General features: G+C 46.0%; 2 protein-coding genes across 5 annotated transcripts; one reads left to right on the top strand and one right to left on the bottom strand.

The window, feature by feature from the left end:
• Positions 1 to 315: 315 nt before the first annotated feature.
• LOC147092765 (beta-1,3-galactosyl-O-glycosyl-glycoprotein beta-1,6-N-acetylglucosaminyltransferase 3-like) lies at positions 316 to 34,145 on the top strand. 4 transcript variants are annotated; one of them, XM_085976012.1, is made up of 4 exons: positions 316 to 1,015; positions 3,443 to 3,601; positions 29,850 to 31,104; positions 33,153 to 34,145. In XM_085976012.1, the coding sequence occupies exons 3-4, from the start codon at positions 30,331 to 30,333 to the stop codon at positions 33,678 to 33,680; spliced, it is 1,302 nt and encodes a 433-aa protein (XP_085832138.1). In that variant the 5' UTR covers positions 316 to 1,015; positions 3,443 to 3,601; positions 29,850 to 30,330; the 3' UTR covers positions 33,681 to 34,145. The 4 variants fall into 4 exon arrangements, with proteins under 4 accessions (XP_085832138.1, XP_085832137.1, XP_085832140.1 ...); XM_085976014.1 differs by lacking the exon at positions 316 to 1,015 and adding an exon at positions 1,571 to 1,821; XM_085976011.1 differs by lacking the exon at positions 3,443 to 3,601.
• Positions 34,146 to 52,834: 18,689 nt separating this feature from the next.
• Positions 52,835 to 57,562, bottom strand: LOC147092766 (uncharacterized). The gene is made up of 2 exons (XM_085976017.1): positions 56,943 to 57,562; positions 52,835 to 54,001 (listed from the first exon to the last, which is right to left on the bottom strand). The coding sequence occupies exons 1-2, from the start codon at positions 57,560 to 57,562 to the stop codon at positions 53,605 to 53,607; spliced, it is 1,017 nt and encodes a 338-aa protein (XP_085832143.1). The 3' UTR covers positions 52,835 to 53,604.
• Positions 57,563 to 67,709: the final 10,147 nt, after the last annotated feature.

Consider the following 67,709-nt stretch of genomic DNA (forward strand, 5'->3'; position numbering starts at 1 on the left):
ACAAAAAGCAGCACAACCAGGCCCATCATCGCCCCATCAGTCTACTCTCAATCATCAGCAAAGTGATGGAAGGTTTCATCGACAGTGCTATCAAGCGGCACTTACTCACCAATAACCTGCTCACTGATGTCATATTATAGCCACTTGTCCCTAAAGGCCCCTTTACCACAAGATTATTGATTAGCCCTTTCTCATTAGTGAGTACCAGATCCAGAATAGCCTGTTCTCTGGTTGGTTCCTCAAAAGACTGATCCAGGAAACCATCTCGCATGCATTCCAAGAATTTGTCCTCCACACCATTAGTGGTCATTTGATTTGCCCAGTCAATATGTAGATTAAAGTCCCCCATGATTACCGTATTGCGCGTGTTACATGCACTTCTAATCTCTCGATTGATACTGTGCTCTACATTACCACGACTGTTTGGTGGCCTATACACAACTCCCACCAATCTTTTCTGTCCTTTGCTGTTCCTTAGCTCCACCCAAACTGATTCCAGTTCTACATCACGATCTGCCGAGCCAAGATCTTTTATGTTACCGTACCGATCTCATCCCTTATTAACAGCGCTATGCCAGCTCCATTTCCTTTTTGTCTGTCCTTCCTAAATGTTGAGTACCCTGGAATATTCAGTTTCCAGCTTTGGTTAACCTGCAACCATGTCTCTGTAATGGAAATTACATTTACTTCTATTTGTGCCAATAATTCAAGCACTTTGTTGCGAATGCTACGTGCATTTAGATAAAGTGCCTTCAACTTTGATGTGGTTATACTGGCCGCTTCCTGTTCTGAAGCAAATGAGGAATGTTTGAGTTGAAATTCATCCTGAGGGCGGGCAGCAGCTTTCACACAAAGGGCGGCGAACTGAGTCTCACAGAACAAGGATCAGATCAAATTCTCATGTTTTAACTTGTGAAAAATCAAACAAGTAACCTCAACCTGATTGGTTGTAGTGAAATAACAAGGATATAACTCGCAAAATCTACACGGACATAAAGAGACAGAAAATGTTTGGGTAAGGTTAATGTAGCTTCTAAGCTTCATTTCTGTGTTTTATTTCATTTCTCCCTTTATTCATCCTCTCTCAAGCTTATTTCCAGCGGTCTGATATGTTCCCAGCGTGGGTTGCGGTTATTCTGTGAGTGTGGTCTCAGACTGTGATTGTGGACAGTCCATTTTACACCGGAGATTTCTGGCCTACACCAGTCTCCCTACATACACATTTAAAGCGTTTGCGGGACAGAAAGCAGCAACACGAACTCTGGGGATTTACCCCATTGTGGTCCAGCTGTGCCTCCGCCCTACTGTATAATTTACAGGTCACACTGATAGGGCTGGGAACCTGTGTCCTTCCAACTCCGTATTATTTATTTATATATATATATAGATATCTCTATCACTCGTTGAACTGTTTGGTGTCCAGTACATTTTAATTTAACTAATTAAAGGCAGGACCAGCAGTTTAGAGCGAACACTCAGTTCAGTCAGGGGTAACACATTCTGACTGGCCGATTCTCCCTCTCGGCCGAGCATCTGGAAAATCCGCTTCCTGATTCTCTGAGGCCGGACTTAAAGCGATCCAGTCACAGGATAGGACTACTTCGGAGATGAAATTGTCCCCGATTAATTTTTAACCGAGAAATGTCAGTTTCAGTCAGTTAGAAAAGAGAGTGAATTAGGTGGGAGAAAGGAACAGGGGCTTCTGTTTATGCTGGGGAAACGTTCATGTTATTGAGGTGGTAATACTGAAACTGGCTCAATAGAAAATCGGAGAGGCCGCTCCCTTTTAGAGAGGAATAAACGTCAGGAATGTTTTAGACGGTAAGCGTTGCCAAGCCTCAAAGCAACTTTCTCACAGATAGGAGGAAACGAATTACTATTCATTATATAAGAACTAACTACTCAAATTACCAATAGGTGGGAGGGCCCCGGGAACTTTGGCAAATCTCTTTTTTACTGAACTTCCCAGGAATCAGAGATGGAGAGACAGCAGTTTTTAAGCAGATGTGTCAGTGGGGTGTCTGCGTGGGGCTGGGTCGGTGGGGTGCGGGCCTTGTTCTGTTGTATGTAGGGCTCGGTCAGTGGGGTGTGGGGCTGTGCTTATTAGGGTCTGGGTCGGTGGGGCGTGACCTAGTTCTGTTGTATGTGGGGCTGTGTCAGTGGGTTGTGAAGCTGTGTCACGGGCTGTGGGGCTGGATCTGTTGTATGTCCGGCTAGGTCAGTGGGGTGGGGGTTGGGTCGGTGGGGAGGGGGCTGGGTCAGTGGGGTGTCGGTGAAGGGCGGGGTCAGTGGGGTATCGGTGTGGGGTTGGTTCAGTGGGGTGTCGGTGTGGGGCTGGGTCAGTGGGGTGTCGGTGTTGGGTGGGGTCTGTGGGTTGTCGGTGTAGGGCGGGGTCAGTGACGTGTAGGTCTGGGTCAGTTGGCTTTCGGTGTAGGGTTGGGTCAGTGGGGTGTTCTTGTAGGGCTGGGTCAGTGGGATTTGGGTTTGGGGCTGGTTAAGTGGGGTGTCAGTGTGGGGCTGGGTCAGTGGGATGTTGGTGTAGGGTTGGGTCACGGGTGTGGGTTTTGTGCTGGATCAGTGGGGTGTTCTTGTGGGGCTGGGTCAGTGGGCCGGCAGTGTAGGGCTGGGTCAGTGGGGTGTGGGTTTTGGCCTGTCAGTGGGGTGTCGGTGTTATGGTAGGTCAGTGGGCTCTGTGTTGGGCATGTTAGTGGTGTGTGGGTGTAGGGCGGGGTCAGTGAGTTGTTAGTGTGGGGCTGGTTCAGTGGGCTGTTGGTGTAGGCCAGGTCAGTGGCGTTTGGCGGTAGGGCTGGGTCAGTGGGGTGTCGGTGTAGGGCTGGGTCAGTGAGGTGTCGGTGTGGGACTGGTTCAGTTGGTTGTTGGTGCGGTGTTGGGGTAGGGCCGGGTCAGTGGGTTGTTGATGTAGAGCATGGGTCAGTGGTGTGTCGGTATGGTTGTGAGTAATTGGAATGTTGGAGAAGGGTTACGTTAGTGTGGTGCCTGTGTTGTTCTGGTCAGTGGGATTTCGATGCAGAGTTGAGACTGTGGGGAATCGGTGTGGGCTGGTTAAGTTGGGTGTCGGATTGGCTGTATCACTTGGATTTTGGTGCAAGGTTTGGGCAGTGGGGTGTTGGTGTAGGACTCGCTCAATGGTTTGCTGTTGTACGGCTGGGTAACATTTTCTGAAGCAGTTTTGTAAAAAGAGAATATTTGAGGCTTCATTCTAATTCTATAGCCTGCAGCAAGCTCCTCCATGGAACTGGGAGATTCCGGTCACCCAGCCAGAGCATGTGGAATGTTCTGTAAAAGTGAAATTATTTAACTTGCTCTATAACATTAAACAACAAATGAGATTTGAGTATTTCAGAGGAAAATGTTTGATCAGAGAGAGGCACCCAGTTTGACATGTGGTTAACGAGTTTGATATGTCTGTTTCCATCTACAGCCTTCCTTTTCTCTCGATGTTTTGTCGCCTCCCGGATCTCTGCCCATCTTTCTCATAAGTCCTTGTTTGAATCTCTCCAATTGGGTTTCCACTCCTGCCACAGTACTGAAATGGCAAAAGCCAAAGTCAGAAATGTCAGCTTCTACGACAGTGACCATGGTAAAATATTCCTTCTCATTCTTCTCGACATCTGCAGTCTTTCACACGGTCGAGCACAACATCCTCCAATGCCTCGCCTCTGTTACAAGTTAACTCTCATACTCTATTTTTCCCCTCTTAATTAATCTCTTGGTCCTTTTTTGCTGAACTGTAAACTGCTCCCAATCCTCAGGCTTGCTACTTTTTCTGGCAACTTTATATGACTCCTCTTTTGATCTAATTCAATCCTTAATTTCTAACAGTTCCCATGGATTGGAGGGTAGCTAATGTTACACCACTATTCAAAAAATAGTGGTAGAGAGAAAATGGGGAATTATAAACTGGTAAGCCTGACATCGGTAGTGGGGAAAATGCTAGAGTCCATTTCAAAAGGCTTTTGATAAGGTCCCACATAAGAGACTAGTGCATAAAATTAAGGCACATGGGCTTGGGGGCAAGGTATTGACTTGGATAGAGAACTGGTTGGCAGACAGAAAGCAAAGAGTTGGAATAAACAGCTCTTTTTTCCGAGTGGCAGGCAGTGACTAGTGGGGCACCGCAGGGATCGGTCCTTGGACCCCAGCTACTCACAATATATATTAATGAAATAACAACAGAAAATGCTGGAAAAACTCAGCAGGTCAGGCAACATCCATGGAGAGAAATTTGAGTTGACGTTTCGGGTTGAACCCTTCTTCAGACAAGGGAACTAGATGTAATATATCCAAGTTTGCAGATGACACAAAGCTGGGTGGGCGTGTGTGCTGTGAGGAGGATGCCGAGAAACTCCAGTATGATTTGGGCAGGTTGGGTGATTGGGCAGATGCATGGCAGATGCAGTATAATGTGGATAAATGTGAGGTTGTCCACTTTGGTGGCAAAAACAGGAAGGCAGATTATTATCTGAATGGCAATAGATTGGGAGAAAGGGAAGTGCAATGAGACCTGGGTGTCCTTCTGCACCAGTCACTGAAAGTAAGCATGCAGGTGCAGCAGGCGGTTAAGGCGGCAAATGGTATGTTGGCCTTCGTAGCGAGAGGTTTTGAGTATAGTAATAAGAAAGTCTTGCTGCAGTTGTACAGGGCCTTGGTGAGGCCACACCTTGAGTATTGTGTGCAGTTTTGGTCACCTTATCTGAGGAAGGATGTTCTTGCCATGGAGGGAGTGCAGCGAAGATTCACCAGACTGATACCTGGGATGGCAGGAATGATATGAGGAGAAATTGGGTCGATTGGGCTTATTCTCGCTGGAGTTTAGAAAAATGAGGGGATCTCATTGATTCTAAATTCTAACAGGACTAGACAGACTAGATGCTGGAAGGATGTTCCCGATGGTCAGGGAGTCCAGAACCAGGGGTCATAGTCTAAGGATAAGGGGTAGGCCATTTAGGATAGAGATGAGGAGGAATTTCTTCACCCAGAGAGTGGTGAACCTGTGAAATTCTCTGCCACAGAAGGCAGTTGAGGCCACTTCATTAAATATATTCAAGAAGGAGTTGGATATATTTCTTCAGGCTAAAGGGATCAAGGGATATGGGGAGAAGGCAGGGACAGGGTACTGAGTTTGGATGATCAGCCATGATCTCATTGAATGGCGGAGCAGGTTCGAGGGGCCAAATGTCCTACTCCTGCTACTATCTTCTATGTTTCTGTGTTTTGCTAGCCATGATTGAGCCACTTTTCCTTTTGTGTTTTTGCAAATGATTGTTTAGACCTCGCAAAGATTGTTGAGCTTCCAGTCCAGCTTTTTCAGCAATTTGCTGACACAAGCAATCCGTATTCCATTCGGAACTTTCAAGCTCCCCTGTTGTAGAATATTATTACATCGACTTTTTCTGGTAGCAGTCCTGCCTCTGAGTCACGAGGCCGTGCGTTCAAGCCTGCTCCGAAACCAGATTACAAAATCCAGGCCGACAATCCAGTGCAGAAAAGGAGTGCAATACTGAGTACGTGTTACACTGTCGAAGGGGCCGTACTGAGGAAGGGGTATTGCTGAGGGAGCGCTGCACTGATGAAAGGGCAGTATTGAAGGAATGCTGCAATGATGGAGGGGTAGTACTGAGGGTGGGGGGGGGGGGGCACGCTGTACTGATGAAAGGGCAGTTTTGAAGGAGTGCTGCAATGATGGAGGGGTAGTACTGAGGGAGCACTGCACTGATGAAAGGGCAGTGTTGAAGGAATGCTGCAATGAAGGAGAGTTGGTACTGAGGGGATGCTGCACTGTTGGAGGGCCAGCTCTGAGGTGGTGCTACACTGTTGTAGGAACTGTATTGAAAGAGTCCATAATTGCCGAAGGGGCAGTCTGGAGGAAGTGCTTTACAGTCGGAAATGCAGTATTGAGTGAATGGGATAGTCCGGAAAGAGAGCTGCCTGTCAGCAGGGCAGTACTGAAGGAGTGCTGCACTGTTGGAGGAGCGTTACTGAGGATGTGCTACACTCTTGGAGGGTCAGTAAAAGAGGAATGCTGCATTGACAGAGGTGCAATACTGAGGGCGTTCTGCACTGCCAGTGGGGTTGCTGCACTGAGAGGCATGACTCTGAGTGCTGCACTTTCCATTGGTCAGTATTGAGGGATCCTACAATGTCAGAGAGGTAGTACTGATGGAGTGCTGCACTGTCTCAGAGGCAGTACTGAGGGAGTGTTGTACTATAGGATCATCAGTACTGAGGGAAAACTGCACTGTTGGAGGTGCAGTACTGGGGAAGTACTGCACTGCCAGAGGGTAAATATTGAGGGTGTGCTGCACTGTCAGAGATACAGTTTTGAGAGAATGTTGCACTGTCGGAAAGCCAGTACTGTGGGAGAGGAGAGCTGATGTAGGGCAGTATGTCGGATGTGCTGTACTGTCGAGTGTCAGGAGTGAGTGAAAATCTGCACTATTGGAGCATCAGTATTGATGTACTGCTGCACTGTCGATGGGGCATTACTGAGCGAGTACTGCAGTGTTGCAGGAATAGTACAGAGGGAGAGCAGTACTGTCGGAGTGTCAATAATGAGGGAGTGCTGCACTGTCAGAGTGTCAGTACTGAGGGTGTGCTGCACTGTTGGAGGGGCAGTAATTTGTGATTGCTCCACTGTCGAAGGGTCAGCACTTCGGCACCGTTGGACTGTGCTCGTTGCAGTACAGAGGGAGCGCTGCACTTTTGTAGGGTCAGTACTTAGGGAATGCTGCCCTGTAGGAGGGCAGTACTTTGGGAGTGCAGCACTATCGGAGAGTCAGAACTGTTGGAATGCTACACTTTTGGAAGATCAGTACTGAGGCAGTGCTGGGCTGTGGTAGTACTGTACTAGTGCTATAGTGTTGTAGTAGCAGTCCTTAGGGAATGCTACACTTTCAGAGGGACAATACTGATATATGGATGTAGTTTTAGAGGGGAGGCACTGTGAGATTGCTGCACTACCGAAGGAGCAGTACTGAATATGTGTGGCAGTGAGCCAAACACTAGTGCGATAGCAAAATACTACAGATGCTGGAAATCCGAAATAACAACAGAAAATGCTGGATACCGATTAGGCACTTTACAGCCTTCCGGACTCAATATCGAGTTACATAGAAACATAGAAGATAGGAGCAGGAGTAGGCCATTTGGCCCTTCGAGCCTGCTCCGCCATTCAATGAGATCATGGCTGATCATCCAAATTCAGTACCCTGTCCCTGCCTTCTCCCCATATCCCTTGATCCCTTTAGCCTTAAGAAATATATCCAACTCTTTCTTGAATATATTTAATGAACTGGCCTCCACCGCCCTCTGTGGCAGAGAATTCCACAGGTTCACCAATCTCTGGGTGAAGAAATTCCTCCTCATTTCAGTCCTAAATGGCTTACCCCTTATCCTTAGGCTATGACCCCTGGTTCTGGACTCCCCGGCCATCATAAACCTCCTTCCTGCATCTAGTCTCTCCAGGCCTGACAGAATTTTATAGGTTTCGATGAGATCCCCTCTCAATCTTCTAAACTCCAGTGAGTATAAGCCCAATCGACATAATCTCTCCTCGTACGTCATTCCTGCCATCCTAGGTATCAGCCTGGTGAATCTTCGCTGCACTCCTTCCATGGCAAGAACGTCCTTCCTCAGGTAAGGCGACCAAAACTGCACACAATACTCAAGGTGCGGTCTCACCAAGGCCCTGTACAACTGTAGCAAGACATCCTTGTTCCTGTACTCGAACCCTCTTGCTACGAAGGCCAACATACCATTTGTCGTCTTAACCGCCTGCTGCACCTGCATGCTTACATTCAGCGACTGGTGCACAAGAACACCCAGGTCTCTCTGCACTTCCCCTTCTCCCAATCTATTGCCATTCAAATAATAATCTGCCTTCCTGTTTTTGTCACCTCACATTTATCCACATTATAGTGCATTTGCCATGTTTCTGCCCAATCACCCAATCTGTCCAAATCGTACTGGAGTTTCACGACATCCTCCTCACAGCTTACCCTCCCACCCAGCTTTGTGTCGTCTGCAAATTTGGAGATATTACATCCAGTTCCCTCGTCCAGATCATTAATATATATTGTGAGCAGCTGGGGTCCTAGGACCGATCCTTGCGGTACCCCACTAGTCACTGCCTGCCACCCTGAAAATGACCCGTTTATTCCAACTCTTTGCTTTCTGTCCGCCAACCAGTTCTCTATCCAAGTCAATACCTTGCCCCCAATCCCATGTGCCTTTATTTTGCACGCTAATCTCGTATGTGGGACCTTATCGAAAGCCTTCTGAAAGTCCAAATACACCACATCCACTGGTTCTCCCTTATCTATTTTACCAGTTACATCCTCAAAAAATTCCAGTAGATTAGTCGAGCATGATTTACCTTTTGTAAATCCATGTTGACTGTCCGATCCTGTCACTGCTTACCAAGTGCTCTGCTATTACATCTTTTATAATAGATTCTAGCATTTTCCCCACTACTGATGGCAGGCTTACCGGTTGCTATAATTCCCTGCTTTTTCTCTACCACCTTTTTTGAATAGTGGGGTAACATTAGCTACCCTCCAATCCATGGGTACTGTTCCAGAGTCTATCGAGTTCTGGAAGATGACCAGCAATGCATCTACTATTTCTAGGGCCACTTCCTTAAGTACCCTGGGATGCAGATTATCAGGTCCCTGGGATTTATCGGCCTTCAATCCCATCAATTTTCCTAACACCATTTCCCTACAAATACTGATTTCTTTCAGTTCCACCCTTTCATCAGGCCCTATGTTCCCCGGCATCTCTGGGAGGTTATTTGTGTCCTCCTTTGTGAAGACAGAACCAAAGTATGTATTTAGTTGGTCTGCCATTTCTTTGTTTCCCATTATAAATTCCCCTGATTCTGACTGCAAGGGACCTACGCTTGACTTCACCAATCTTTTTCTCTTCACATATCCATAAAAGCTTTTACAGTCAGTTTTTATGTTCCCTGCCAACTTACTCTCATATTCTATTTTCCCTTTCTTAATTAATCTCTTGGTCCTCCTTTGTTGAATCCTAAACTGCTCCCAATCCTCAGAATTATTGCTTTTTCTGGCCAATTTATATGTCGTCACCTTGGATCTTATGCTATCCCTCATTTCCCTTGTTAGCCATGGTTAAGTCACCTTTTTTGTTTTTTAATGCCAAACTGGGATGAACAAATTCTGTAGCTCATCCATTCGGTCTTTGAATGTTTGCCATTGCCTATCCACCGTCAACCCTTTCAGTGCCATTCCCCAATCAATCCTACCCAACTCGCTCCTCAGACCATCGTAGTTTCCTTTATTTAAATTGAGGACCCTAGTCTCTGAGTCAACTGCTTCATTCTCCATCTTAATGAAGAATTCGATCATATTATGATCGCTCAGACCCAAGGGGCCTCATACAACAAGATTGCTAATTAATCCTTTCTCGTTACATAATACCCAGTCTATGATGGCCTGATCTCTGGTTGGTTCCACGACATATTGGTCCAGGAAACCATCCTGTACACACTCCAGGAATTCCTCCTCCACAGTGTTGTTACTAATTTGGTTGGCCCAATCTATATGTAGTTCAACAACTTCAGGTCATACCCTCGGCCCCTATTACATTTTTACTTATTTTTTTATCCACACCTTTGTTTTGGTTTCCCCCCTTTCCTTTTTCTTTCCTCTCCCACATGGCAGCTGTCTCCCATTCTGCCAGCGCATTTCACACCTAATCTAGAGCTGCCTTTTGTCTCCACTAGTCCTATCACCATCTCGTCTCATTTTGAATACCTCTTAATGTGGATAGAGGATTGGGAAAACTTTAAAAGACAGCAAAAAATAACAAAAAGATTGATTAAGAAAGGGAAGATAGATTATGAAAGTAAATTAGCAAAAAATATAAAAATAGATAGTAAGAGTTTTTATAGTTATATAAAAAGAAAAAGGGTGGCTAAAGTAAATGTTGGTCCCTTAGAGGATGAGACCGGGAAATTAATGGTGGGAAATATGGAGATGGCAAAAACACAATGAATATTTTATATCAGTCTTTACAGTAGAAGACACTAAGAATATCCCAACACTGGACAAACAGGGGGCTAAACACGATCAAAATCACTAAGGAAGTGGTACTCGGTAAAATAATGGGACTCAAGGCAGATAAATCACCTGGACCTGATGGCTTACATCCTAGGGGCTTGAGGGAAGTGGCGGTAGGGATTGTGGATGCATTGGTAATTTTCCAAAACTCCCTGGACTCGGCAAAGGTCCCGGCAGACTGGAAAACTGCTAATGTAACACCCTTATTTAAAAAGGGCAGTAGACAGAAGGCTGGAAACTATAGACCGGTTAGCCTAACATCTGTGGTAGGTAAAATTTTGGAGTCCATTATTAAGGAGACAGTAACAGGACATTTGGATAATCATAATTTAATAGGACAAAGTCAGCATGGTTTTATGAAGGGGAAGTCATGTTTGACAAATTTGCTGGAGTTCTTTGAGGAAGTAACGTATAGGGTGGATAAAGGGGAACCAGTGGACGTAGTGTATTTAGACTTCCAAAAGGCATTTGACAAGGTGCCACACAAGATTATTGCTTAAGATAAAAAATCACGGGTTTGGGGGTAATATTCTGGCATGGATAGAGGATTGGCTATCTAACAGAAGGCAGAGAGTTGGGATAAATGGTTCATTCTCAGACTGGCAATCAGTAACTAGTGGTGTTCCGCAGGGGTCAGTGCTGGGTCCCCAACTCTTTACAATCTATATTAATGATTTGGAGGAGGGGACCGAGTGTAACATATCAAAGTTTGCAGATGATACTAAGATGGGAGGGAAAGTAGTGAGTGAGGAGGACATAAAAAACCTGCAAGGGGACATCGACAGGCTAAGTAAGTGGGCAGAGATTTGGCAGATGGAATACAATACTGGAAAGTGTGAGGTTATGCACTTTGGCAGGAAAAATCGTAGAGCAAGTTATTATCTTAATGGCAAGAAACTGGAAAGTACTGAAGTACAAAGGGATCTGGGGGTCCTGGTGCATGAAACTCAAAAGGTTAGTATGCAGGTGCAGCAAGTGATTAAGAAGGCTAATGGAATGTTGGCTTTCATTGTTAGGGGGATAGAATATAAAAATAGGGAGGTATTGCTTCAGTTGTACAAGGTATTGGTGAGGCCGCACCTGGAATACTGCGTACAGTTTTGGTGTCCATACTTAAGAAAGGACATACTTGCTCTCAAGTCAGTACAAAGAAGGTTCACTCTGTTAATTCCGGGGATGAGGGGATGGACATATGAGGAGAGGTTGAGTAGATTGGGACTCTACTCATTGGAGTTCAGAAGAATGAGAGGCGATCTTATTGAAACATATAAGATTGTGACGGGGTCGGATCGGGTGGATGCGGGGAAGATGTTCCCGATGATGGGTGAAACTAGAACTAGGGGGCATAGTCTTAGAATAAGGGGCTGCTCTTTCAAAACTGAGATGAGGAGGAACCACTTCACTCAGGGTGGTAGGTCCATGGAATATGCTGCCCCAAAAAGCTGTAGAAGCTACATCATTACATAAATTTAAAACAGAAATAGACAGTTTCCTAGAAGTAAAGGGAATTAAGGGTTACGGGGAGCGGGCAGGAATTTGGACATGAGTCTAGGTTCGGATCGGTCATGGCCCTGTGGGTAGCGGAGCGGGCCCAGGGGCCGTGTAGCCTGATCCTGCTCCTATTTCATGTGTCTAATTCTGTTAGATTCAGGAGATGGTTCTGTGATAGTGGATTGGCGGTTAGGATCAAATCAGCCATGATCTTATTGAATGGCGGAGCAGGCTCGAGGGGCCGATTGGCCTACTCCTGCTCCTATTTCTTGTGTTCTTATGCTCTCTTTTGTTCTCTCCCAGCCCGGCCTCTTAATCTATTTCATTCCCTGTGCCTCTTTAGTCTTGATAAAGGGATTTGACCCGAAACGCCGACTCTAATTTCTCTCCACGGATGTTGCCTGGCCTGCTGAGTTTTTCCAGCATTTTCTGTTAGTACTGAATATGTGCTGTACTCGGAGTGTCAATAGCTTACATAGGATTACATGGGATATACGGCACAGAAACAGGCCATTCAGCCCAACCAGTCCATGCTGGCATTTATGCTCTACTCGAGCCTCCTCCTGTCTTTCTCATCTAAATCTATCAGCAGAACCCTCTGTTCCCTTCTCCCTCATATGCTTGTCTAGCCTCCCCTTAAATGCATCATACAATTCGCTTCAACCACTCCGTGTTAACGAGTTCCACATTCTCACCACTCTTTTGGTAAAGAAATTTCTTCTGAATTCCCTGTTGGATATCTTGGTGATTATCTTATATTGATGGCCTCTAGTTATGTTCTTCCCCACAAGTGGAAACATTCTCTCTCTATCCACACTATCAAATTTTTAAGACCTCTATTGGGCCACCCCTCAGCCTTCCTTTTTCAAGAGAAAAGAGATGGAGCCTGGTCATCCTTTCCTGATATGTATACCCTCGCATTTCTGGTATCATCCTTGTAAATTTTCCCTGCATCTTTTCCAGTGCTTCTATATCCGTTTTATAATATAGTGACAAGAAATGTATGTAGTACTCTAATTTTAGCTAACCAATGTTCGACACAGGTTTACCATAACTTCCCTACTTTTCAATTCTATAGCTCTAGAAATAACCCGACTGCTTTGTTTGCTCTTTTATGAGCTTGCTAACCTGTGTCGCAACTGTTAGTGATTTGTGTATTTGTACCCCAAGATCCCTTTATTCCTCCACCCCACCTAGACTTGCACTCTTCAAGTGATAAGTGATCTCCCTATTCCTACCAAATGTAATAACTCACATTTATCTGTTTTGAACTTTGTTTGCCAATTCTGCAAGTTTATTAACGTCCTCCTGTAAATTATTGCAGTCCTTCTCACTATTGACTACCCCCACACACTAATTTGGTGTCACCTGCAAATTTAGAAGTTGTGTTTTTGATTCCAACATCTAAATCGTTACCCCTCCTAACCTCCAGCCTCCCCCCCCCCCACTGTCTCTGCACCTGCTTAATATCTGTTACATCTCCAGCTTTTTCCAGTTCTGATGAAGGGTCCCAGACCTGAAATGTTAACTCTGTTTCTCTCTCCACGGATACTGCCTGACCTGAGTATTTCCAGCATTTTCTGTTAATTCAATGGCCCAGAAATTCAGGTCAGGGGCTTCCCGCGGGTGTAAGCCCCCGATCTGCACTTACCTTGCGCACCGGCCGTTGAGCTGTGGGCCCTGGTGGAATTCCAATCCTGGGCCTGGTCCAGCTGCTGGCACGCAGTGCTTGCGTATCCCAGGGGCGCAGTTAGTTCGATGCATCCCCTGGGATCACGTGGGCCATGGAGAGCCAATCGGAGCAGGGAATGCTCCATTCATAAGTCTGACAGGAAGTGCTGTCAAACTTAGAAATACTACAGGCCCCAAAACAGCACTAAATCTTCAAATAAATTTTAAAAAACCACATTTTTTAAATAAACTATAAATTACATGAAATAATTATTTTAAACAATTTAAATTTTTGAAAAAAGTAATTTTATTTTCTAATGGGGCTAAAAATAAACTTACCTTTCTTTAAAGTATTTAAAAATAATAAACCTGTGGGGAAAAAATGTTTTAATTTTAATTAATTCACCACTTACCTTGTAAAAAGCAGGCTTTATGCCTGCTTTTTACATGTATAACATCTGGAGACTTTCCTTCCCTGGAAAACCTGTTTTAAAAGAAAAACCTAAGTTCGATGCACATGCGCAGCCTCTCCCGTGCACGCGTTCGACCTCTGAACCCCTGCTTTCAGGGGAATGGAAGTGATGGTTTCCCGCGCATGTGCAGTGCATGCAGGAAACCAGCACTTCCATTGGACCTATGGGTGAGTACCCCGTGTGTACTCACCTGTGGAGACCCGAATTTCTGGGCCATTATTATATTTTTGGTTTCTAAATGTTCTTCTATTTTCTCCTTTCCTTGGGATTCCACTATTTTTCCTAACACCGATGATAAGCTGACTGGTCTATAATTCCCTGGACATGTTCTATCCGCCTTCTTAAATATCGATATTGCGTTAGCTATCTGCCAGTCCTCTGGCACTACACCTTTTTTCTAATGAATTACTAAATATATGTAGTCATACCTCTTCCCTAGATTCTTTTAAAATGCGTGGATGTTATCCATTTGGGCCAGGGGTTTTATCCTCTTTGAATTTGATTAGTATATTTAATATGTCCCCCTTTTATTTTAAATGCACTTTTCTCATTATTATTCTCATCATCCAATGTCATGTCCACCTGTTCGATCACCCTGGTAAATACTGATGAAAAATAATTATTTAATTTTCTGCCATCTCTATATCGTTACCTGTGGTATTATCCTGTCTATCCCTTAATGGCCCTATTCCCATCCCAACATTTATTTTTATTGATGTGCCTATAAAATATTTGTATTTACTATTTTGTTTTATGTTCCTTGATAAATTAATTTCATAGTTGCTCCTTGCCTCCCTAATTGTTTTTTTGATTTCCCTCCTAATCTTTTTGTATTCTCCCTTATCATGCACTCCTCTGCTGTCTATGTACTTAATGTATGACTCTTTCCTTACCCTCAATTGTTTCGTTATGGCTTTAGTCACCCACGGAGCCTCATTATTGTTTAGTTTGCTCTTTCCTTTTAGCAGAATATTTTTTTCCTGCACTCTGTTGAACACAGTTTTAAATGTATTCAACATTGCTGTTCTACATCGTTGCCCATTTCCCCCCCCCCCCCCCCCCCCCAAGTTCTATTCTCAGCCCTTCAAAGTCAGCATTCCTCCAATTTATTAACCTGGTTCTTGTCATAGTTATGTCCTTCTCAATTATCATAATACATGTTATATTATGGTCACTATTGCCTATATATTCCCCTACTTCTATTTCTCTTATCTGCTCTGATTCATTCCCCATTACTCAGTGAAATAATGAATCCTCCCTTGTTGGGCTTGTTACATACTGGGTCAGAATGGATTTATGTACACAGTGTTCCCTTATCCCCTTCTGTCCAATTAATATTGGGGTAGCTGAAATCCCCAATGATTATTACTCTATTGGAAAAAGAGTGGGAGAGCTATAGTGATAGGGGATTCTATCGTAAGGGGAACAGATAGACCGTTCTGTGGCCGCAGACATGACTCCAGGATGGTATGCTGCCAGGGTCAAGGATGTCATTGAACAGCTGCAGGGCATTCTGAAGGGGGAGGGCGAACAGTCAGTGGTCATGGTTCACATTGGTACCAACGACATGGGTAGAAAGAGGGATGAGCTCCTGCAACAAGAATTTAGGGAGCTAGGTAGCAGATAAAAAAGCAGGACCTCAAAGGTTGTAATCTTTGGATTACTCCCATTGGCACATGCTAGTAAGTATAGGAATAGGAGGATAGAGCAGATGAATGCATGGCTAAAGAGTTGGTGCAGGAGGGACAGCTTTAGTTTCTTGGATCACTGGTTCTGCTTCTGGTGAAGGTGGGACCTGTACAAGTCGGATGGGTTGCACCTAAACCGGAATGGAATCAACATCCTTGCGGGGAGGTTTAAACTAACTTGGCAGGTGGATGGGATACGGAGTGGAGCATAGTAGGGGATGATGCACAGCCAAATGTTGACAATGTACAGACTTAGTGAACATAGCCTGGCGATCGAAAAAGGTAGACACAGGCAGACCCGGCTACCAAGAGAGGACAGGGTATGCTCTCACTGCAGTCAGGGAGTGGTGGAGACAGAGATGCACTTCCTCACAGCTTGTAGAAAATATCAGGGCATAAGGTAGAATTTCTACCCAAAATTCACAAAAATATGCCCGGAATTCAGAAATTTGAACGACGACCAAAAACTCCCATACCTACTAGGAGAAGAGAGAAATTGTGTAACCTTAGCGGCACACTATGTTACAGCTTGCCATAAACAGAGGGACAGCCACTAAATATAAGATAAGAGTATATTGTGGCGACACGCCACCACTGGACATAATCCGCTCACGGCGGCACAGACAGTCTAAGCAGAAGCCCCCAGCCGGGGGCCCTTTCCTCCAGCAACTTGTTTCCCGCAGGGACAGGCTGCCGGGAGCACTTCCTGTCTGGGAAGTATTTAAGTGGATGCGCGGGCTTTTCTAGTTCCTGTTTGTCATGTGGTTGGAATAAAGCAGTTGTGTATTCAATAGCTCTGGTCTCGACTCCCACGTTTGCCGCGGTATCTCAACAATATACAAATTATATGAATGTATATTTATACACTCAGGGATATATCTGTTTATACACTGTATGGATAGATCTGTATTTATGTGTTCAACCATGAATGTTTTTCGATGCTTTGGCAACATAAGATGTACCTTGTCATGCCAATAAAGCAAATTGAATTGAGTATGGCAAGACTGGATGGCATTAATTTTAATTTAAGTAGTCTTGCGAGTAAGGCAAATGAATTGAAAGTGTTTATGAACACATGGGAGTATGATATTACTGCTATCACAGAGACATGGTTGAGGGAGGGGCAGGACTGGCAGCTCAATATTCCGGGGTATAGAATCATCAGGCGAGACAGAGTGTATGTGAAAGAGAAGGGGGTGTTGCAATATTAATCATGGAATCAATTACTGCTGTAAGGAGGAATGATATCGTAGCAGCTTCCTCTAATGAGGCCATAGGGGTAGAACATAAAAACAAAAAGGGGCAAGCACATTGCTGGGAGTGTACTATAGGCCCCCAAACAGTCAGGAGGAGACAGAGGAACAGATATGTAGGCAAATCGCAGAAGTGTAGAAATAATAGGGTAATAATAGTAGGGGATTACAACTTCCCCAATATTAACTGGGATAGTCAGAGTGCGAAAGGCTTAGAGGGAGCGGAATTTTTAAAGTGCATCCAGGAGAGCGCTTTGAGCCACATGTAGAAATTCCTACAAGAGAGGGGGTGGTACTGGACCTAATTCTAGGGAATGTAGCCAGGCAAGAGGTAGAATGTCAGTAGGAGAGCATTTTGGTGACAGTGACCATAATTCGGTGAGATTTAAAGTAGTCATGGAAAAGGCCAAAGATGGAGGATGGGCAGCACGGTGGCATAGTGGTTAGCACTGTTGCCTCACAGCGCCAGGGACCCGGGTTCGAATCCGGCCTCGGGTGACTGTCTGTGTGGAGTTTGCACATTCTCCCCGTGTTTGCGTGGGTTTCCTCCGGGTGCTCCGGTTTCCTCCCACAGTCCAAAGATGTGCGGGTTAGGTAGATTGGCTATGATAAATTGACCCTTAGTGTTAGGGGGATTAAATACGTGGGGTTACGAGGATAGGGTGGGATATGTGTTGGTGTAGGGGTTACAGGGATCGGGTGGGATATGTGTCGGTGCGGGCTCGATGGGCCGAAATGGCCTCTATCTGCACTGTGGGGTTTCTGTGATTCTGTGATGGACTGGAAATAATGGCCCAGAAATTCGAGTCGGGGGCTTGCCGCGCGTGTAAGCCCCCGATCTGCACTTACCCGACGCGCCGGCCGTTGAGCTTCAGGGACGCCTGGAATTGCTGTTTTAAAATGTTGACTCCCGGGCAGCGTCTGATGTCACGCCGCCCAGGAGTGCAGCCAGTGCGAAGCCTGTAGCGTGCTGTGCAACTGAGACATGCCCCTTGAGGTCTCAGTTTAACAGGACACGCCCCCAATGTTTCTGCCAAGCTGCTAAGCATTTTTACATGCAAAGCAGCAGTTTAAATAGGTTTTTGGAAGTTCTTTGAAGCTTTTGGTAACTTTTATAAACTTTTGAAAACGTTTACATTATTTTGAAGAATCTGAAGTAGTTTTAAACAGAATTAAAGCAATTTAAAGACTTTTAAAAACCCTAAAAGAATTTTTTAAATTCCATTTATTTATTTAGCAATGTCGTCGTCATACGTGTCTTCACACTGTTCCCTTTGGGGAACTGTATGAAGTGGCGGAAGGATTTATGGCCATGATTAACGCTCATTCCGTGACCGTAACCATCTTTGAACCAGCCATTAGGGCGGTTAGTCCTATGGCGGGAGGGTTTTACGGGCTCCCACAAGCTATACAAGGAGGGGGGCCACCCACACCCATGGACGCAAATATCCCACTGGATGTCAACCCAGAATTTAGAGCCGGAGCTCCAACTCCACTTGCCGGGACTGTCTGGAGCGGGGTTCGAAACCCTACCCTGATCTGGCCCAGCGGCGGGGATCCTACCGCTATGCCAAAGGCCCAATCCGATTAGCAACGTGAAATGGCTGGAATGAGCACAATTCACGGCATTAAAAGAACTCTCAATTGAACTGATGATGACCTCAGCAATCTCCTCAAGGAGGTGGAGGCGCAGCGCCTGCTCATTATTGGTAATGAGAAGTCAAAGGCGCCGCAAAAAGGGCAGATGATAGCTTGGTCTTTCAAGTGGCAGCATAGGGCTCCAGTCACGGGGAGGGAAAAGGCGCAGGAAACGTATGGGCATCACCTTTTGTGCGGAGTGGGCCTTTTGCGTAGCAGTAAGCATCCCCGCCGCTGGGCCAGAAGGAGTAGGGTTTCGAACCCCACTCCAGACAGTCCGGCAAGTGGAGTCGGAGCTCCAACTATAAATTCTGGGTGGACATCCAGCGGGATACTTGCGTCCGTGGGTGTGGGTGGCCCCCCCACCCCCTCAGATGGGTTGTGGGAGCCCTTAAAACCCTCACGCCATAGGACTAACCACCCTAATGGCTGGTTCAAAGATGGTTATGGTCACGGAATGAGCGTTAATCACGGCCATAAATCCTTCCACCACTTCATACAGTTCCCGAAAGGGAACAGTGTGAGGATACGTACGACGATGACCTCTTGCGCAATGCACCTCCTTGGACCCTCAGTCGCAGATGCGAGGGGGCAAATCGTGCAATTGTTAAATTTTTCATTTTATTGACATGTAAAATGTTGGCCCAGTAATTCCCTTCCAAATGCGCAAGTACGGTCGGGGTACTTGCGCGTCTGGCCGGAGGAAATGCCGCTTTTCAGCATGCACAGCGCATGCGGGGAAAACCGGCATTTCCTGTCCTCTGAACGAAGGGGTTCAGAGGCAGAACGCATGCGCAGTAAAATTCGCCGCTTTCATTCATGCTTTCAGTGAGGTCAAGTCCTTACAACTTACAGATGAAAAAAGCATGGGTACAGTTGCTCCAGAGGCTGCGGAGGAAGATATTTCTTATCGTGGAGCTTCTGAAAGTATGTATGTCTGTATATATTCCTTTGCGTGTTATGTATATATTCCTTTACTTATGTGTATGAATGTATTATTTAATTATGACTTTCAGAGAAAGTAACTTATTGGAAAATCATAATTAAAAACATACATTCATACACATAAGTAAAGGAATATAAAACATACATACATATACGTAAAGGAATATATGCGGACATACATACATAATCACTTATTACTGATGAAAAGTTTCTTAAATGCTGGAAATGTTACATTACTCATTTTAGAACACTCATTTTCACATTCCATTCACACAGCCACAATTGCTCCTTCTGCCTACCATTCTGAAAACTCGTTTTAAAAAAAAAAAAAAAAAAAAAAAATTATAAACTTTAAAACTTACTTAAAATTTCTTAAAATAACTTCCTCCCTTTCCCAAACAAAAATATTGCCTTTCAGAAGCTCCACGATAAAATATATCTTCCTCCGCAGCCTTGGAACAACTTTACACATGCTTTTTTCAAGTGTAACTTGTAAGGACTTACCCTCACTGAATCCATGAATGAAATCGACGAAGTTCACTGCGCATGCGCTGCCTGTGCAGTCGCACGCGCTGTGCCTCTGAACCCCTTCGTTCAGAGGACTGGAAATGCCGGCGTTCCCCGCATGCGCTGTGCATGCTGAACGCCGGCATTTCCACCGGCCAGATGCGTGAGTACCCAGACCGTACTCGCGCATTTGGACACGAATTTTTGGCCCAATGGTTCCAAATTGAGGGACCGATTTTAATATGATAAGGCAGGATCTGGCCAAAATGGACTAGGATCAGCTACTTGTAGGGAAATCCACATCAGAGCAATGGAAGTCTTTCAGAAAGGAAATAGAGAGAGAAAAATGCCAACATGTTCCCGTGAAGTGTGGGACCAACACCCCCAGGGAACTCTGGATGTCAAGGGATATACAAGAATGGATTAGTAAAAAAAGGGAGGCTTTTGGCAGATACAAAAGACTAACAACAGTGGAAGCCCTAGAAGAGTACAGAAAGTGCAGGGTGGTACTTAAAAAAGAAAATAGGAGAACGAAGAGGGGGCATGAAAAAACACAGGAGGGTAAAAAAGAAAGGAAAATCCCAAGGTGTTTTAGAAGTATAAAAAGGGCAAAAGGATAACCAGGGAAAGAGTCGGGCCCTTTAGGGACCAAAGTGGCAATCTGTGTAAAGAGCTGGAGGATGTAGGTGAGGTTTTAAATGAATATTTTGCATCTGTGTTCACTATGGAGAAGGGTGATGTAGGCATAGAAATCGGGCATGGGGATTGTGATATACTTGAACAAATTAGTATTGAGAGGGAGGAGGTAATAGCGGTTTGCGCTATCAATTACTCATAAAAGACTGAGAGTTAGAAGAGTAACTAAAGGCTTTTATTAACAACAGAATGGAGGTCTGCCTCGAGTGGTCGACCGGTCCAGGATACAAGGGCTGGGGAGCAGTCACCTTTATACTAGGACCTGTGGGAGGAGTCAGCCGAGGCATGTCCAGGCATGTACACAGTGGAATACAAACAGGAATACAAACAGTGGTTTACCACACGGTTTTAGCGGGCTTAAAAATGGATAAATCCCCAGGCCCTGACTGGATGCATCCCAGGCTGCTGTGTGAGGCAAGGGAGGAGATTGCAGGGGCTCTGACACAATTTTTCAGAAACACTCTGGCCACAGGGGAGGTGCCAGAGGACTGGAGAACAGCTAATGTAGTACCATTGTTCAAGAAAGGTAGTAGGGGTAAACCAGGGAATTACAGGCCAGTGAGCCTAACATCAGTGGTAGAGAAATTACTGGAAAAACGTCTGAGGGACAGAATTAGTCTCCACTTGGAGAGCCAGGGATTAATCAGGGATAGTCAGCGTAGCTTTGTCAGTGGGAGATCATGTATGACCAATTTGATTGAATTTTTCGAGGGGGTGACTAGGTGTGTGGATGAGGGTAGTGCAGTTGATGTAGTCTACATTGACTTCAGTAAGGCTTTTGACAAAATCCCACATAGGAGACTGGTCAAGTAGGTAAGAGCCCATGGGATCTAGGGAAATTTGGCACACTGGATCCAAAATTGGCTTAGTGGCAGGAGGCAGAGGGTGAAGGTCGTTTTTGTGACTGGAAGCCTGTGTCCAGTGGTGTACCACATGGATCGGTGCTGGGTCCTTTGCTATTTGTAGTATACATTAATGATTTAGATATGAATGTAGGAGGTATGATCAGTAAGTTTGCAGATGATATGAAAATTGATGGAGTGGTAAATAGCGAGGAGGGAAGCCTCAGGCTACAGGACATATAGACGGCCTGGTTCGATGGGCAGAAGAGTGGCAAATTGAATTTAACCCTGAAAAGTGAGGTGATTCACTTTGGGAGGACTAACAAGGCAAGGGAATACACAATGAATGGTAGGATCATAGGAAGGACAGAGGACCAGAGGGACCTTGGTGTGCATGTACATAGATCCCTGAAGGCAGCAGGACAGATAGATAAGGTGGTTAAAAAGGCATATGGGATACTTGCCTTCATTTGCCAAGGCATCGAATATAAGAGCAGGGAGGTTATGATGGAACTGTAGAAAACGTTAGTTAGGCCACAGCTGTAATACTGTTTGCAGTTCTGGTCGCCATACTATAGGAGGGATGTGATTGCATTGGAAAGAGTGCAGAGGAGATTCACCAGGATGTTACCTGGGCTGGAGCGCTTCAGCTATGAAGAGAGACTGGGCAGGCTGGGGTTATTTTCCTTAGAGCAGAGAAGGTTGAGGGGGGACCTGATTGATGTGTAAAAAATTGAGGGGCATAGATAGGGTAGATAGAAAGTAACATTTCCCTTTAGTAGAGGGTTCAATAATCAGGGGGCATAGTTTCAAGGTACGGGGCAGGGGGTTTAGAGGGGATTTGAGGAAAAAGTTTTTCACCCAGTGGGTGGTTGGAATCTGGAACTCACTGCCTGAAAATGTGGTAGAGGCAGGAACCCTCAACATTCAAGAAGCATTTAGATGCGCACTTGAAATGCCATAGCATACAAGGCTATGGAACAAGTGCTGGAAAATACTTTAGAATAGACAGGGCTTGATGGCCGGCGTGGACATGATTGACCGAAGGGCCTCTTTCTGTACTGTGTGACTATATGGGCCCAGAAATATGGGTCCCAACGCGTGAGTACGCATGGGGTACTCGCGCGTAGGCCCAACAAAAGTGCCAGTTTCATGCATGCACAGCAAACCAGCACTTCCATTCCCCTGAAAGAAGGGGATCAGTGGTCAAACGCATGTGCCGGAGAGGCAGCGCATGTGCATTGAACTTACGGTTTTTTTCCAGGAGGGTAAGTCTCCAGCAGTTACACTTTTTTAAAAAGCAGGCACAAGGCCTGCTTTTTAAAAGGTAAGTGGTGAATTAACTAAAATTAAAACATTTTTTTCACAGGTTTATTATTTTTAAATACTTTAAAGAAAGTTAAGTTGATTTTTAGCCCCGCTAGAAAATGTATATAATTTTTTCAAAAATTTAAATTATTGTTTAAAATAGTTATTTTATATAATTGTTATTTTAAAGTTTTAGTGATGTTTTGGGGCTTATAGTGTTTAAGGTTTTGACAGCTCTTCCTGTCAAACTTATGAATGAAGCATTCCCTGCTACCATTGGCTCTCCATGGCCCACGTGATCCCAGGGGACGCACTGAACTAACTGCGCCCCTGGGATACACGAGCACTGCGCGCCGGCAGTTGGAGCAGGCCCAGGATCGGAATCCCACACGGGCCCACAGCTCAACAGCCGGCGTGCTAGGTAAGTGCAGGTCGGGGGCTTGCACCCGCGGGAAGCCCCCAACCCGAATTTCTGGGCCTATGTTTTTTTACTCGTTTCCTTAATTTTTCTGCATACTTCTTCCTCAATGTCCTTTCTTCTATTATGTGGCCTGTAGACTACGCCTATTCGTGTGATCGATCCGTTAAAGGCCCATGTTTCCCAATGCCTGCACGTCTGTGTACACACCTGTAGGGACATTGGAAATGCTGGTTTCAGGCATGCGCTGAAAACTGCTTTTTTCCAATCTGTCAAGAATGCTCTTTATTTTAATTCTTTATAATCATTTATAATTTGAAAATACTTTTAAAAAAGGTAAGTTTATTTTTTGCCACGTAAAAAACTTTAATAATTTTAATAAATTACATTTTTGTTTAAAATATATAATTTTTTATAATTTTAACTCATTTTAAAAATGTGATTTAAAAAAAATAAAAATAATTATTTAATGTTTTACTGTGCTTTCTACAGTGATCTCCATTCATATATTGGACAGGTCTACCTGTCAAAAGTGTGAAGGGTGATTCCTTCTATTGGCCGGCCTGCCCCATGTGATCCCAGGAACGTTTGCGAACTGCATGCGCCCCTGGGATACATAGGCTCTGCATATTTTGACTTTGGAGAGGCCCAGGATCGGAGGTGTACCCACTCCGGGAGCCCTCGGGTGAGTTCGTAGATTTTTTCCGATAGGAGGTATCCAGATTCAGGAAGCCTCCCGTCAGAAATGACGGGCCATTACCTTTTATCTCCATCCATATGGATTCTATTTCTGTCTTGCTGATATCTGCCATTCTACTGCCATTATGTTATCCCTAATAAGTCCAGTTACTCCACCTCCCCTTTTTCCCTACCTATCTTTTCTAAATATGTTGGGGGAGAAATTCGGTTGGTAGCACCAGCGATTAGCGTGTAAAGAGCCTGTGATTTGGGGCGTTAGCCAATATCCAGGCGGGCACAAGGTGCCTAGTGCCTCGCCCCATATTGAGCACGCATTTAGCGCCGGCGCTAAATCTTAGCGCCCGCTCATGGGCGCAGGCTGATTATGATGTCATTTGAGTGTGCAACGCTTTTTGGGTGCCCCGGACCGGAAATTCAGTGGCGCCCCCCTCCGTAGCGCCTGCCGCTAATAGTGACAGCTTACCTGGGCCTTGCCAAGTCGCTCTCGGGCTGGAGGAGCGTTATTTAAAGGGGACTGGTGTGGTTTAAAAGTGGCAGCCATTTTTGGATCACAACTTCCTCGAGAGCTACAAAGAGTTGCTGAGCTGCACACAGAGCCATTTGACCACTGAGCCAGCGCAGGCAGACGATCTTCAGCCTTGCTGTTGGTGAGCCTTGACAACGGGGAACCTTCCTGTGGGCACTTATTATGGGGGCTGCATTGGAGGGGAACGTCCTGCTGCTGAATCATCTGGAAAGGGCACTGAGACGCTGGGAGAGGGGGGCGGGCATGGCCAGATGGAGGAGGGCCAACAGACGTCGCCACAGCAGACCTTACGCTGGCAGGGTTATCCCACAGCAGTTTTCCTACATGAACATGCCAGAGGAGCAGTGTGTCAGAAGGCTGCGATTTAGAAAGGAGGTGGTGACTGAGCTGTGCCAGATCTGCAGCCTCAGATAAGGTGCAGGACATCTCTGTCGGTGGCTGAGAAGATGGCTGCTGGCCTGACCTTCTACGCGGGCGGCTCTTCTCAGGCTGCGTGTCAGAGGCTGATCAGAATTAGCTTCTAGGCCCCTCTCGCGGAATGCTTGCTGCCATTCCAAGAACAGGAATGGAAATGGTCTGATTACCCCCCAAGCCTGTGAAGGGCAAGATGCATGTAAATAGCAGGCATGGCCATTGTAAATGAAGAAAGTGTTTCATTACACAAAATGTGGTTCCTTCAAACATGAGAAAGCTATGGCAACAGAAAGCAAAACTAATACACTGACACATAACTGCATCTCACACCTGGGAGACTGTCCAAAACATAAATCACATTCCGACCACCTTCCTTGGCCTTGATTCCACTGCGCCAACCAAAGCATCCAAGGCCCCATCAGTGAGGCGTTCCGCCCTCTGCCTCACCCTTTCCATGTCTTGCTAGGCTGGTGCGCCACAGGTAGGCTCCCACCGCTTTGAAGGCCGACAAGGCAGTGAGTGTGTCTGGTGATGCCAGTTGACCTGCCCCTTTAAGAGCTGGCCGGCACCACTGTATCTCCGGGAAAGTGGTTATTGACAGCACCCTCGATGCACCCCGCCGTGGCAAAATTGGGTTGCGCTGCCGGGTTCGCGCCTTAAGAGTAGCGTGCAGTGCCTGATTTAGTGCCGCAATCACCTTTAGGGGCGCTGCAACCCAATGTCGCGCTAAATTGCGCCTGGCGCTAAACTATGCGCATCGCCAGGACTAGCGCCCCAAATGCGGCTATACTGAATTTCTAGGCCGTTATATTCTACAATGTTTAATTCACAGTCATTATTTTTCTGTAACCACCTCTCTCTAATCCCTACTATGTTTGGTTCCTCGCAAGGCATGATTTCCTCCATCTCCCCTGATTCATTACGGACACTCTGTGCATTGCTGTACAGAGAGTTTAACTCATTTTAGTATGATTTCCTCTCACTTTATGTTTAACCTTATTTTTGGACTCCTGTTCTATAACTCTATTTATTCCATTGCCATTAATGACATCCCTTTATTCTTTCCTATGCTCTCTCTTTTCCTGTTTTGTTTATATATTTAGGCTAATAGTGAGAGAGTGCTGAACTGTCCGAGCATCAATAATGAGGGAGCACTGCACTGTCAGAGGGGCAGTCCTGAAGGAGTGCTGCACTGCCAGCCAATACTGAGGGAGTGCAGGGCTAATCTAGGGCAGTATTGAGGGTCTGCTGTACTCGGAGTGTCAGTACTGAACAACACCTGCACTGCCAGGTGGGCAGTACAGAAGGGCTGCTGCGCTGTTGTAGTGGCTCAAATGAGCCTCTGCTGCACTGACAGTGGGTGAGTACTGAGGGAGTGCTGCACATTTGGAGGTCAGTAATTATGAACTGATGCATTATCTGGTACAGCACTGAGTGAGCGTTGCACTGTGGAAGTGGCAGTTCTGAGAGAGCAATGCACCATCGAAGGGGTCAGTACTGAGGGAGCGTTACACCAGCGGACGTGCAGTACTGAGGGAATGCTACACTGTTGGAGGCGTAGTACTGAGGAAATGCAGTATCTTCATAGTCAGTCTTAGGGAGTGTGACTGCATCAGAGGCAGTACTGAAAGCGTGCAGGCTGGTGTAGGGCAGTACTGGTGTGTACTGTACTCACGCAGTGACAGTAGTGAGGAAGTACACTGCCGGAGGGTCAGTGCTGAGTGATTGCTCTACTACCATAGGGGCAGCACTGAGAGATAGCTGCACTGTCATAGGATCAGTACTGATGGGTTGCAGCACTTTCGAATTATCAGTACTGATGCAGTGCTGTAGAGTCGGAGTGGCTGTACTGAGGGAATGCTGCAGTGTTGGAGATTCAGTACTTTGGGAGAGCTGCACTGTCGGAGGGTCAGTACTGATGGAGTGCTGCACTCTGAGACTCATAATAACATTGTTGCACTGTGGAAAGGTGGTACTGCGGGAATGCTGCACTATCGAAGGGGCAATACTGAGGAGGTGCTGTACTCTGAGTGTCAGTAATGAGGGAGTGCTGCACTGTCGGAGAATCAGTATTTTGGCATTTCTCCACTATCGGATAGTCAGTACTGAGAGGCAGCTCCACTATCAGGAGCAGTACTGAGGAAGTGCTGCACTGTTGATTGGTCAGTACTGAGAGCGATGCACCATCGGAGGGTCAGGACTGAGGTAGTGCAGTACTTTTGGAGTATCAGAACTGAGAGACTGCTGCACTATCGCAGGGTCAGTGGTTAGGGATTGTTGCACTTTGAGGACAACACTGAGGGAGTTCTGATCTGTCAGAAGTGCGGCACTATGGGGGTGTTGCACTATCTAAGGGGCAGTGCTGAAGGAGTGCTGTACAGTCAGAAGGGAAGTACTGAGCGAGTGCTGTACTTTGAGATTCAGTACTAAGGGAGCCTACCCTCTTGAAGGGGCAGAACTGATAAAGTACTTCACTTGCGATGTTCACTACTGAGGGAGACCTGCACTGTCGGACTGGTAGCACTAAAGGAGTGCAGCTCTGTCACAGAGGCAGTACTCTGAGTGTTTCACTGCCGGATTGTTAGCACTGAGGCAGCTCTGCACTGTTGGAAGGGCAGTGAGTGCAGTACCATGGGAGAATCAGTATTGGGGAGTGCTGCAATGTCAGAGGGACTTTAGTGTGGGATTGTTTCACTGTTGGAGAGCTGGTACTAAGGGTGCAGGGTTGATGTAGGGCAGTACTGAATGTGCGCTGTCCTCTCAGATTGTCAGTTCTGAGGACTCTCAACTCTTGGAGCGGCAGTACTGAGGGAGCATTGCATTGTCGGAGGTGCAGTACAGAGGGTGCAGCCATGATCACATTGAATGGCGGAGCAGGCTCGAAGGGCCGAATGGCCTACTCCTGCTCCTATCTTCTATGTTTCTATGTAATAGCTTCAGAAGGGCCATCTGGCAGGAGCGCTGCTTTGCCAGATCGCCAGTACTGAGGGAGTGCTGTACTGTTGGAATGACAGTACTGAGAGAGCACTGCACTGTCGGAGGGGCAGTACTGAGAGAGTGATGCACCATCGGAAGGCCAGGACTGAGGGAGTGTCAGAGGTGCAGTACTGAGGAAGTGCTATACTCTCGGAGGGTCAGTACTGAGAGAGTGCTGCACTGTCGCAGGGTTAATAATGAGGATATACTGTGATGTAATAAAACTCACTGCGCACTTGGTTTGAGTACAAAGCAAGGCTTTAATCAACTTGTTTAAGAGCATAGAGGTCGAGTTGTACTTCACTAGTTCCTGTCTTACAAAATGTCCCTGGGCAAGCTGGGCCCACGCCCAAGTTTTTATACTCCTTGGACGGCGCCACCAGCTGGCCATCCAGTGTTATTTCATGAGTAGTTTCTTCATGATGATGAGATTTATAACATAGTGTTGTCGATGGGGCAATACTGAGGATGTTCTGCATTCTCCGTGAGTCAGTACTTTGGAGTTGCAACACTAGGAGGGCCAGTACTGAGGGCGTGCTGCACTGTTGAAGTGCTAGCACAGAGAGAGATGCACCATCGATGGCCAGCACTGAGGAAGTGCAGTTCTTTTGCAGCATCAGTACTGGGTGAGTGCTGCACTGTCTGATGGGCAGTCATGAGGGAGATTTGCAAAGTGGTGTTCCAGCACTGAAGGAGAGCTGCACTGTCTGAGGGGTGGTACTGAGGCTGCTGCACTGTCTGAGCGGCAGTACTGCAGGAGGGCTAGCTTATGAGGGATGGTACTGAGGAAGTGCTGCACTCTCAGAGGGGCAGTACTGTGGGAGTGCTGTGCTGTCGGAGGGGCAGTACTGAGGAAGTGCTGCACTGTCGCAGGGTCAATAATGAGGTTGTACTGTGCTGTCGATGGGGCAGTACTGAGGAATTTCTGCATTGCCCGTGAGTCAGTACTTTGGAGTTGCGACACATTAGGAGGGCCAGTACTGAGGGCGTGCTGCATTGTTGAAGTGCTAGCACAGAGAGAGATGCACCATCGGATGGCCAGCACTGAGGAAGTGCAGTTCTTTTGGAGCATAAATACTGGGTGAGTGTTGCTCTGTCTGATGGGCAGTCATGAGGGAGAGTTGCAATCTTGGTGGTCCAGCACTGATGGAGAGCTGCACTCTGAGGGGTGGTACTGAGGGAGCGCTACACTGTCTGAGCGGCAGTACCGAGGGAGGGCTAGCTTATCTGAGGGATGTACTGAGGAAGTGCTGCACTGTTGGAGGGGCAATACTGAGGGAGCGCTGCACTGTCGGACAGGCAGTACTGGGGGAGTGCTGTGCTGTCAGAGGGGCAGTACTGAAGAAGTGCTGCACTGTCGCAGGGTCAATAATGAGGTTGTACTGTGCTGTCGATGGGGCAATACTGAGGATGTTCTGCATTGTCCGTGAGTCAGTACTTTGGAATTGCGCCACCTTAGGAGTCCTAGTACTGAGGGAGTGCTGCACTATTGGAGGGGCCGTACTGAGGAACTGCTGCACCTTCAGAGGGGCAGTAATGAGGGAGTGCTGCTTTATCTGAGGGGTGCTACTGAAGAAGCACTGCACTGTCAGAAGGGCAGTACTGAGGGAGCGCTGCAGTGTTGGAGGGGCAGTACTGAGGGAGTGGTGCAGTGTCGGATGGGCAGTACTGTGGGAGCACTGTACTGTCGGAGGGGCAGTACTGTGGGAGCACTGTACTGTCGGAGGGGCAGTACTGAGGGAACGCTGCACTCAGATGGGCAGTACTGAGGGAGTGCTGCATGGTCAGAGAGGCAGTACTGAGGTAATGCTGCACTGTTGGACAGGCAGTACTGAGCGAGCGGTGCACTATTGGTGATGCAGTACTGAGCGAGCACTGCAATGTCAGAGGTGCAGTACTGAGGGATTGCACTACCTTCGAAGCATTATTACGGAGGTAGTGACGCACAGTCAGAGGGGCCATATTGAGAGACCACTGGGCTATGGTGGGGACAGTACTGAGTACTGCTGCACTTCATGCATTACTGCAGTGTTTGCCCTTAGAAAGTACTTCATTGGTTTACAGTTCTTTGGGACATGCTGAGGTCGCAAATGGTGTTATATAAATGCAATTCTTTCTTCTCTATCCCTGATTTGACGCTATGTTCCCTTATTCTATACTGTATTAAACATGTCGCTTTTCTTTTCCTTATCTGTTAGGATCTTGAGTCTTTTAGGAGAACGACAACGAGCCGCCTTTGAGGAGACCTTGACTGACAGGTGGAAGTTACATAAGGAAATGAGGAATTTGAATCAGTAATCTAAGTGATAGCAGATACCTGGTGGAGAATCCAGTTATTAGGACCTTTGTGAAGCAAAGATTAACTTTCTGCAACAAGGAGCTGAGACACTGAGTGACAGCAAATCACAAAGAACGGGGAGAGTGAGGGAAAGTGTAAAGACCGACCGAGCACAAAGATGGACTAGACACCGAGGTTGTGAGACTTGTCAATCAAGGTAGCTGGCTGCATCCCAATGAATGCACAATTGCAATATCAGCCCAGAGCATCTAGATCCAATTCATTAGTGTCTGAAATTTCGAGTCCCTATTCAAGAGCAACATTTATATTTGCATTTCTGCATATGATTAACTCTGGAACTCGGATTACATAATTACGTTTCAAATACCGGTGGAAGGGCAATGAGGATGTTGGCTCAGTTTCCTGACAGGTGGGTGGTAATGAGATCAATCCTGTGTGGACTCTTTGTGATATATATTTATACATATTTTGCCAGGAGTGGAAAATTATTCATTAACAATTTTATACCAGTTAAACCAAAACCAATTTACGATGCACGGTATGAATCCGTCCATCTGCCAGAGGAGAACTCGAGTTGTTGGAAGATAATTAGTGATGACCCGGATGCCATTGAAAACATTCTTTTAAACTCAATCGCAATCACAAACAAATATAAGGCCTTCACAGAAAGTTATTACTTAGCAATGACCCGAGACTGTGATTCTTTTGTTAAAAACCGCAACTACATCACTTTCACCTTAAGTGCCTTGGAACGCGATTTCCCTCTGGCCTATTCTATGGTGGTCAATGAAAACATCGAGATGTTTGAGAGGCTGCTGAGAGGCATTTATGCTCCTCATAATGTTTACTGTGTCCATGTGGACAGGAAGTCGCCAAAGCCATTTCACTCAGCGGTCCAGGCCATCGCTTCCTGTTTCACGAATGTCTTCATTGTTGGAAAATTGGAGACAGTGACGTACGCCTCATGGTACAGAGTTCAGGCTGATCTGAACTGTATGGAAGAGCTGCTGCGAAGTTCTGTCCCGTGGAGATACCTCATCAATGTTTGTGGAAAAGACTATCCAATAAAAACCAACCGGGAGATAGTCAAAAGTCTCATGGCCATGAATGGCTCAAACATTATAGAGTCGGACCCTGCACCAGGACACAAAGAGGTACATGGTCCAGATTAATGTTGGGTGTCCATCCATTCATCCTGATTTTTCATCCATCCATTCACCCATCCACCCATCTGTCCATCCACCCAGTCATCTATCCCTCACTCCCTCACTCACTCGTTTACTCGCACTAGTATAGTTATCACTCCCTGACCAATGACGACTATGTTTGCAGATAAGTAGCATTCTCCCCAGTACATTTGCTTTGTTAAACACGGATGATAGTGACAAGGTGGGTTGCACCACCCAGGAGGCAGTGGTTGAGGTTAAATGTAGTAATAAGTAACTGAATAGATATTTGAGGGTTTGAAACATGCTCTTCATTAGACAGTAGTAACACTGCACATGAGGTGAAGCACAAGGGTTGTGAACCTGTCACTATAGGTGGTCTCACATCTCCCGCTATACTGCACTGGACAGTCAAGTGCTGACCTGAATCTCAATTTAGATTACCTCATGCCTGACGACATGGCCCAGATATTCCAATCCCTACGGGTGGGTATGCGCTGTGTACCCACCTGTAGGGACATTGGAAATGCCAGTGTCAGGCATGCGCTGAAAACCAGCATTTCCGATCTGTCAAGAATGGTCTTGACAGATCCTTCAGCTGCCCTGGAGAAGGGCCCCTGCGGGTGGATAGTTCCGCTTTTTGGAGACACTCAGCCCACAGAAAACCCTTAAAATTCTTACGCTTGATTTTACCAGGTTAAGAGTTGAAAAAAGTAAAAAAAAAAAAAAAAAAAAAATTTTTTTTCACTGATTCATCATTTAAAAGTACTTTAAAAAAGGTAACTTAATTTTTAGCCTCGTAAAATACTTTAATTATCTTAAAATAAAATTTTGGTTTGAAACACTTAATTTATTGTAATTTCAAGTCATTTTAAAAATCTGATTTAAAAAAAAAAAAAAAAAAAAATGATTTAAAGTTTTACTATGTTAGCACTGTTGCCTCACAGCGCCAGAGACCCTGGTTCGAATCCGGCCTCGGGCGACTGTCTGTGTGGAGTTTGCACATTCTCCCCGTGTTTGCGTGGGTTTTCTCCGGGTGCTCTGGTTTCCTCCCACAGTCCAAAGATGTGTGGGTTAGGTTGATTGGCTATGATAAATTGACCCTTAGTGTTAGGGGGATTAAATACGTGGGGTTACAAGGATAGGGTGGGATATGTGTTGGTGTCGGGGTTACGGGGATCGGGTGGGACATGTGTCGGTGCAGGCTCGATAGGCCGAAATGGCCTCTATCTGCACTGTGGGGTTTCTGTGATTCTGTGATCTGTGAGGTGTCTTCCTGTCAAATGTATGAAGGGAGATTCCCTTCTGTGATTGGCTCCCCATGACCCGCGTGATCCCAGGGATGCTGCGAACTACATGCGCCTCTCGGATACGTGGGCCCTGCACAATTGGAGTTTGGAGAGGCCCAGGAGTGGAAGCGTGTGCATCCCGGGAGCCCTCGGGGAAGGGCGCAGATTTTTCCAGATCGCAGGCCTCCACCTACGGGAGACCTGCAATCGGAAAATACGGGCCCATATGTTTGAAATCACTTGGTATGGGCACAAGAATAGAAGGATGACCTCTTACTTGCTGTATTGGGCTCTCTTCCTGGGCAACTGAAGCCGTGACAGATGAACATTTACTGTTTGCTACATTGTTTTCAAAGCCCTGACATACTTTCCTTTCAGTTATGATCGTTGATTGGCTTGTTTTATGTCACATGTCTAAATGCAATACTTGTGGGTGACAGGAACATTTTTAAATAACCAATCTGATCCAATTTGGTGACACATTTCCCACATCGTTTCCCTTCAATTGGCCATCAGTAGCAGTGCAGTGAGCCACATCCTTGTCATTTCTGCATCACTTCCTTCTCTGAGCTGCACTAGTTAATAACATTTTCCACGCAAAATGTATGCCAGCAAAACAAAGTAGATAAAGTTTAAAGTCATGGAGACAATGAACGTTTATCGTTACTGATGCTAGTTGTGGTGTGGCAGGAAAATGAGAATTAAGTTAGAAAATGAGAAATGATTGCTTTTGGTATTGACTTTCAGAGACGGTGGAAATTTCATTATGATGTGCGCAAGATTATGGTGAGAACAGATCGAAAGAAGAGCCCCCCACCCATACGCAGCCCTTTGTTTGTGGGGAGCGCATACATTCTGGTCACCAGGGAATTTGTGAGTATTTTGTTTGTGAACCTGGAAATCCAGGCATTTTTCAAGTGGTCGGAGGATACCTACAGCCCCGATGAACACATCTGGGCAACACTGCAGAGAATGCCCGAGGTACCTGGCTCCATTCCATACACTGCCGGGCACCACAGGGGTGACGCACCTGTCCTTACTCGAGCAGTGAAGTGGTCATTTGAAGCTGGTGATATAGCGAAAGGAGCTTTATATCCACCTTGTACAGGAAGATACCGCCATCAGGTCTGTGAATATGGGTTTGGAGATCTTTACTGGATCATCCAACAGAAAACTTTGTTCGCCAATAAGTTTAATCCAGAAGTGGACAACAGAGCTTTGCAATGTATGGAGGAATACGTTCGACACCGAGTGATTCATGGAACAGGAAGTTAATAATGAAACTCAGCAGACCATATCCTAACTTGCACCTACTCCCGTTCACCCATTGCCCCGATGCTCGCTGATCTACATTGGCTTCTATTATGGCAATGCCTTGATTTAAAGTTTTGATCCTTGTTTTCAAATCCCTCCATGTTTCACCCCTCCATATCTCTGTAACCTCCTCCAGTGTTGCAACCCTCCAAGGTCTCTACTCTCCTGCAATTCCAACCTCCTTGCCGATTCCAAAACCTTCAATTGCCTGGAACCTATGATTTGGAATTTGCTCCATCAGCCACTCTGCATCTGTACTTCTCTCTCCTCCTTGAAGAGGCTGCTTAAAACCGACCGCCTTTAGTAAGGTTTTAGTCACTGGTCCTAAAACCACCTTCTATGTCTCGGTGTTAAATGTTGTTTGCTAACACTCCTGTGTAGTGCCTTGGGAAGTTTGATTACATTAAAGGCACGATATAAATGCAAGGTTTGTTGTTGTTGACACTGCAGCATTCTTCTTCATATAGATTGGTGAAATCAAATTGGCAAATGTAGTCTGGAGGATGAGTTCATGGTCTGCATTCGGGACAGTTTCATAAGAAATAGGAGCAGGAGTAGGCCATTTGGCCACCCGAGCCTGCTCCGCCATTCAATAAGATCATGGTTGATCTTCGAAATCAACTCCCCTTTCCTGCACTATCTCCATATCCCTTGATTCCCTTATTATCCAAAAATTTCCTAGAACAATATGTCAGTGAATGAACCAAGGAACACGCAATTTTAGATCTTGTATTGTGTAATGAGACAGAGTTAATTAGCAAGCTCAGTGTAAAGTTTCCTCTGGGGAAGAGTGATCATAATAGGATAGAATTTCACAGAGCCCTATTTTGCGACTCCTACGGGTACCTACGAGGTGTGCATGCATCCATAGGGGTCGCACAATTTCCAAGTTTAGGTATGCGAAGCCCATTCATTAAAACCGACAACTTGCGGGAAAAGGGCATCCACAGGTGGAGATTTGCGCTATTTACCGAATTTCCACCCGCTGAATGTCCGTGAAATTCTTATGCCTGGTAAAAGCAGGGGTAAGGCCTGCTTTTACCCGGATAAGAGCTTTAAAAATAGAAAAATATAATTGTATCACTCGTTTAAACATTAAAAATCTGTCCAATAAAGTAATTTATTTTAGCCCCGTTAAAACAAATAATTTTCTTTAATCAAATTTTTGCTTAAAGTATTCAATGAAATGGCATTTTAATTAATTTAAAATATGTAATGTTTTGTATGAATTTCATATGTTCTTGTATCTTTAAGTGATCCCCATTCACACTTATGGGGATTCCGTAGGTACGGAACTCCCAGAAGTATGAATGGGGATTCCCTTCTTTCATTGGTTGGACTCGACCATGTGATCCCAGAGGAGCTTGAGTACCATATGCGCCCCTGGGATAGGTGGGCCTCTACCCACGGTTACCCGAAGAGGCCCAGGATCACAATTCTCCGCACGTCCCGGACCACCAGGTAAATTCGTAGATTTTTTACATGTTGGAGGCATCTGCCAGCGGGAAGCATCTGACTGCAAATTTTGAGCCATTTTGTTCAAGTGTGACTTGCCTCAGTCTGAAACTAAAGTCTTAAACGTAAATCAAGCCAATTACAGAGGTGTGAGGGGCGAGTTGGCTAAGGTACATTGGAATAATAGATGAAAAGGTGTGGCGGTAGATAAGTAGTGGTTAGCATTTAATGAAATATTTCATAATTTTCAACAAAGATACATCCATTGAGAAACAAAAACTCCATGGGAAAAGTGTTCCTCCGTTAAGGATAGCATTAGATTGAAAGAAGAAGCTGATAATGTTGTGAAGAATAGTAGGAAGCCTGAGGATTGGGAGAGTTTCAGAAACTAGCGAAGGATGATCCAAAAATGGTATACGAGACAAAACTAGCAAGAAATATAAAAACAGGTTATAAAAGCAAGTATGTAAAAAGCAAGAGAGCAGCAAAAGTATACGTTGGTCCCTCAGTCTGAAACATGAGATATTATTATGGGAATGGCAGAAATGTTAAACAAATATTTTGTATCTGTCTTCACTGTAGAAGACACAAAAAGCATACCAGGAATGGTGAGAAACGAACGGTCCAATGAGGGTGAGGAACTTAACATAATTAATTAATATAAGTAGAGAAAAAGAACTAGAGAAACTAATGGGACTAAAAGCCAACAAATCCCCTGGACCTGATGGCATATATACTAGTGTTCTAAAAGAGGTGGCTGCAGAGATAGTGGATGCATCGGTTTTGATATTCCCAAATTCCCTAGATTCTAGAATGGTCCTAACGGATTTGAAGGGAGCAAATGTTATGCTACTATTCAAGAAAGGAGGGAGAGAGAAAACAGGAAACTACAGGTCATTTAGCCTGACATCAGTCATCTGGAAAATGCTGGAATCCATTGGTAAGGAAGTGGTATCAGGGCACTTAGAAAATTATAACATGATTAGGCAGGGACAGCATGGTTATATCAAAGGGAAATCGTGTTTGAAAAATGTATTAGTTATTTGAGAATACAACTAGCAGGGTAAATAAAGGGGAACCAGTGGATGTAGTATATTTGGATTTCCAAAAGGCATTCGGTAACGTACCACATAAAAAGTTATTACACAAGATAAAGGCTCATGGGGTTGGGGGTAATTAAGTACAGGTAGACTACCCTTTATCCGGACTTCCGAAAACCAAAACCCTCTAAAAACCGAAGGTTTTTTCGTTCAGCGTAAGTCGTGCGTACGAACGAAAAAACCTTCGTTTTTTTTTAGAGGGTTTCGGAAGTTCGGATAAAGGGTAAGTCGTGCGCACGACCCCCCCCCCCCCCCCCCGCGGACCCCGCCGGCCCCGACAACCGCCGACCCCCCCGCCGGCCCCGACAACCGCCAATTCCCCCCCCCCCCGCCTGGACCCCGACAACCGCCGACCCCGACAACGGCCGACCCCCCCCCCCCCCCGCCGGCCCCGACAACCGCCGATCCCCCCCGCGGACCCCGCCGGCCCCGACAACCGCCGACCCCCCCCCCCCCCAACGTACCCCGCCGGTGCCGACCCCGACTGACTTACGCTGAGCGTCAGCGTAAGTCGTGCGCACGACGACCCGCCGACCCACCTTCCGAAATCCGAAATTCTCCTTTATCCGAAACTCGGCTGGTCCCGAGGTTTTCGGATAAAGGATAGTCTACCTGTAGCATGTTTTGAGGATTGGTTAACGGACAGAAAACAGAGTAGGGATAAATGGGTCTTTTCAGGTTGGCAGGCTGTAGCTAGCGGGGTGCCACATGGACCAGTGCTGGGGCCTCAGCTATTTACAATCTATATTAATGACCTAGATGAAGGGACAGAGTGTAATTTATCCAACTTTGCTGATGATGCAAAGGTAGGTGGGACAGTAAGCTGTGAGGAGAACATAGAGTCTGCAAAAGGATATAGATAGACTAACTATGCAATAAGGTGGTAGATAGAGTATACTTTAAAGAAATGTGATGTTATTCACTTTTGTCGGAAGAATATAAAAAGAGTTTTTTAAATGGTGAGAAACTTTTAAATCTTGATGTTCAGGGAGATTTGGGTGGCCTCGTGCAAGAAACACAGAAAACTAGCATGCAGGTACAGGAAGCAATAAGGAAGGCAAATGGCATGTTGGCCTTTATTGCAAGGGCTTTGGAGTATAACAGTAAGGAAGTCTTACTAAAATTGTACAGGGCCTGTGAGAACACAACTGGAATATTGTGCACAGTTTTGGTCTCCTTATCTAATGAAGGATATACTTGCCTTGGAGGCGGTGCAACGGTGGTTCATTAGATTGATTCCTTGAATGAGGGCTGTCCTATGATGAGAATATGTAGAATGCTCTATACTATCTGGAGTTTAGAAGAATGAAAGGTGATCGCATTGAATCATACAAGATTCTGAAGGGATTGACAGGGTAGATGCTGAGAGATTGTCACCCCGGCTGGAGTGTCTAGAACTAGGGGGCATAATCTTAGGATAAGGGGTAAGCCATTTAAGACCGAGATGAGGAGGGATTGCTTCACTAAGAGGGTTGTGAATTTTTGGAATTCTCTGCCCCAGAGTGCTGTGGGTGCTGAGTCTTTGAGTAGATTCAAGACTGAGAAATATAGATGTTGGACTCTCGGGGAATCAAGAGATATGTAGATCGGGCGGGAAAGTGGAGTTGAGGTCGATGATCAGCCATGATCTTATTGAATGGCGGCGCAGGCTCGAGGGGCCGTATGGCCTACTCCTGCTTCTATTTTTTATGTTCTTAGCACTGAAACATTGGCTGCATCAATCGTTCACACTGGAGCATTGTCACGATTAGGACTGTAATATTGGGCTGCATCGATCTTCAAACTGGAGCATTCTCATGCTTAGGACTGTAACAGTGGCTGCTTCAATATTTCACGCTGGAGCATTCTCATGATTAAGACTAATATTGGGCTGCATGCATGTTGCATTTCCAGTGTGAAAATGAGGATCAGACGCAGCTGTAGTGAATCGGTTGAGCTGCGATAAAGAATCACAGGTTACGCCGTACGGTTCCAGTCTGCAGATCCATGAATTGAAAAATCACTGACTTTTACTACCCAGAAGGAAGACATTCAGCCCAACGTACCAATGCCGGCTCTCTGAAAGAGCTGTATATTTACACCCGTTCCTCAAACGCCACCGCTTCCACCTGCTCATTTTTAAAAATTTTAATTATTTCTTCACTTCACTTATAAATGTTATTACGAATTCTGCTTCCATCATCGTTTCCGGTAAGGCATTCCAGGTACTAACAGATCCCATCCTAAAATAAATATCTTCTAATCTCGAAATTATTTTTTGCTGGCGAGATTTTAGTTGTCATATTGGTCAGCTAGCCTTGTGAATTTTTCAACACGTCTTTCCGAAATTCACTTAACGTTCTTGGTTCACTTTGCCTTCTTTCTTCTCATAGCTAAAAGCTCTCATCCCTGGTAAGATCTTAGTGAATCTATTTTGCACCGTCTCCATGGCCTTCACACCCTTCCCAATGTAGGGCGCCCTGAAGTGGTCGCAGCAGCTGAGGTTTTGCACTGCTGTGCAATTCTCCTGCATGTGTTTCCATGCGCTGTGAACTCCGAGACAGAACATTTCTCTTTAAATTTCAAAGACCATCTTTACAGCCAATCTGCAAATCTGACCATGGCCTATTTTATTTGCTGAGAAACGGTGGAACATGATTAGGTCATTCAGCAGTTCGAGTCTTTTCCACCATTCAATCATATCATGGCTAATCTGTATCTTAAATCCACTTAGACGCCTCTGTTCCATGTCCGCTGATATCTTTGCCGAAAGAAACTTCTTTCTATTTAATTAATCACAATTTATATTGTGCAGCGTCCACAGCCTTTTGAGGAGGTGAGTTCCAGATTTCCAATAACCTATGTGTGAAATAGTGCTTCCGGATCTCATTCCTGAATGGCCTAGCTCTAATTCATAGATGATGCCCCCTTATTCTGCATCTCCCTATTGGAGGAATTTGTTTGTCTGTATCTACCTTGTGAAATCTCTTTTTGACTTTAAATATTTCGATATGATCAACCCAACCGTGTAAACTCAAGGAAATACAAACCAGGTATGTGCAACCTGTCCTCATTTTTAACTCTGCAAGCACTGGTATAATTTTAGTGAATATGCACTGTACTTGATATTCGGTGCTCAAAACTGAAAGAGGTCTGACCAAGGTCATGTAAAACGGAAGCATCGTGTCCTCCTGTTTGAATTCAAACGCTTTGTGAAAAGGGACAGCATTCCATTGGCTGTTTTCATCATTTTTTGTACCTGTGCATTAGCTTTTACTGATTGGGGGTTATCTGTCTTCATTCCAAATGTATTTTGTAAGTATTCATTTCTCAATATGTTACTTTCTAATTACACACAAATGCATTCATACATAAAACAGACACACACAAATACCATAGAAACATAGAAGATAGGAGCAGGATTAGGCCATTCGGCCCCTTGAGCCTGTTCCGCCATTTAATGAGAACATGGCTGATCATCCAAATTCAGTACCCTGTCCCTGCTTTCTCCCTGTATCCCTTGATCCCTTTAGCCTTAAGAAATATATCTAACTCCTTCTTGAATATATTTAATGAATTGGCCTCAACTGCCTTCTAGGGTAAAGAATTCCACAGGTTCACCACTCTGGGTGAAGAAATTCCTCTTCATCTCTGTCCTAAATGGCTTACCCCTTATCCTTAGACTGTGACCCCTGGTTCTGGACTCCCCTGCCATCGGGAACATCCTTCCTGCATCTAGTCTGTCTAGTTCTGTTAGAATTTTATAAGTTTCAATGAATATAAGCCAAATCAACCGAATCTCTGCCATCCCAGGTATCAGTCTGGTGAATCTTCGCTGCACTCCCTCCATGGCAAGAACATCCTTCCTCAGATAAGCCGACCAAAACTGCACACAATACTCAAGGTGTGGTCTCACCAAGGCCCTCTACAACAGCAGCAAGACATCCTTGCTCCTCTATTCGAATCCTCTCGCTTTGAAGGCCAACATATAACTTGCCTTCTTAACCACCTGCTGCACCTGCATGCTTACTTCAGCGACTGGTGCACAAGGACACCCAGGTCTCGTTGCACTACCCCTTCTCCAAATCTACTTGTAAGGGGTTTTCCTCGAGAGGTTTCCCTGAGGTTTCTCTCTCTAGAGGCCTCTCTCTCTTGCACAGTAAAACTTTGAGTGGTTCGACCCACTCACCCCTTAGATTCTATAATCTGGACTTAGGTGCAGGAACTGCAATGCAGAGAAGACTCTTGTAGACCAAGTTTGATGAATAAAAATGAAATTTTATTGCAAATGGAAAAATATCAAAGCAAATGCAACAAAGACAAGAGTACGGTACATGGGAGGGAAAAACAAATACAAACAAATCATAACGACATTATACTAACTAAGGCAAATATAGGCATCTTATACTCTACAAAGATCATCATGAAAATAAAGAAACACATGGAACATCGAGGGACAACAACTCATGTTAATTGTACCCTTAAATCCACCCCCTTATTAAACCTAACTAGATCTGATTGTGAAGGGCCAGAAACATGCTCACCAATCCCACTAGGAAGTGCAAGGTTTTGAAAACGAGGCTGCTGGGGCTGCAACGACTGTCCGATTTTAAACTGTCCTTTTTCTCCGCTCTCTTTGTGACTGTCCAAGCTTGTTGATTCAAGCTTCCTCCAACGTTTTCTCCCAAGCTGTGTCTTCCTCCTCAAGCTGCGTTCCGGGGTGCTGCGTCCTGGTCCTGTGTCTCAACTCGTCCAAGCTGTCCCTGGGGTCATTGCCCCTGTTGAGCCGTGTCCCACTGCCGTGTCCTCCAAGCTGCTTGTTCAGCTTGCCTCGAGTGTCGCTTCCAACCCGGTGCTTCTGCTTGTCTCAACTGCTGAAAAGTCTCTTCAGTTATACCTTTCTTCCTGAGGCTTCACTTCCCCCCCCAAAATCAGGTAAGTCTTTGTTTTAACTTTTGGTGGGCTTTGAGCACAGCGGGGCAGTTATTATATTTTAAATCATTTTAAGCGGCTGGTAACAGGCCCATCTCTGGTTTGAAATGGCTCTCATTGTTTTTAATTTCGTGCTAATCCTGTTACCGAGCCCTTGGTGTTGTCCTCATGAATAAGTTATTGTCTCTTTCATCTGGGTCAACATTTAGATGGCCTCTGTCTCCAGCCAGATCTTGAGTGGATCTGCATCTAATCCATATGCATGCCTGTGGGTCTGGCTTTGTCCTCTCAGAAACAGCTTCCAGAACTTGCTATGGGTTCAATCCACATAGTTGTCTGAGGTTGTGCAGGAACCATTTTAAAGTGTCCCAATGAGCTGGTCACATGATATGGTGGCCATTTTGTATGCCCCTTTTTTTTTCTTGGCTTCTTTTAAAACAGTCTTTAAAATCATGGCCTCTTCTGCCCATTGATCCTTATTAATATGAAATCCAATTTTGCGAATCCTACATACTGCCGTTCAGGTAATTATCTGCCGTTCAGATAATTATCTGCCATCCTGTTTTTGCCACCAAAGTGATATACCTCGCATTTATCCACGTTATACTGCATCTGCTATGCTTCTGCCCAATCACCCAACCTGTCCAAATCGTACTGGAGTTTCACGACCTCCTCCTCACAGCTCATACGCCCACCCAGCTTTGTATCATCTGCAAACCTGGAGATATTATATCTAGTTCCCTCATCTAGATCATTGATATATATTGTGAACAGCTGGGGTCCTAGCACCAATCCCTGTGGTACCCCACTAGTCACTGCCTGCCACTCAGAAAAAGGCCCGTTTATTCCAACTCTTTGCTTCCTGTCTGCCAACCAGTTCTCTATCCAAGTCAGTACCTTACCCCCAATCTCATGTGCTTTAACTTTGCACGCTAATCTCTTATGCGGGACCTTATTGAAAGTCCAAATACATCACATCCACTGGTTTTCCCTTTATATTCTACCAGTTACATCCTCTCAAAATCCAGTAGATTAGTCAAGCACGATTTACCTTTTGTAAATCCATGTTGACTTTGTCCAATCCTGTCACTGTTTTCCAAGTGCTCTGCTATTACTTCTTTTATAATGGATTCTAGCATTCTCCCCACTACTGATGTCAGGCTTACTGGTCTATAATTTCCTGTTTTCTCTCTACCACCTTTTTGAAATAGTGGGGTTACATTAGCTACCCTGCAATCCATGGGAACTGTGCCAGAATCCATTGAAATTCGGAAGATGACCAGCAATGCATCTAGGCCACTTTTGTAAGTACCCTAGGATGTAGATCATCAGACCCTGGGGATTTATCGGCCTTTAATCCCGTCAATTTCCCTAACACCATTTCCCTACAAATACTGATTTCATTCAGTTCCTCCCTCTCATTAGACCCTATGTTCCCCGACATCCATGGGAGGTTATTTGTGTCCTCCATTGTGAAGACCGAACCAACGTATGTATTTAATTGGTCAGCCATTTCTTTGTTCCCCATTATAAATTCCCCTGATTCTGACTGCAAAGGACCTACGCTTGACTTCACTAATTTTTTTCTCTTCACATATCTATAGTTATACAGTCTGTCTCACTAGTTCCCCAATTTCAGGGAGAGAAGCGCCAGGTTCCCTCATTTATTTACTATAACAGACACCAGCACAGTAAAGTGCTCCACACAGCTTAATAAACTCTGGCCCCCCTCCCCACTTCTATTGGATCTCCCAATGCGGTTCATAAAGGTGTAACCAAATATATGGAAGCCTCGTCCAAAGAATGAGCTATTAAGACCTGTGACCAAAAGTCTCCTCAAAGCTTACGGTTTTAAGACCATCTTACAGGAGAAGACGAGATGCTTTGGGAAGGAGATTCCAGGCAGCGAGGCGCAGGTTATGGCAGACCATTTGTAGTGTGACGAGACCGGAGTCATATAATCATTGAATCTTCTGATCATAGAATCTGATCGCACAGAATGAGGCCATTCGGCCGGTCTTGCATGTGCCGGCTCTTTGAAAGAACTGTCTAATTTAGTCCCACACCCCAGCTTTTACCCCATAACCTTGCTAACTAGTTCTCTTGAAATACATGTCCAATTGCCGTTTTAATGTTTCTATGGAATCTGATTCCACTATCATTTCAGGTATTGTGTTCCAGATCTTAAAAACTCACTGTGTGAAATAAGTCCCCTAATGTCCCCTCTATCTCTTTTGCCAATTATTTAAAATCTATGACCTCTGGTTTTCGATCCACTCGGCAAAGAAAAATGTTTTTGCCTTACTTGCTCTAACAAAATGCCTCATAATTGTGAATACTGCTTTTATGGCCTTCCCTTAACCTTCTCTGCTCTCAGGAAAACAATTTTTTCTGATAGGAACAAATCAACTGTGTCGAAGAAGTTCCAGCTACTTCCATAAAATGCAATTGCATGGAGGAGTGAAAAGACCAGCATATCTGGAGTGGAATTCGCACCCACTCCTCCACAGGAGACTGTGACCTGAACGTAGCGCCTAGCCTGCTCGGCCATCAGTACTCATGGAGGAATTGCTCAACATGCCTGAATTTCCAGAGCCCCAGAGAAAGTTCCATTTATTCTGGTCTGCCGTAAATGCTGCTGGAAGTCTCAGTGACATTAAACAACATCACTTCTGTCCCACACTAAAAACTCTCAATCCTTCGCTTCCGTTTTCTTTTATAGACATTTCACTGATCGAAACCACACTAGTGACGTAGGAAATTGATTTTAAGTGATTAATGTTCTGAAGGAGCTCCCCAATTGTCCTTCGCTAATCTCCTGAATCAGATTATTCTCGCCAGGTTCCTTTGAATAGAATCATACACCACCTGAGGTGGTCAATCAGCCCATCGTGCCTGTGCCAGCTCTTTCGTAGAGCTATCCAATTAATCCCAGTCCCGGCTATTCCCCCATATCCCTGTAACTTTGTCCCTTCCAGTATTTATCAATTTCCCCTTTAAAATTACAACTGAATCTGCTTCCACCACCCTTTCAGACAGTGCAGTCCACAACACAACACAACAATTCGTTGTTTTAAAAAAAAGTCTTCTCTGATTCTTCCTCGACGTGGACCGGCTGTAGAGAAGGTTAAGGGGAGACCTAAAATTAGTCATTCTAATTATGTGACTGTTGCCAGTTTTGTTCAGACAGAGTTTTGACTGGAACGTCACACCTGCCTCACAAAGGACAATGAAGCAGGCGAGGTTGTAACCTTTGAGAAAATCTGAGGCCCATCAGAAATGTTTGTGTATCAGAATCCCTAACTCTTTCTATTCTGTTTAAAGTTTTACCATTTATTGTACATTACTTGAAGAGAAATGAATACAGGGCTATGGGGAAAGAACAAGGAAGTGGGATTAATGGGTTAGCTCTACCAAAGAGCTGGCACAAGCATGATGGGCCAATGGCCTCCTTCTCTGCTGTATCATTCTATAATTCTATGATTACCTGGCACCTACAATTTTGTCTCTGGCACTTAGTGAAGCGGAGGCCAGTTTTCACTCTTAAACCAGTAATTTTAATATTAAGCAAAAGATGCAGCATTTTCAGCACAGTGACACAGCCGTAGGAAGTCAGAGCCAGGGATCGCCGTGAAAGCAACATGAAAGGTTGAAAAAATATCCACCCATCGGGGAACTGGAAACAAAGACTCTGATGCTCTTCTGACTGAATTAGCTGAGCCTGGTTAAAATTTCCGTCCTTGTCGCTTATTACAGAGAGGTGGATGCTGGCTCCGCCCCACTGCTTCAACTTGTCCTCCTGAATTCCAAGGTGTACAAGGAAGTCAACCATCAAATCATTCATTGACCACAGGGATCAGGCAATGTTCTGATGGCCTTTGTCCTTGTCAATATCTCTTGTCTATTTCCTGGTGTTTCCTGAAAATCTCTGTATCCCTGGCTGTGTTTTTCTGTGCATTTCCTCCTGCAAGTTGATTTTGAATGAATACCTGTATTTGTGTCTTTTGAATTAAATAGACGAAGGCATCAGGCGCTTCTCTCCATGGCACTGGGGAACTAGTGAGACAGACTTTAGAGTGAGGCACTAGTTATTTCGAAAAGCAAAGAAAACATGTGTGTATCTGGACTTGGTCGAACACAGTAAACAGATTTGAAGTTGCAAATGATATTTTCGTTTCGGAATTGAACAGCTTACAACTCCTCAAGCTAATTAATATTGTGGTAATTTTACTCTGCACCTGCTGTGATCTGTGGGGATTGTCCATGTTCTGAGATGAATGAAAATACAGTGAGGTGACAGAAAGACCAGATGCCAATGCCCACAGTGAGTTCCACTGGTAGAGCCGGATTGTGTAACTCAGTGAGGACAGGGCGTTCCCTGGAGTGGAACCGGAAGAATCAGCAGGACCTTGACATCATTCTGGGGAATCTGCTCCCTTTGCACAATGGGCCAAATGGGCTCCTTCTGTGCTGTATCATTCTATGGCTCTAAGATTAGGTGGCACCGACAAAGTTACCTCTGGCACTTTCGTTGAGTATATTCAAAGCTGAGATAGATAGATTTTTGGATTCTGGTGGAATCAAGGGATATGGAGATCAGGCGAGAAGGTGGAGTTAAAGTAGACGGTCATCCATTACACTATTGAATGACGAGGCAGACTCAAGGTGCCATATGGCCTGGAGCGGGGGGCTTTGCTGGTGCTGTTGGGAGGGTTTAAACTAGCGTCACAGGGGGATGGGCACCAACATATAGAAGTAGAAAAGAAGAATAAGGTGCATAAAAGAGTGAGTGTGTTGGATTATGCAAGACAAGAAAGTAGTACTAGAGCCAGAAGTAGTACTGTATTAGATAGGAGCAGACTTAGAAAGTCTACTAAAAATTCAAAAATGGCTTTAGAATGCATGTACATAAAGTATGGTGAATAAGGTTGTTGAGCTACAAACTAAATTAGGCGTGTGTCACTATAATGTCGTGGAAATAACGGAAACGTAAAATTGCGAAGACTGGGCGCTTAATATTCAAGGGTACAAGGGTGTTCAGAAAAGATAGGGAAGGAAAAAAGGGAGGTGGGTGGCAGTGCTGATTAAGGAAGACATTGTAGTGTTGGAAAGGGAGGATGTTCTTGAGGGAACAAGGACAGCATCTATTTGTTTAGAGTTGATGAGCAAAAAGGGTATGATCACGCTATTGGGGTATTCTACAGGTTTCCAAATAGTGAGAGGAAGGTAGAGGAGCAAATCTGCAGGGAAATCGCAGAGATATGCAAGAGCTATAGCGTGGTGATATTGGGGGGCTTTAATTAACCAAATATCGATTGGGATAAGAACATAAGAAATAGGAGCAGGAATAGGCCACTTGGCCCCTCGAGCCTGCTCCGCTATTTAAGAAGATCATGGCTGATCTTTGACTAAAAGCCACTTTGCTGCCCGCTCCCCATAACCCTTCACTCCCTTATCTTGCAATAATCTGTCTATCTCCACCTTAAATGTATTTAATGACCCAGCCTCCACAGCTCTCTGGGGCAGTGAATTCCACAGATTTACGACCCTCTGAGAGAAGAAATTCGTCCTGATCTCAGTTCTAGAAAGGCGACCCTTTATTCTGAAACTATGCCCCCGAGTTCTAGATTTCCCCACGAGGCCAAACATCCTCTCTGCATCCACATTGTCGAGACCCCTCAGTGTCTTATGTGTTTCAATAATATCACCACTCATTCTTCTAAATTACAAAGAGAAGAGGCCCAACGTGCTCAATCTTTCCTCATAAGTCAACCCCCTCATCTCTGGAATTAACCTAGTGAATCATCTCTGAACTGCCTGCAATGCAAGTATATCATGCCTTAAATAAGGAGACCAAAACTGCACGCAGTACTCGAGGTGTGATCTCACCAGTACCCTGTACAGTTGTAGCAGGACTTCCCTGCTTTTATACTCCAATCTCCTTGCAATAAAGGGCAACATTCCATTTGCCTATTTAATTACTTGCTGTACCTGCATGCTAAGTTTTTTGTTTCATGCACAAGGACTCCCAGGACCATCTGAACTGTAGCATTTGGTCATCTCTTTCCATTTAAATAATAATTCGATTTTTTTTATTTTTCCTGCCAAAGTGGATAAGCTCGCACTTTCCCACATTATACTCCATCTGCCAAATGTTTGTACATTCAATTAACCTATCTATATCCCTTTGCAGATTTGAGTCCTCTGCTCAACTTGCTTTCCCACCCATCTTTGTATCATCTGCAAATTTGGCTGCATTACACTCGGTCCCATCATCCAAGTCATTAATATAGATTGTAAATAGTTGAGGCCCCAGCACCCCACTAGTTACCGTTTGCCAAGCAGAAAATGACCCAATTATCCCGACTCTCTGCTTTCTGTTAGTTTGCCAATTCTCTATACATGCTAATATATTACCCCCAAATCCGTGAGCTCTTATCTTATGCAGCAACATTTTATGAGGCACCTTACTGAATGCCTTCTGGAAATCCAAATGAACCACATCCACTGGCTCACCTTTATCTACCCTGCTCGTTACATCCTCAAAGAATTCCAGCAAATTTGTTAAACATGATTTCCCTTTCATAAAACCATGCTGATTCTGCTTGATTGCATTATGATTGTCCAAATGCCCTGCTACCACTAGGGTAATGCTAGCAAAAAGGAAAAAGGGGTAGACATTTTTGAAATTAGTTCAGCAGAATTTCCTTGACTAATATGATTTGGCCCAACTAGTGAGGAGGAATTGCTGGATCTGGGCTGTGGAATGAGCTGGGCCAGGTCAACCAAGTGGCTGTGGGAGAACACTTGGATTCGAGTGATCATCGTTTCATGAGATTTAGATTAGCAACGGAGAGGAGCAAACAACTATCTGGAGCGCTAAATCTAAACTGGGATAGAGCCAACTACAAACTGCGAAAGGATCTAGCCAGGGTAAAATGGAACCAAAGACTGTCAGGAACAACTGTAGTGGAACAATGGGTGATCATTAAGGAGGAGATGTTCCAAGTACAGGCTCGGTACCTTCCAACAAGAGGGAAGGGAAAAGGAACCAAAGCAAGGGCTGCTTGGATGACGGGGGAGATAGAGAAGGTGATGAAACAAAAAACGAAGGTGTATGATGCATGTCAGGTGAATTCTTCAAGGGAGAACCAGACCAAATACAATAAGTTGAGAGGGGAAGTGAAGATGAAAACAAGATTGGCAAAGAGAGAGTATGAGAGTAGAATCCCAATTAACATAAAAGGCAACCCAAAAATCTTTTACCGGCATTTAAACATTAAGTGGATGGGGCCTATTAGGGACAAAAATGGTGTTATATGCTTAGAGGTGCAGGGCAAGGCTAGAGTACTCAATGGGTGCTTTGTATCGGTGATTATTAAGGAGGTGGATGCTGACAAAATGTCAGTAGAGGTGGAAAAGTTAGAATCAATGGAAGGGGTGAAAATTGACAGACAGCATGTACTAGAAAGGCTGGGTATGCTTAGAGTGTATAGGTCGCCTGGTCCAGATGGCTTAGATCCCAGGTTGCTAAGGAAATTGTGGGAGGAAATAGCAGAAGTGCTTGCCATAATTTTCCAATCTTATCTAGATGCGGGGGTAGTGGCTGAGGATTGGAAAGTGGCAAATGTGACTTCAAGGAAGGGTGTAAGGACAATCCTGGTAACTAATGAAATAAAAACTGAAAATGCTGGAAATACTCAACAGGTCATGCAGGATCTGTGGAGAGAGAGAAAGACAAAGACAGAGTTAACGTTTCAGATTTCCAGCATCCACAATATTTTGCTTTTGTCCTAGTAACTACAGGCCGGTCAGTTTAACATCAGTGGTGGGTAAAGTTTTAGAAACAATCATCAAGGAAAAAATTACCGGGCACTTGAAGAGGTTTAAGCTAATTGAGGAGAACCGACACGGATTTGTAAAAGGCAGACCGTATTTCTTTAACTAATTGATAGTTGTGATGAAGTAACAGGGAGGTTTGATGACGGGAATGCAATGCATGTTGTCCACATGGATTTTAGGAAGGCGTTTGCAAAGTACCACATAGAAGGTTGGTTAACAAAATTGAGGTTCATGGAATAGGTGGATCAGTGGCAGCTTGGAAAATGAATTGGCTTAAGAACAGAAAACAGCGAGTTGTGAAAAATTGCTGTTTTTCAGAATGCAAGATTGTAGACAGTGGTGTTCGCCAAGGGTCAATGCCAGTGCCACTGCTTTTTTGATATATATGAATGACATGGATATTGGAATACAGAGTAGATTTTCAAAATTTGCCGATGACATCAAACTAGGGGTTTGGCTAATAATGAGAATGATACTGCAACAGGACATAGAAAGGCTAGCATAATGGGCAGACAAGTGGCAGATAGAATTTAATACAGAGAAGTGTGAGGTGAAGCATTTTGGCAGAAGGAACAAGGAGAAACAACATACACGGAATAGCACAGTTTTAATGAGTGTGCAGGGAATGAGGGACCTGGGAGTTAATGTGCATAGATCCCTGAAGGTGGCAGGACATATTTAGAGAATGGTTAGCAAACTTTAGGAAGGATGCAAAGGCCCTTGAGAGGCTGCAGAGGAGATTTACAAAATGGTTCCAGGGATGGGGGATCTTAGCTATAAGGACAGTTTGGAGAGGCTGCACTTGTTTTCACTGGAGCAAAGGAGGTTGAGGGACGATTTGATAGAGGTGTACAAGATTATGACGGGTTTGGATAGGCTACATGAGGAAAGGCTGTTCCCACTAATTGGCGGTACAAGGACAAGGGGACACCGATTTAAGTTTTTGGGCAAGAGATACAGGGGCAACGTGAGGAAAACTTTTATACAGCCATTGGTGAGGCCGTGGAATTCACTGCTGACAGAAGTGGTGGAAGCGGAGACACTCAATGCTTTCAAAGGGAGACTTGAGGGAAATAAACTTACAGGGCTATGGGAAAGAGCATTGGAATGGGAATGACTGAATTGTTCTACAGAGCGCTATCACAGACTCGATGGGCCGAATGGCCTCCTTCTGTGCCTTATGAGACTATGACTCTATGACTCTTTGACTCCTGCTCCTAATTCTTATGTTCTTATGTAGAGTTGGGTTCCATCAGAAATGTTGAAATGTTAAAATGTTACCCCTAATGTTAGCATATAGACATCAACAATAATGTTAGAATAGGGTGACCACCAAAAATGTTACAGTTGACTGATCACCAGAAATGATAATGTAGACTCGCCATCAATAAAATTACAGATCAGTCAGAGCAAGTAATGTTAGAATAAGGTCACCACCAATTACATTAGAATATAGTCACCAGCAGCAATGTTAGAGGGGTCACTACCAATAACGCTAGAGTATAGTCCTTACCAGTAGAATAACAACCAGCAATGCTAGAATAAAGTCCCCAAAACGTATGTCCGTGTACAGCCATTACCATTAATGTTATGCTAGCAAAATACTGCAGATGCTGGAAATCCGAAAAGCAACAGAAAATGCTGGAAAAACTCAGCAGGCCAGGCAACATCCGTGGAGAGAAAATAGTCAACGTTTCGGGTCAAACCCTTTGTTAAGACTGGAAAAGCACAGGAAATGAAATAGATTGAGAGGCCAGGCTGGGAGAGAACAAAAGAGAAGTGAAGAGACATTAAGAGGTATTCAAAACAAGACGAGATGGTGATAGGACTAGTGGAGACAAAAGACGGCTCTAGATTAGGTGTGAAATGCGCTGGCAGAATGGGAGACAGCTGCCATGTGGGAGAGAAAAAAAGGGGGGGGGGAAAGGGCCAAATCAAAGGTGTGGATAAAAAATAAGTAAAAATGTAATGGGGGCCGAGGTTATGATCTGAAATTGTTGAACTCGATATTGAGTCCGGAAGGCTGTAAAGTGCCTAATCGGAAGATGAGGTGCTGTTCCTCGAGCTTACGCTGAGCTTCCATGGAATAATGCAAGAGCCCGAGTACAGTGAGGTCTGAGTGGGGATGGGGTGGTGAATTAAAATGACAGGTGACCGGAAGCTCGGGGTCATCCTTACGGAATGAACGGAGGTTATCCGCAAAGCGGTCACCCAATCTGCGTTTGGTCTCCCCAATGTAGAGGAGACCACATTGTGAGCAGCGAATACAGTATACTAGATTGCAAGAAGTACAAGTAAATTGCTGTTTCACCTGGAAGGGGTGTTTGGGGCCCTGGACAGTGGGAAGGGGGGAGGTATAAGGGCAGGTGTTGCATCTCCTGCACTTGCATGGGAAGGTGCTGGGTAAAGGGGAAGGGGTGCTGGGGGTGATAGAGGAGTGGACTAGGGTGTCTTGGAGGGAGCGGTCCCTACAGTATGCTGGGAGGGGAGGGGAAGATGCATTTGGTGGTGGGATCAATTTGGAGGTGGCAGAAATGGCAGAGGATGATCCTTTGAATGTGGAGGCTGGTGGGGTGAAAGATGAGGACAAGAGGAACCCTATCATGCTTCGGGGAGGGAGGGGCAGGGGTGAGGGCAGAAGTGCGGGAGATAGAACGGACACGGTCGAGGGCCATGCCAACCACGGTAGAGGGGAATCCTCGGTTGAGGAAAAAGGAAGACATGTCAGAAGCACTGGTGTGGAAGGTGGCATCGTTGGAGCAGATGCGGCAGAGATGGAGAAACTGGGAGAATGGAATAGTCATTACAGGAGGTGGGGTGGGAGGAAGTGTAGTCCAGGTAGTTGTGGGAGTCAGTGGGCTTGTAGTCAATGTTCGTCAATAACCTGTCCCCAGAGATGGAGACGGAGAAGTCGAGGAAGGGAGGGGGAAGAGTCGGAGATGGACCATGTGAAGGTGAGGGAAGGGTGGAAATTGGAGGCAAAGTGAATGAAATTGTCTAGTTTAAGGCGAGAACAGGAAACTGCACCGATACAGTCATCAATGTACCAGAAAAAGAGGTGAGGGAGGGGACCCGAGTAGGATTGGAACAAAGAGTGTTCCACATATCCCACGAAAAGGCAGGCATAGCTAGGACCCATGCGGGTACCCATAGCAACACCTTTGATTTGGAGGAAATGAGTGGAGTCAAAGCAGAAGTTGTTCAATGTGAGAACAAGTTCAGCCAGGCGGAGGAGGGTAGTGGTAGATGGGGACTGCTTGTGCCTCTGTTCAAGGAAGAAGCGGAGCGCCCTCAAGTCATCCTGGTGGGGGATGGAAGTGTAGAGGGATTGTACGTCCATGGTGAAAAGGAGGCGGTTGGGGCCAGGAAACTGGAAACTGTTAAAGTGGCAGAGGGTGTCTGAAGAGTCGTGGATGTAGGTGGGAAGAGACTGGACAAGGGGAGAAAAGATAGAGTCGAGATAGGAAGAGATAAGTTCGGTGGGGCAAGAACAGGCTGAAACGATGGGTCTACCAGGACAGTCCTGTTTGTGGATCTTGGGACGGAGGTTATGTAGGGGGTCACCAGCAATTTTATAATAAGGCTACCACCAGTAACGTTAGAGTAGGGTCACCACCAGTAATGGTTGAGTAGGGTCACCGCCAGTAATGGTAGACTAGAGTCGCACCAGTAATGTAAGTGTAGAGTCACTACCAGTAATGTTAAAGTAGCGTCGCCACCAGCAATGTTAGAGTAGGGACAGTACCAGTAACGTTAGTGTACGGTCACCAGCATTAATGTTAGAATAGTTTTACCAGCAGTAATGTTAGAGTATGGTCACCACCAGTAATGTTAAAGTAGGGTCACCAGCAGTAATGTTACAGTAGAGTCACCACCAGTAATGTTAGAATAGTGTCACCTAGATTAACGTTGGAGTGGCGTCACCACGAGTAATGTTAGAATAGTGTCACCTTCAGTGATGTTTGAGTAGTGTCACCTCAATTATGTTGGAGTAGGGTCAGCACTATGAATGTTAGAGTAAAGTCACCACCAGTAATGTTCGAGTATGGTCACCACCAGTAATGTTAGAGTAAGATTACCAGCAATAATGTTAGAGTGGGCCCTCGCCAGCACATTTTGGGTTGAGTTACCAGCGGTAATGTTAGATTATAATCACCACCAGTAACGGTAGAATAGGATCAAAATCAGTAATGGTAGAACAGGATAACCAGCATGATATACCTATCAATTCGTCCAATGAAAAGCGACGAGTTAAGAAAGTAACTATAGGTTTTTATTGACTAAATAACAGAGCCCACCCTCGTGGGTGATCGGATCCAAGAAGGAGGAATACCAGCCAGTCGACCACCTTTATACCCGGGCAGGTAGGTGGAGCCATGGGCGGAGTCGGCAGTGGTCAGCCCAGGTATAGCAGCGTGACAAGAGGCGACCTCGTACAGTGATACAACAATGTGAACAGTGATAACTATAGGGAAACGATCTAACAGTGATAACTATAGTGTAACGATAGTAAACGGTAAAAGTGGTTTACCACATTCACCCCTTGTTTAGATTTGAGTCCGGCGGGGTGAAGTGTACTACCAGTTCTGGTATGTCAGTCTGTCCGGAGGCCTCGTAAGCCTGTCTGATCGTCGCAGCGGTGGTGTTGCGTTCTCCGGTGTTAATGCTGGCGTCTGCGAGGTAGGCGAAGGCTCTTGGGGTTCCGGCGTACCGTCTACCTGGGCTGGAATTGGGGGGGTGCTGGGGGGGGGTAGCGGTGGTGTCTCCGGAGTGCCCGAGGGTGCGAGGTCTTGTAAGGAGACTGTGTCCTCCCGCCCGTCTGGGTATGCCACGTAGGCGTACTGGGGGTTGGCGTGCAGGAGGTTCACCCTCTCGACCAGGGGCTCCGTTTTATGGGCCCTCACGTGCTTTTGCAGCAAGACAGGCCCCGGAGAGGTCCGCCAGGTTGGTAGCGTGGTTCCCGTAGTCGACTTCCTGGGGAAAACAAACATTCGTTCATGGGGGGTGGCGTTAATGGCAGTGCAAAGTAGTGACCGGGTGGAATGCAGCGCCGCCGGGAGGACCACCTGCCAGCGAGAGGTTGGGAGGCCCTTAGACTTTAAGGCTAAGAGGACGGCCTTCCATACCGTCGCGTTCTCTCTTTCCACCTAGCCGTTCCCTCGGGGGTTGTAGCTGGTGGTCCTGCTAGTGGCGATGCCTCTCGCTAGTAGGAACTGACGGAGTTCCTCGCTCATGAAGGAGGCGCCCCGGTCACTATGTATATAGTTTGGGAACCCAAACAAGGCAAAGAGGTCGTTCAGGCATTTAACGACCGTGGTGCTGGTCATGTCTGGGCAGGGGAAGGCAAAGGGGAAACGGGAGTACTCATCAACAATGTTGAGGAAGTACACATTATGGTCAGAGGACGGGAGGGACCCTTAAAATCGATGCTCAAGCGCTCGAAGGGGCAGGTGGCCTTGATCAGGCTTGCTCTGTCTGGCCTAAAGAAGTGCGGTTTGCACTCGGCACAGGTCTGGCAGTTCCTGGTCATGGTCCTGACCTCCTCGATGGAGTAGGTCAGGTTGCGGGCCTTAATGAAGTGGTAAAGCCTGGTGACCCCGGGGTGGCAGAGGTCGTTGTGGAGGGTCTGAAGTCTATCAATTTGCGCGTTGGCGCATGTAATTCGCGATAGAGTGTCAGGGGGTTCGTTCAGCTTACCAGGCCGATACAAGATATCATAATCGTAGGTGGATAGCTCGATTCTCCACCTCAAGATCTTGTCGTTCTTGATTTTACCCCTCAGCTTGTTATTAAACATAAAAGCGACCGAACGCTGGTCGGTGAGGAGGGTAAATCGCTTGCCTGCGAGGTAATGCCTCCAGTGGCGTACCGCCTCCACAATCGCCTGGGCCTCCTTCTCGACTGAAGAGTGTCGGATCTCAGGGCCCTGGAGGGTCCTTGAGAAGAAGGCCACCGGTCTCCCCTCCTGGTTGAGGGTAGCGGCTAGGGCGAAGTCGGATGCATCGCTCTCCACTTGGAAGGGGATGGACTCATCCACTGCGTGCATAGTGGCCTTAGCAATGTCTCCCCTGATGAGGGAGAAGGCCGCGCGTGCTTCTTCCGTAAGGGGGAAGGAGGTGGACTTCATGAGGGGTCTGGCTTTGTCCGCATAATTCGGCACCCATTGGGCATAGTAGGCGAAGAGCCCCAGGGTTCTCTTCAGCACCTTTGGACAGTGGGGAAGGGGTAGCTCCATGAGGGGATGCATTCTTTCGGGATCGGGGCCGATGATTCCGTTCTCTACTACGCAGCCGAGGATGGCAAGGCGCGAGGTGTTAAACACACATTTCTCCTTATTGTAGGTGAGGTTCAGCCGTTGGGCCGTACGGAGGAATCTTTCCAGGTTAGCGTCATGGTCTTGCCGGTCACGGCCGCAGATGGTGACGTTATCTAGATAGGGGAACGTGGCTTGCAGCCCGTTCTGGTCAACCATCCGGTCCATCTCCCTTTGGAAGACCGAAACCCCATTGGTGACGCCGAAGGGGACCCTAAGGAAGTGGTAGAGGCGGCCACTCGCCTCGAAGGCGGTATACTGGCGGTCCTCGGGGCGGATAGGGAGTTGGTGGTAGGCCGACTTAAGGTCGATGGTAGAGAATACCCGGTATTGAGCAATCTGATTGACCATATCAGATATGCGGGGAAGGGGGTATGCGTCCAGCTGGGTGTACCGGCTTATGGTTTGGCTGTAGTCGATGACCAGGCGGTTTTTATTGCCGGTCTTAATGACTACAACCTGGGCACGCCAGGGGCTGCTGCTCCCCTCGATGATGCCCTCCTTCAGGAGACGCTGCACCTCAGAGCTAATGAAAGCTCTGTCCCCGGCACTGTACCGCCTGCTCTTGGTAGCGACGGGTTTGCAGTCGGGGGTGAGGTTAGCGAACAGGGAAGGTGGCGGGACCTTGAGGGTGGATAGGCCGCAGGTGTTACACGGTGGGCGATTTAAAGGCTGCTGGTTGTCGACTGTGAGCGGGGGGAGGGGTCCACCGTATGCTAGAGTGACGCTTTGGAGGTGGGATTGAAAATCCAGCCCTAGTAGGACGGCAGCGCATAGCTGGGGCAGGACGAGGAGTTTAAAGTTTTTATACTCCGTGCCCTTAACCGACAGGGTCACAACACAGTAGCCGCTGATGTCTGTGGCGTGGGACCTCGATGCCATCGAGATCCGGTTGCGCATTGGCTGGACAGTGAGGGAGTAGTGGCTCACCGTGTCTGGATGTATGAAGCTCTCCGTGCTTCCGCTGTCGAACAGGCAGGTCGTGGCGTGGCCGTCTACTTTGATGTCCATCATTGACTTGGACAGCTGATGCGGGCGAGCTTGGTCCAGTGTGACGGAGGCTAGTGTGTGGCTGAGCGGGTCGCTGTAGTCTGTAGGTGAAGCGGTCGTCAGGTCTGGAGGTAAGGTGGCGGTCGAGCGTGGTGGGTAAAATGGAGGCGCCCACGAGGTGGGGCAAAATGGCAGAGAAGGTGGCTGCCCCCACAACCCACATGAGGCACTGCTGGCGTCGGTTGCCTGGATCAAAGATGGCCACCCCCATTGCTCATCTGTGGCCTTGATAGAAGATGGCCACCCCCACAGTTCGCATGAGGCACTGCTGGCCTCTGCTGCTCTCCCTCTGCAGGCCTTCGCGAAGTGGCCTTTCTTCAGGCAGCTGGAGCACGTCGTGTTTTGGCTGGGCAGCGCGACCTCGGGTGTTTCCCCTGCCCACAGAAGAAGCAGCCGGCGGCCCGGTCGCGGGGGTCCGAAGTCGCAGCCGGTACCTGGGGTGGCGGTCCCGATCGGGTCCGGGACGCTGACACTGAGGTAGGTCCCGGGGGTGGCGCTACGAGGGGTATTGCGGTCGGGGTCGGGCCCGAGTCCCAGAGTCGCGAACTGTACCTGGAATACACCTCGAGGTCCCGCTGGGTCACTTCTAGGGAGTAGACCAAGGCTGCAACTGTGTTCAGGTCGAGGTCCTTTGATTCCAGCAGTCTCTGCCGTGAGTAGTCAGACCGAAGGCCTTTCACGAAGGCATCGCGGATGTTATCTTCAGTGTTTTCTGCAGCCGATACTGCTTTAAAGTCACAGTCCCTGCTGAGTGTTTGTAGCGCCCGTAAAATTTCAGCTACAGACTCTCCTGGCTGTTGCGGGCGGGATCTTAGGAGGTGTCTGGCATACATGGAATTTACCGGGCTCTGGTACTGTTGTTTCAGTAGGTTGATAGCGGCCTCGTAAGTAGTAATGTCCTGGATGTGTGCGTATACTTTAGGGCTCGCTTGGGCGGTCAGAACTCTTAGTTTGGATCTCTGAGGGATGCCGGATTCTTCCAGGTAGGATTCGAAGCAGCACAGCCAGTGTTTGAAGTCGAGGGCTGCGTTTGTTGCTTGTGGGTTTAGATCCAGGTACGGTGGTTTGAGGGCTCGCAGCCAAGCCGGCTGCTGTGGCTGTTGTAGCTGGGCGTCTGGCTGGTCATTTGGCTGCTCCGTTGACTGGTTGTTTGGCTGCTCAAGTGACGACATTTTAAAATTTAGTCAATAAAATTGATATACCTATCAATTCGTCCAATGAAAAGCGACGAGTTAAGAAAGTAACTATAGGTTTTTATTGACTAAATAACAGAGCCCACTCTCGTGGGTGATCGGATCCAAGGAGGAGGAATACCAGCCAGTCGACCACCTTTATACCCGGGCAGGTAGGTGGAGCCATGGGCGGAGTCGGCAGTGGTCAGCCCAGGTATAGCAGCGTGACAAGAGGCGACCTCGTACAGTGATACAACAATGTGAACAGTGATAACTATAGGGAAACGACCTAACAGTGATAACTATAGTGTAACGATAGTAAACGGTAAAAGTGGTTTACCACACAGCATTAATGTCAGCGTAGCATCATCTATCTATTCTACTATATATATAAAAAATGGTTAGTGGTGTCTGTCTGTCCAGGCATCACTCAAAAGTTTTAGAGTGTAGCTACACATATGTTATATCAAAAGAAAGGTTATGATTAGGAGGGTGTCCTAGGCATATTTACTTTTTGGTCAGACAAAAATTGTTCGGACAGTAGACAAAAAACTTTCAAAATTCCGCTCATTAGCGGTTGGCCAATCATACGGGTGAAATCAACTCATTAGCATTGAGTGACGTGAAGGTTGACCAATCCGTGCGCTGCATCACGGGGGGCGTTGCATGGCGTTTGTGGGCGGGGCCTAAGCCTTCAAACTGCCGTTATTCATGTGAGTGGCGGCCATTATAGACTGGCCGGGCCTGAAGCTCAAAAAATTTCTCTCTCTCTCCTCTTCCATCTCTTCTTCCCTCTCTCTCTCTCTCTCTCTCTCTCTCTCTCCTTCACCCTCTCTCTCTTGCTGTGAGTGTGGGACCGGCAAAACCGGGGCTTTCCAACGAGCCATCCCCGACCGCAATCGGACACGGGAGTCCGCAGCCCGGCCAACCGGGCCCAAAGGCCCGCCGCATTAACCATCAGAAACCCTGGGCTCGCTTCAGAGCGCTGGGCACCCGGCCTCCCATTGTTGGACTGACTCCGTTCTGGTACCGAGGTGAGGCTGGCCGGGCTTGAGGCGGAGGGGAGGGAGAGGGGAGGGGAGGGAGAGGGGGGGGGGAGGGAGGGGAGAGGGAGAGGAGAGAGGGGGGGAGAGAGGGAGGGAGGGGTGGGAGAGGATAGGGAGAGGAGAGGGGGGGGGAGGGGAGAGGAGAGTGACCAGCCCACCAGTCTCGTAACCATGTTACAAAAAAGCCTGGCGTTTGTGGGTGGGGCCTAATCCTTCAAACTGCCGTTACTGAGGTGAATGGCGGCCATTACAGACCGGCCGGGCCTGAAGCTTAAAAAATTTCTCTCTCTCTCTCTCCTTCCCCCCCCCTCTCTCTCTCTCTCTCTCTCTCTCCTCTTCCATCTCTTCTTCCCGCTATCTCTCTCTCTCTCTCTCTCTCTCTCTCTCTCTCTCTCTCTCTCTCTCTCTCCTTTCCTCTCTCTCTCTCTCTCTCTCTCTCTCTCTCTCTCTCTCTCCTGCCCCCTCTCTCTCTTGCCGTGAGTGCGGGACCAGGAAAACTGGGGCTTTCACACGAGCCGTCCCCGACCGATATCGGACACGGGAGTCTGCAGCGAAAGGCGTTCCACCGCCGCCTGGCCAATCGGGTCCAAAGGCCCACCGCGTTAACCATGAGGAACCCCGGGATCGCTTCAGAGCGATGGGCACCCGGACTCCTGGTGTCAGATATGCTCCATTCTGGTACCGTGGTGAGTGAGAGAGAGAGAGAGGGGGGCAGGGAGAGAGAGGGCGAGGGAATTTCCCACTGACCTCACAAAATGGCGGCCGCCCTTCTCCCCCCCCCCAGTCTCTCTCTCTCTCTCTCTCTCTCTCTCTCCCCCCAGTCGCGCTCTCTCTCCCCCCCCCCCCCAGTCTCTCTCTTTCCCCCCCCCCAGTCTCTCTCTCTCTCTCTCTCTCTCTCTCTCTCCCCCCCCAGTCTCTCTCTCTCCCCCCCCCCCAGTCTCTCTCTTCTCCTCCCCCCCCAGTCTCTCTCTTCTCCTCTCCCCCCCCCCCCAGTCTCTCTCTCTCTCTCTCTCTCCCCCCCCCCCAGTCTCTCTCTCTCTCTCTCTCTCTCCCCCCCCCAGTCTCTCTCTCTCTCTCTCTCTCCCCCCCCCCCCCCCCCATCTCTCTCTTCACCCAGTCTCTCTCTCGATCCCCGGGCCCCTCTGCCCCCCCCCTCCCCACAGTCTCGCGCTCTCTCTCTCTCTCTCTCTCTCTCTCCTTCCCCCACAGACAGACAGACAAACTCATTTACATAAAGAAAAAGTAGAAATAATTTTTATAAACAACATGCCCTCAAAAAAACCCTCGCCACCGTCGGGCACTCCAGATTGTCACCAATAAAATTAGAATAGGGTCACCGCCAGTAATGTTAGAGAGGAGAAATCACCAGTTTTCTTAGCGGTGAATCATCACCAGTTTTGTTAGTGATGAATTATCGCCTGTACTATTAAAGTGGAGTCAGCACTAGGTATCATTACAGTAACAAAACAAATTTAGATTAGACAATGGATGAATGAAGTTTTCACCAAATGAATGTGAGACCTCACGAGCCTAACGCAGAGTTCAGGAGGGATGTTCCATTCAGTGTTCAGGAACCATGCGCAGGGCACATTCCCTTTGTGAATACTTACCGTACAATTTGCCCTATTGCTGGGCAGGGCGTAGTGAAGCGAAAAATCGCCCTTGTTTGTTAAGTGACTTTAACTAACGCCACTTATTGTATAACCTGTATTTTTCTAACCGGGGCACAGATTTTTCTATAAATGAGGAGTATTTACCGATCTCAGATACACTCCAGTCCGAACCGTAAAGGTGGACAGATTTCGCACAGATTTTAAAATGGAACTGCCAACAATTCTACAGATAAAGCAAATTTACTACCCTATTCTCGCAACCTTTGGGGCTCCCGGTAAATCAATGTATCATGTTGTCTAATAACTGTTGATTATCCCAGTGTTAATGTAACAGATTCCGAGAATATCTTCATTGCAGAGTCAGTGATCCACTGGCATCAGTCGGTGAATATCGGCGGGAATCGGAACAGTCCGCGCGGCCGCTGAGGCGCTGTTCTGGTCGCTGGATCTTGGGCACTTTGCTCCGTCTACTGAGGGATGTCGAGGCTGATTCCTCGGCCCCTCCAATAGTACATAGGTCATTAAAGAATGTGTTGCTTAGAGTCCATGGTAATCATTTCATCTGTACCGTTGTTCCATGTCTACTTTAAGTTGATAATTCCTTGTACTGCAGCCACTTCCACCCATCGGAGGACTGCGGAAGGTATTTTGAGCCATAATTGCCGCTCAGGCAGCTGCTCCCTTCCCCTCGGCTGCAAAGATCCTTTGCGGCTCCATCAGCTTCCGCTCTGTTACCTAGCAGCTTCCTCGGGGCGATTATAAATAGAAAAAGCGCAGAGTTTCGACCTACATCGAACGTTTGTGGCACAGCTAAATATATTATTTGAATTCATATCTTTCCAGTAATTGTTTGTAAGTTACATTGAATACAGCTGACATCTGATGCCGCTCCCGAGATCCCCCTCGCCAATTAAACCGATGAGATTAAATATAAAATTCCATCGATTGCTCTCTCGGGCCGCTGTAGTAACTCATCCAATTGGCTCGGTACATCACATGGTCCCCGCTTCATGGCGGGATGGTTTCAGCGCTCCACACTGCAATGGAATATGTGTAAGAATCCGCTTCATTATTGACTGTGCAAATTAACAAGTTATAGCACCATCCAAGATTGCCCTTTAAGGGACTTTAATCTGTAACTGTACCGTCCCTGCGAGGCACTGCGTCTTGACCTGGACCGTACCGTTAAAGTCTGAATAGAGACTCAGTGGATTTCTAACGAAAGGTTTCGTCATGAAACGTTAACTTTATTTCCCTCTCCACAAATGATGCCTGAACCGCTGAGTATTTCCAGCAATTTCTGTTTTATGCATGAATGTCAGTGGCGATAGCGATGGAGATGCAATCGGAAGGGATGTATCAGGGGCGCCAGATCCAATGTCGTCGTTTTACACTGACGCCTTAAATTCCCCGCCGTTGAACCATCAGTGCCTTGTTATCGGTAGTGTTGGTGACGTTATCCGTTACCATTGCCGATACTGAATACGTACGACCCTCCCAATAACCCGACGCCCCCAACCCCAGGCCCTGGACAACGTCTGACTGGAAGGAACGTGTGCTGGAATGAAGGCGCAATATTATTCCCTCGACACTGAGTGTTTAATGAGTAGTTTCGTTTGAAAATATACATCCTCAATGCTCGCCTATATTATAAAGATAATCCACGTGCTTAGCCCAACGTAGGAACACATCGGTTCAAGTCCCCACAATATTTTTCTTTTCGTTCCTGTGACGTGGGCATCGGTGGGCAGGCCAGCGTTTATTACCCTTCCCTAATTGCCATTTTCAAGCTGTTGCTGAGCCGCCTTCCTGAACCGCTGCAGTCCTTGTGGTGAATGTACACCCACAGTGCTGTTAGGAAGGCAGTTCCACGATTTCGACCCAGCGACGATGAAGGAACGGCGATATATTTCTAAGTCAGGATGGTGTGTGACTTGGAGGGGAACTTGGAGTTGATGGTATTCCAATTTGCTGAAAAAATTATCTGAGTGTCTCCGTTACTGACCAACGAACCTACTGACAATGGTGATTCTCTCCAGAGGAAAATGCGGCCTTTCCAAATGTATCTCTGCCTACATGGTTGCCATGGCAACAGCAGATCTACTGGTCATGATCATCAATGTAATCATCTGTCACATTTTGAGTAAACACTTCCCATATGCATTTCTTTCCTACACTGCCGTTTGTAAATTCATGATGTATATCAGTTGTGTCAGCCTGGATAAGTCGGTGTGGTTTACCGTCTCCTTCACATTTGACCGATTTGTAGCTGTATGTTGTCAGAAGTTTAAAACAAAGTATTGCACCGTGAGAACTGCTGCCTCGGTTACAACAACGGTCTCTGTCGTGGCTCACTTAGAAAATATCCCATTTTGGTTTGCATATGAACACAAACAAATAATTAACAATGTTCCCTGGGGTTTTTGCCCCAGTGCGGCCTTTTATTCATCGCCTGCAGGTGTAGCCTATTTCCGTTTATGAAGTATTTTAATCCCATGGCGTCCTTTTGCTTTGATATTACTGTTTAATTGTTTCACAGTCAGACGTATTTTAGTGGCCATTCGAGCCCGCAGGAGACTCCGGGGTCACAGCAGTGAGAATCAGAGCGATCCAGAGATGGGGCACAGAAGAAAATCCATCATTTTACCATTTACTATATCGGCTGTTTTATACTGTTGTGGCTGACGTCTGCCGTGAGTTTTGTAGTTAACAACCTGGCCGTGCATCACCGACCCGATCATACATCTCCATACATCACCACTGAAAGCGGATATCTGCTCATGTTTTTGAGTTCCTGTACAAACACGTGTATTTATGCAGCTACTCAGACTAAATTCAGGGAAGAGCTAAAGCAGGTGGCGAAATCTCCTTGGGCATTTATTTTGATATTGGTTAAAAAAAATGTAAAATTAAACCAAAGCTTCCTGTTCCAACTGGAGTTCTGTTTTAGAATTGCAGTCTTTCTGTGAGGAGGAAAGCGGTTTGTTGTTGCGAAAATGAACAGTTCGCAGAAAACATTTCCACCACTTTGTGCCGTGTGTTTGACGTCTGCTGTTTTCCTCGCGCTAAAACAGCGCACTTCCCGCTTAAGATTCAAAAAGTAGTCATGACTGAGCTTCAGCAGTGGAGTGGAACATGTGGGCGTCAGCGTTAACTGCCTCACGCCGCAGGGGCTGGAAGGGGACGCCGTTTAATTAAAAGTTAAAGTTTCCTTTAGTGTAGAAACAATGTGCTACAATGCTGGTTATCTGTAATCCTGTAATCTTGGTGTGAATGTTGCAGGCGCTGGTCTCCCCATCAGACTCCGCCCGCCATTGTCTCCTGGACCAATAGAACGGGCCCTGTCTCCTGATCAGACATCTTTGTTCACAGATATTTACTGAAAATCACAACTGGTATTCAGAATGTCGAATGTTATAAAACTGGTATTCAGAATGTCGAATGTTATTCGATCCAACCAGTCCTTGTCGGCGTTTACCCTCCGCCCGCGGCAATTGTTCCATTCAGCTCACTCAACCCGTCTCAACATCACTTCAAACTATGTTTATTTAGATATCTATATAATTTAAACTTCAATATTGATAGTATTTCTGCATTCTTTATGTCCAGAGTCTCACACACTGCGTTTAAAAACGCTTCAAAAACCTTTAGTTTTAAATCTCTTACATTTATTATTTTATCTCCGACCGTCAGTTCTTGATCACTGAACTAATGGAAGTTGTCTGCTTCCATCTATCCTGTCCCATCCCTTCTTAACTTAAATCACCTGTGTACCACTCGCCACAAGATATGAATCTGGAATCAATGCACTGTCTAGTGATAGTCAGGAAAGTTTAGTTAAGATGGTTAATTGCTAGCTTTATCTTGGAGTTGGTTGTATCCTTGCTTTAGTTGAGGAAAGAAAATTATATATTCGGTAGCCTGACAAATACGGGAAACATCGGGACCATGCAAGGGCGAACCTAATCAAATACCCACCGACCCCCGATCCATTGATAGATAGCTGCAACAGGCAAGAATGGGTTCTATCGGATATCTGGCCCTGTAAGATCCTGGGATATCGCTGTATTTGCAGAAGTGACCCGCTGTGCATGAAGCAAACAGCATGCTCTATGCGTGATGAAGATACTCTGGAGAACGGATCCAAAACATGGTCAGTCACGCAGACAAAACCACTGTATGAAATGGTTAATATGGCTCTGCAGAGTGAGAATATGTATAAAAACAATGGATGGCGACATGCGCAGTAGAAAAGGCCGAGGTAGATCTATGATGATGAGGAGATATTATTCAGTGTTTACCTTAAATACTCTAACGCCAACAAAGGGGGCACTGCAAGGAAAGGCTATCCTAACGTATGGTAATGTGATACTGTGTTGGTTTCTCTTTTTCTCTTTATATTGTAGTAATGTTAACCTTTAGCATTTTTCTGTTAAGCAGGGAAGTACAAGTCTATTTAAAGTGCCACTTGGCTAATGGGCCAGAGCTGACCCTGCAACAATTAAACACATATCATTGCAAACAGAATCATCAATTTCAGGGAACTTTCTTCTTTTGGTAACAGTTTGGGAAGAGAGTTAGTTTTGAAAAGGAAAGCATCTAGACATTCATCATCATTTTCAATTAGACGTTAGATACAGAAACAGACAGTCTTATTAAAGGTTTCTCGGTACAGTTGCAATTACTGTATATGATAGAAATTATCTTTCAGGTAAATCAATTAACTTATCTTTATGTGGAGTATTATTTTAACTTTGATATAATTGTGTAATGCAGAATTGTGAGGATTGTCAAGTAGAAGGTGTGAGAAAAATGAATAAAAACTAACAGTTTTGAATGAGTATTCGGTATGGTAAAGGCCTAAGATACTGAGCTCAGGATTGTGACATGTTTGGGTGACCACACCCACCTTCATCAGGTGTGGTTCTAATTTCTATCTTCTAAGTCTGTGCATGTATTATGTGATTAATAAATCTATGGCACCTCACTCCAATGTACAAGAAAATTATTGAAAATATTATGCAGCAATAGTCTTTTTACTTTAATTGTGAATGGGCTTCCTTTAACGTTCTACTTGACCCAGACTTGCGCCAAAACCAAAATCCTCTTGGTTGCCGGGCCCCGTGGAGCCCGGGCTCTGCCAATCCGGCTGGCATCCAACTTCTGGGGAATTGCGGGCGGTTTTGTGTAAGAGGCACATTCTCACTTAACTGGATGCGGACAACCAGCAGTATTTAAGGCCCGGGTCAGGCAGCCGGCAAAGGTTTTAGTTCCATCAGTCAGCGATGTTCTGCACGCAGCTACAATCCTGAGAAGGCGGCCTGCAATCAACCACATCATCCAAACTCCACAGGTAAAATAGAAAGCAAAGGCATGAATAATTAACCATTACATTACCATGTCACATTCAATCTGATGTGGTTGTGATCCCCCGTCCCCTGATTCTAATTAAGCAGTTGTTGTATTCCCTTGTGTGTCTCTATTTCTAATTAAACAGTTACTGTGTGTCCCTGACATTCCCATCTCCTCTACTTCTAAATAAACAGTTACTGTTTCCCCAGTCCCCTACTTTTAAATAAAGTTATTTACTGTGGTATCCCATGTCTCCTTTTATTCTATTTCTAATTAAACAGTTAGTTTACTCCCCTGAATGCCCTTGTCCTCTATTTCTAATTGAACAGTTGCTGTCTTCCCCTGTCCCCTACTTCTAAATGAAGTGTTATTGTGACCCACTGGTGCTTATTTCTAGCATCAGTTGCCATATTCCCCTGACCTCTATTTCTAATTAAGCCATTACCGAGTTCCCCTATATTCTCTTTATTCTATTTCTAATTAACAGTTCATTGCTTCCAATTAATTTTCCTGTTCTCCATTTCTAATTAAACATTTACAGTAGTCCCCTAAATTACCCTTTATTGTATTTCTAATTTTGCTACTCGAGTTCAGCTGAACTCCTCTGTCCTCTAGTTTTAGTTCTAACGTTTAGGAGCAAGTCTGTTCCATAGACAGACAGTCGCTCATTGAAAAAAAGGTTCCAGAAATTAGTTTTGAATTTACCCCCATCAATCTCAGGCCATGGCCTTTCGTTCTACTGTTCTGGACAAGGTGAAACAGCTCGTCATGGTCCACATTACCCAACGGATAAAGAGGAGTGTCTCGCACATATTCAGGTCCCGGATATTCCTATGCCCTTTTTACGTTTGTTAACATGAAAAGGGCAATAGAACTTCTGGTGCTGAGGCTAGCTACAATTCAACAGTTTCAGTGGTTTACATGGGGCCGTATTTTGCGACCCTACGGGTGCGTACGACGTGTGCACGCGCACGGAGAGGCCACGCAAGTTCTGAGTTTAGGCATGCGAAGCGCATGCGCTAAAAATCGGAAATTGAGATCTGTCAAGATTCCTCTTAACAGATCGCACGCAACCCCAGGACAAATAGCACTGCTGGCGCTGATTTGCGCTATTTGTCCAACTACAGGACAGAAGTTACGGACGGAACTGCAACGATAGAAAAAAAGCAGGCAGGATGAAGACGTGGAAGTCAGGGGGCTTGGAAACGGGACAGCTTTAGCTTTTAATGTTAACAAAGTTCTTGGTACAAAGCCTAATTTAAGTTTTTAAAAACTCTAATTTGTTAAATACTTCATTAGGTTTGGATCTAGTTCCGGTGAATGCAAGTAATTTGAAGAGGAAATTTCGCTGTGGAACAATACATTGTATTAAATTTCATTTTTTATAAACTTGAAAATAGCTGTTTCAAAATGATTTTGTTCACATTTACTAATGTTTAAATCAATTGTGTCAGAATATATGAATATTTTAAATGTTAACTTTTTTATGCTGTTTATAAATTTTATGTATGACTTTCTAAAAAAATTAACTTCCTAGAAATTGGTCTGGGGCGGTGATATTGATCAAGCGGGTATGACGGGCGGCCGATCCTATACCGCCCGTTTTGCACCACCGCCTGAATTGAATTTCTACCCACTCACTTTATTAATATGATGACTTTTACAACTCTTTCCATTTCTTCCCTACATTTACTGCATTTATTTAAAGAGGAAGCCTGTGAAGGAGAAACATGCCTCTTGACGATGTTGCCTCAATCTTTTGTGTGATTCTGGCACATAGAATCGTAAACGCCAGGGAACAACAAAGAAGACTGAAGAACCAGGGCAGCCACTTAATCAAGAAGAACTGCTACCCACCCAGAGAGTGTACAGGGGGAGGCTGTCTTTTGAAATGACGTCAAAAGAGGTGTGCGTGATTAGGCTGCACTTTAGCAAGAAGGCAATTGGCCGACTATGTGACATGTTAAAGGACGGCCTTCAAACACGCCGGAAGACCCGCACTGCCTTGTCAGTGTCCATGAAGGTAACCACAGCACTGAACTTCTTTGCATGTGGGTCATTTAACTCCACCACTGGTGACATTTCAAGCATCACCCAGAGCGCCTGAGGCCCTGATTTCAGCAGTTCACAAATGCT

The sequence above is a fragment of the Somniosus microcephalus genome, unplaced genomic scaffold (assembly GCF_052327205.1).
Source record: "Somniosus microcephalus isolate GS21.2 unplaced genomic scaffold, FLI_Smic_1.0 unresolved_chr2, whole genome shotgun sequence".
NCBI classification, from domain to species: domain Eukaryota; kingdom Metazoa; phylum Chordata; class Chondrichthyes; order Squaliformes; family Somniosidae; genus Somniosus; species Somniosus microcephalus.

What these genes read in the sequence shown, in the direction of transcription:
- LOC147092765 (XM_085976012.1), top strand. Translation starts at nt 30,331, where the DNA reads ATGAGGATGTTGGCTCAGTTTCCTGACAGGTGGGTGGTAATGAGATCA. An exon ending in CTGCACCAGGACACAAAGAG is followed by an intron (nt 31,105 to 33,152) that starts GTACATGGTCCA and finishes ATTGACTTTCAG; the next exon opens with AGACGGTGGAAATTTCATTA.
- LOC147092766 (XM_085976017.1), bottom strand. Translation starts at nt 57,562, where the DNA reads ATGTCGTCACTTGAGCAGCCAAACAACCAGTCAACGGAGCAGCCAAAT. An exon ending in GACCTCGAGGTGTATTCCAG is followed by an intron (nt 54,002 to 56,942) that starts GTACAGTTCGCG and finishes TGTTTTCCCCAG; the next exon opens with GAAGTCGACTACGGGAACCA.